At 38.3% G+C, this 72,089-nt stretch overlaps 3 protein-coding genes across 3 annotated transcripts in view; 2 read left to right on the top strand and 1 right to left on the bottom strand.

Moving 5' to 3' along the window:
* The window catches only part of gck (glucokinase (hexokinase 4)), a 7,674-nt gene extending 302 nt beyond the window's left edge, over positions 1-7,372 (bottom strand). The window contains exons 1-10 of the mRNA XM_036578426.1: positions 7,222-7,372; positions 6,061-6,223; positions 4,891-5,045; positions 4,603-4,722; positions 4,054-4,149; positions 3,826-3,925; positions 3,457-3,640; positions 1,439-1,594; positions 1,093-1,326; positions 1-498 (exon numbers count right to left, since the gene is read on the bottom strand). The exon at positions 1-498 is cut by the window's left edge and continues 302 nt beyond it. Coding sequence (XP_036434319.1) covers positions 351-498; positions 1,093-1,326; positions 1,439-1,594; positions 3,457-3,640; positions 3,826-3,925; positions 4,054-4,149; positions 4,603-4,722; positions 4,891-5,045; positions 6,061-6,223; positions 7,222-7,302 — 1,437 coding nt within the window. The 5' untranslated portion in view covers positions 7,303-7,372 and the 3' untranslated portion in view covers positions 1-350. The remainder of the gene's footprint in view (positions 499-1,092; positions 1,327-1,438; positions 1,595-3,456; positions 3,641-3,825; positions 3,926-4,053; positions 4,150-4,602; positions 4,723-4,890; positions 5,046-6,060; positions 6,224-7,221) is intronic.
* A 16,810-nt stretch (positions 7,373-24,182) lies between these two features.
* Positions 24,183-30,453, top strand: myl7 (myosin, light chain 7, regulatory). Its single transcript, XM_036577988.1, has 7 exons — positions 24,183-24,244; positions 27,309-27,407; positions 27,489-27,564; positions 28,448-28,552; positions 28,694-28,772; positions 28,867-28,915; positions 30,105-30,453. Exons 1-7 carry the CDS (start codon positions 24,242-24,244, stop codon positions 30,207-30,209), a joined length of 516 nt encoding a protein of 171 aa, XP_036433881.1. The 5' UTR covers positions 24,183-24,241; the 3' UTR covers positions 30,210-30,453.
* Positions 30,454-32,131: 1,678 nt separating this feature from the next.
* On the top strand, positions 32,132-57,474 carry tbc1d10aa (TBC1 domain family, member 10Aa). Its single transcript, XM_036578425.1, has 9 exons — positions 32,132-33,223; positions 43,049-43,148; positions 46,733-46,840; positions 50,484-50,590; positions 50,920-51,034; positions 51,519-51,584; positions 53,486-53,675; positions 54,989-55,143; positions 56,426-57,474. The coding sequence occupies exons 1-9, from the start codon at positions 33,036-33,038 to the stop codon at positions 57,416-57,418; spliced, it is 2,022 nt and encodes a 673-aa protein (XP_036434318.1). The 5' UTR covers positions 32,132-33,035; the 3' UTR covers positions 57,419-57,474.
* Positions 57,475-72,089: the final 14,615 nt, after the last annotated feature.

Here is a 72,089-nt window from a genome sequence, read left to right as displayed (position 1 = left end):
CTCCAAAGAAAATCATATTGCTATTAAAGATATGTACAGGTACATAATTAGTAACATCCTTTGCGTGTAAAGTATAGCCTATTCACAGCTTCTGAAAGTTTAGCCTGCGTAAATGACATTTTGGACTTCAAACATGTACAATTGTGTGGACTGTGCAGTGAACACTTAAGTGCCAAAAGTGTGACAAAAGCCATGTGTTCCACACAGCAAAGCCCCGTTCTGGAGAAATGCACATTTCTGTGCGAAGGGAGGCTTAACAGGGCCACTCCAGGTGAGCATCCTCAACCTTGCAGGTTAGCAGTGAGCCTGGAGCGCCATCTAGTGTTTGGGGCATCTCACAGCATTGTCTCTCATGGCGTTATCATGCAAGCGGCCTTCTTGCAGGCCACTGCAGAGATAAGCGCAGCTCCTCGGCCGCTGCCTTCCTCAGACTGGATGAAGGAGATCTCGCAGTTTGGGGTCAGCTCCCAGACAACCTTGTGGAAGCGCTCCTTGAAACTGAAAGAAGAGATTTGTGAATCAGCACTGAAATCAAGACTTGTAAACATAGCAGATTTCCAAGCATGTACACAACACACTGCTGGAATAAAAACAGCTTAGACCTTAGCGAATTACATGCTGATCTAAGCTGGGTTATGCTGGTTTAGCTGGTCACCCAGCATGGTCATGCTGGTTGACCAGTATCCAGAACATAACATATGCTGGTTTTGCTGGTGACTAGATTGTCTGCGCTGCGTTTTTTCCAGTGTAAACAAACTGTGTAAATAGTTCGTCCAGTCACACTTGTACATTTAGTAAATGTTTAAAAGTAAATCTGGTAAATGATGTGTTGAATTAGTTACTAAGGAATTGCATCCAAATTAAACACAACTCCGGTCCTGGAGGGCTGGTGTCCAGCACCGTTTGCAGGTTTCCCTACTCAAGCACACCCACTAAACCTGCCAATTAACAGCCAAGTGTAATAAGGTGTGTTTGTGTTGGGAAAATCACTAAACTGTGCTGGACACCATCTGTCCAGGACCGGAGTTGCGCACCCCTGCCATAACCCATCCTTCCTTCCCCACGTTTTCCCTTTCTCCGCCCTCTCCTCACCGTGGGTGGAGCTTGTAGACAGAGCCGTCCACTCCCACGGTTATCTTCAGCTCCTCCTGGCAGCGGCGCTCCCTCATCAGATTGATGACCCCGGCCAGCCCGGCCGCACACATGTTAGCGGCACGTGTGGACACGCTCTCACAGGCCAGATGCACAATATCACAGTCCAGCTCAGACGGCAGGACGCCCAGAGAGCTCAGGATGTTATAGATCTGCTTCCTGTCCCCTGTGTCACTGAAGGAAAACAACACATTGTTCTAGCTACTGTACATCATTGTAGAGATTTTTTTCTATAATAGCTTTAGCTGAAGTTTTGTTATGATTTATGCTTAGAGTTTTCACGTACCTTTCGATCTGGGAGACGAAGCGGGTCTCAAAGCTGCCCCGTGTCCTCAGCATGTCTGAAGCTTCGCCATTGAAGAGCAGGCCTTCGTTCACCAGCTTCATCAAAACCAGCCGCACCAGCTCCCCCATGTACTTCCCACCAATGAGTTTCTCATACCTGGGAACATAGGAAGCAGAAGAGGGTTAAAAATCTATACAGTAATGTACAGTAACTTTTACATGTCTACAGAGAACTGAATTCTTGAATGACTGGCCATCGATGAAAGCTGAAAAGTGTTTTAGCGCTAAAATTGAAAGAACCTAGCACTAAAACATGGCTACTGACCACAGCTTTAACATTTACTTGGTCTAAAGGGATGCTTGTGTGACAGTTCTTGATAATTTTTCATAATTCAGTGAGTGATGGATGGAAATTATATGAAACAATGAAAGATGCTGTACTGTCACAAAATGTGGGAGCTAATGTCGACTTCATTGCTTGCCTAAAAGCCCACTAGCCCAGTGAGTTAAACTGCATCTGCTAGCATCCGCACTGTAACCCGCTGGTGTTAAATGAACCCTTAAGGAGTTAAATTTGCTCAAGTTTAATCCACTTTAACCCTGTAGAAGGTAAGCAATTTTAACAGTGCACTGTAAACAGCCATTAAGCTAGCCACATCGCTAATGATCTGCTGCGGTGGCCATTAATCTCTCAGAGCGCGGTCCGGCACTGACGTGGCTACCTCCGCATTCTCAGAAAAACAACCCTGTCACCTGGAGACCGCACAAGAGCCTCAGGTTGGCCTTTGGAGGCAAATCTCAATCAAACTTTGGAACATGAGCACCAAACGATGGGAAGTCTGCGCTAACTGTTGGTCACGAGAAACGTGATGAAAACAAAAAGTGAACAGCCGTGGTCAGTGCCATCAGAACCACAGGGGTTTCAAGGAAAGGCTTTGTTTGCGCTGAGGTATAGAGACAGGCTGATGGTGATGTGGGTGACGGCATAGAATGTATTGACGTCACTGGTGCTACAAAGTGTATAAAGTGGCAGCTGCGTGGGTTTCTAAGCACCAGCAATTGTACAGAGTGACAGGCAAGTTTGGAATCAATGTTTTCATTTATATAAAACCAGTTTTGCTTTACGTGCATGTATAAAATGATTCTAATATGATGCTAGAATTCTCCAGCTTTATATGTTATGAATAATTGATATGAGTGCTATACAAATTTAGGGCCTTCACTATTGATAATGTTACTAACAGCGTAATTTGGTGATCATTTCATCATTTTATTGCCACATGGAGAATTTTTTGAGAAATCGTTGATGTTGCTTTGAGCCGGTCACTTCATAATCTTGTCACAATAATGCTATTTTCCACTAGCTTGGCTTCTATGGGGATTTCAATGTTATATTAGCACCAAGCTAACGTTAGTACTACTTAGGCCAGCTCCACCTAAGCACAGATATTTGGAACATTTGTAAAAGCTTTCAAGTGGCATTTTCTTTACTTTGTATGTTGCTTTTTGCAGTGAATTTCCTTTAGCAAAGCGTAAGTGAATATTACTGGAGCATCCTGTTAGCCTGTTAGCTGTCTGCCAAGCTCGTCAGCCTAAATCAAGAACCTTTTACTTCAGATACACTTTTACTACACTTACATGCACATTGCAACAACAAATACATGTACATAATATTACTTGTGAGATCTACTGTTTCCTGTTTTTCTATGATGCTCAAAAAGCTGACTTGAGTGCTTAATAATGACCTGCAGATACTCTATTTATCATTCAATAGCAAAACTAATCACTATGGCGATTCATAGAGGGTGTAAATTTTAAGCAGTGATTGTTTTAATCAAGTTATCCATTTTAACTGAGTATTTGTGACAACCCTAAAGAAGTGGAGAAATCTTGTATCTGTTGATTTTATTGGCAGATTTGAACATTTTCTGAGCTGTGTGATTTCTGCAAAGTCCACTGTGTCTCTTTCATTTTTAGTGTGGTTCCTTTGAGGACATAGTGTAGGGGGGAGGTACTCACAGCTGGTGTCCTGGGTTGAGCGATGACTCATCCACCACTCGGTCATATTCCAGGCGGAAGTCCTCCAACTCTCCGTTTTCTCCAAAGGCACCCCACTCCGTATTCACACACATACGCCCCTCGTCCCCTTCCACCAGCTCCACTGTACGCATCTCCTCCATATAACACGCATTACACCCCGTTCCTGAGAGACAGAGAAAGGGAACGAGAAAGATAGCGAGAGAGAGAGAGAGAATTCCACATTAGAGAAAATGACATAATGGCTTCATGACCTGTTTTTTCCTGCTTCAATATATCCCATGTTCCTGTCATAAAGTTTATGTGCGTGCTATAAAGTGTGCATGGTGCTGGATGGTATTATCTCCTTACCCACTATCATGCCAACCTCACAGCTCCGGTCCTCATAGTAACAGGAGATCATAGTGGCCACTGTATCATTCACCATGGCAACCACGTCCATTTCAAAGTCCTGCAGAGCGACATTTTTTTAAAGTCTTCATTAGTAAAGTGATATCATGAAGGTTATTGCCATTGCCACCGGAAAACAACATCAAAAAAGCTTAGCAAATGATCCAGTATTAACTCTTATACACTGACCCCTCTCCTTTTGATGGCATCTCTGAGCAGGCCAACGACATTATTGCCTTCAGCTCCAGAGGCCTTGAACCCTTTTGTCCAGTTGAGTAGAATTCCCTGTTGGAAAACAAATAAGTCATGAAGAGTTAAGACTAATATACATAAACATTATCAAACTAAAATGAGTCCAGATGCAAACAGTCCAACATGGCAGACTCCAAGTGGTTAAAAGCCCCATATTTCACATTTCCTACATTTTCTTGCATTTTATTTATTTTCACTTGATGTTCATGTGTACCAAAACAGTCCAAACTCCCTTTATTCCGGAAAGTATATTTTTAAACTTCAGCACTTTTGCATAGTAAATCAAACACTTTTATTTCCAAAAAGAGGGTAAAAAAAAAAAATTCTTTTTAAAGATTTGGTTTAACCCTTTGCACCCCATCCTATGTTATACTTTAATCAACTGACATATAAATGTCCATAGAATTTAGGTATTTTATTTAAGAATCTGGCCCTTTTTTAAGAATGATGTACTTTTACATGTGCCTTTTAAAAGCAGCAACTGACCTTGTCTAAGTCCTCATGGCGGACTGGAAAAGAGAAGGTGAAACCCAGAGGAAGCTTCTTATGTTTGATGTGGTGCTTGTCCAAGAAGTCGGATATGCACTCGGCGATGTAGTCGAAAAGCTGAACACGGAGAAAATGGGAGCGAGAGAATAAAAGAGTCTCATTAGCCTCATTAAAATACCATGAAGCTGAAATCATCAATGTCCAAATCCAGTCTAATGACAGTAAATATTCATTGTTTTATGAAACTCCAAGCCGTAACACAAAAACTTGTCTTCACGCGCTCACCATTTCTGCAGTTCCGGTCATGGCGTCCTCGGGGATGGAGTACATGTGATGCTTTGTCTCCACCTTCCAGCCTCTCTCCTCATCTTCACCCACTTTGACCAGCATCACACGGAAGTTGGTGCCACCCAAGTCCAGTGCCAGGAAATCTCCCACCTCTGGAAGCACAGAAACAACCGCAGCTCTTACTGAATATCCAGAAATCAACTCGTATAAAACAGAAAATGCTACACTCATTTTTGTCATTTCCATTTTGGACAAAAACACAGACACAATTCAGGCTTCAAAATGGCTACTGCTACTGTTCCTAGCTATGCTAATATACTTTTGGCCATTATGTGTGTATAATTGTAGGTGATACAGTGTCAGAAACCAACCACAAACGCAACTCAATTTGAAATGACTTACCCACTCAAAATTTGAGGCAAATGTGGTGATTTAGGCAAGTAGTTAGCACCATGCTAATTAGTGTGGTGTTAGCTTCCATGGCTTGTTAGCTACATTAGCCTTTTAGCTCTGCTGGAAAAAAACAGCTCAGACCATTGCTGGTCAGGAGGTCCTGGCTGACCATCATACCAGCATCCCAAACACAACATATGCTGGTTTTGCTGGTAACCAGCTGTGCTGGACTATAATGTTTGGTTCTAGCATCCAAAACATGGCAAGGTAGACTGACTGCATGTGAGGTAAGGGGGAAAATGTGTCATTTATTTCTAAAAACATTACTTAGCATGTCTTAATTTCTTAATCCAGTAGTTTTATTAGGTTAGGCCTTGCCTCCTGTCCTTGAACTGACTCTGTATCAGAGTAATAGCTACTGTATGTTATTTTAGTGAACACCAACCACAATTATTAACTTTGATAAGCAGTGTTTGGACTGGTCATTGCTTGGCATGTACAAAGTGACTCAGTCTAGACCCTGACTTACTTTAAGTTAACCCCTTAAACTGAACAGGACAGCATATGGACCTTAATAACTACATAACTCACATATTAGTTTCAGTGCATAGCAGAAAATGAATATTACACTTAAAAAGGTTCTCTAAACTTTAAAAAGGTTAAGCCTGAAGTTTAAGTGATTAAATGAATGACTGTTGTGGTAAAGCGGGTTGCCAGGTAGTAATTAGGCCTGAGTATAGCTGTTATGAAAGTTTTATGGGCAGTAGCACTCACCGGAGCCTTCGGGTGTAGAGCGGACATAAGTGGGCAGCATTTTAACGCTGGCCTCATCATGGGTCTCCAAACGCAGCCCTCTGTCCATCTCTCTCTGCATTCTCCTCATCACGTCTTTTAAATCTTCTTTAGTCAAGAGAAACTCTGAGAGGATTTGGTCCACCTGCAGAAAGAGAGATAGAGAGAACATTTTCACATGATTTGAACATTCTTGCCCACTGTGTTAAAGGGGAACTCCACCAATTTTTTTCGAATTTTCTGCATAATCAAGTTATTCAAATGCAAACATAGTCAGAATTGTTCACAGCAGTGATGATGGAAAAAAAATGTCTGAAGAGTTCAATGTCTTCAAAAGCTACCTCAAGTTTTTACACAAAAAGGCGAATTTCCTCCAGGGTTTTATAGCTTTACAACAGTTGTGAGATAAGTTTTAAACGCCTAAAACGTACATGCAGGGCATTCTAAGCTAAATAGTGTCCAAGAAAACATGTTTTCAATTAACCACTATTTTAGTATTATCAACATTACATTTACAAACAAGAACACATGTAGATTCACTGGTGGTTTTGTATAGTACGTAAAATGGCCATATTTCCATTGCAGATATCACAACAGTGATTCCTATCACCATCACTGTAAAGAAATCTGAGGAGGTAAGTTTCTCTACAGCAAACCATTTCACATTAACCACTTTGAAAGACTTTATTAACATTTCAACGACTAAATTATGCCGCATTTTGTAAAAGTTAGTGAAATTCTTCTTCAAATTAGATTCATCACAATGAATATGAAAATTCTCAAGCTGGGGCAAAGTATAAGGTTTGTATAAATATCATACTGGTAAAATATATAGTGTAATACTATCACCTGTTTCTTTTCCCTTACCCCTTTTCAGTTTTTCAGTCACCACAGATTACACTGAAAATGTGGTATTTACACCCTACACTGAAAAAGATTCAAATGTGTACATCATTTCCACATAAACAAACTACATTATTTACATGGATTTGTCTTTCAGTTTACTTACTTTTGGCAATACTTCACAGCCGATATAATACAGTTCACTGAAGTGGAAATGACTGACACGTTTAAATCAGGTACATCCAGTGTAACACATCTTTCAGTGCATCTGAAAATCTCACTAAGGTCAAACATTCTTACCACCAAAAATTTCTCCAAGACTGACTGGTAAGCGCTTGGCATTCTTGTCATCTGCTTGCGGATGGTGGCAGGGCACGGCATCTTTGCGAGCGTTTTCTGTTTTCTTTGTATGCGAGTTAGTGAGCTGGTGTGAGTTTGAGTTCCAGACAGGCGCTGCTCTCTTTTTATGCCCAGAGAAAGGATGGGCAGTCCGAGAGCTCGACGCTCTCTGTACACACACCCCTCCCACCACCTAACCCATCAGCTTAGGAGTCAAGGACATACAACACGGCCACTTGTAATTTGGAAATGGCCTTCAACTATGTATCAATGTTAATAATGGATTATATTGCTCCGGATTGTCTGCACTGAACAGTTTTCTTCAGTTTTCTTCCTTTTGGCAGTAATTGTATCTGGTGTAATGTATTTCTAATCCAGTGTAACTCAAATATAATCAAATTGAATTCATTGTTAACATTGCTTCATACTAAAGTCAGTGCATTACTGCACTCATGCAAACTGATCTACAACAATGCAACTTCTATTCTGACAGTGGTGCAGCTACTAAACTACACATAAACTATGTCTTTGTAATCATAGTTTTCCAATATAATTTGCTATGCACATTAACAACAATCTAGCCTACAAAAGGTCTTTGTAATTGTAGCTTTCCAATATCATTTGCCATGTGCAACAATAATCTAGCCTACAAAATGTCTTTGTAATCATATTTTTCCAATATTACCATATTGGACTCATTGCAGATTTGGGCCTTTATTTCATTGTAAAATGAGCTTGCGGTTTTCGATAAAGAAGCTGGTGAATGGGTCTAATTTTAGAAACTCGGAACATTGAACCTGAGCCCTTTCTAAATTTAGGGGCCTTTGTTTGCTGGACAAACAGTTGTAGCTGATGCAACGATGTTGCAATTTAAGGTCCAAACTTTGAAGTATCTGTTGTAAGAGGTTAAAGAGTCCAAAGTTGGCATGAAATATACCATAAAAACTGGATTTTTCAACATCTAACTGAATAAATGTTCTATGATAACAGCATGACTTTGATTCTCATCATTATCACCTCTGGGCCTTACTCCCAAACCTCTGAATATCAGATCTGAGAGGCTAATGAGTTGAGAATTAGCATAAAAAAATGCAGCATAATCCAACTTTTTAGTTGATGATATTCATAAAAGCCTAACGAAGCCATGATAGATAAAAGACATTTTAAATACAACTGACTCCTCGCCATTGCACTCTGGTCACTGTATGGACTAGGAATATGTAAGCTAACACTAAATAAGCTAACACAGAGTATTGTTTACTTGTATTTACTCTAAAATCAATGTTTTCCTAAGCAAATAAATGCTTTACATGGCATTTTCTCGGGTGCCAAAACTTTTGCGCAGTGCTGTGTGCATTTTTGCATATGGCTGGGAATTAGAAAACCCAAACCAAGCTTTGTATACTTTTTCAAAACAAGATATTCTTGTTTATTTTTTACTGTATTTATGTTTAGTGGTATTTATTCTAATCATATATATATATATATATATATATATATATATATATATATATATATATAGTTTTTAAGCCAAAACTACTGAGATCAAGGGTTATAAGCAATGTGCTTAGGTACCTGAGCCTTTTGCATAGCACTGCACATATTCATAGAGAGAGAAATTTTATCATAATATTTTATAATGTTTTATCACTCCACTCCGTCTCGCTCTATCGTATCTTTACTCTGTGGTTGATAAGCTGTATTGATAGACGCTTTCATTACCTACTTTTATTCCAGTCATGGGACCAGCTGAGAGATAATAAACTCTGTAAGACATTCCAAAAAAGGCAGTGATCACCTGCAGGTTTTTTTATTCAGATTTGATAACGACATACTTTATCAACTCATGCATTAGTAATTTACTACTAATTGATTTTACGCTAAAAGAAATTATACTTCATATTTACGTGATTAAAATGTGTGAAATGTGTTCTAGAATTGTGTCTTATTCATGTACAACTGACTAACACTAAAATCTCCTTTTCCTCCATCAGCACTGAAATGTGAGTTAAATTGACACGTGTAATTGGACACTGACCCACGGTGTCCCACTGAACTGCGCTGAGTGACCCTACCTTGTGACACAGCGCTTATCAGTGCAAACACACACATTTCTTTTTGGGGGCGACTTGCAAGGTCTTCTGTCGTGAGCTATTAATAGCAAAAAGTTAAAATTAGCTCAGTCAAACTGACCACTTGGTCAAAGCCACAGAAGTATGCAGTGCAGAGAATTTCAGTCAAATCAAATATAACCTTACTGGCATGACCTGAAGGGTTCATAAGTTGTGTAATGTTAAAATATACAGTAAAAGTATAACAGTTCACCACTTGCATGTGCATGGTGAGTTATATCTACTCAAAAATGTCAAATTTTAAATAAGGTTATTCATTTAGGCCTAGTACTGGGCAAATATCTGAGACCACCCTTTATTTGTTTAATTTCCAGTCAAAATGACCCTTAAGTACAAGTTTTTTTGTTCTTCAATGTCAAGAAAAAATCAGGAAACATAATAAAACTTAATATACTTAATATACTGCTGTTGTCGAAAGAAAACCTTGTATCTCCAAAATGATAACTTTATAGGAAGAGGAAAAAAACCTACTTTACTTTTAATGTACGTCAATGGAACCAGACTTTTTTCCAAGTCATTTTGGGCTGTTTCGTTTGGTTCATTCATCATGAAATTTACACACAATGTAAAGGACAACAGGTACTTTCAAATTATGTGAAAAACTGAAAAATGTATTCCAACAGCAGCAATATATAACTTTATATAATCTATTTTGTTCAGTATTTATTGTGTCCACGTTTTGCCTTTATTCCAGCTTCCATTCTTTTCGGGAGACTCACTTTCAGATCCGCTCCGAAGTTCAGTTTTAGAAGTTGGTTGCATTTTTTTTGCTTTGCACGATCCAAATAATCCCAAACACATTCAGTGATGTTGAGGTCTGGACTCTGGGGTGGTCAGTCCATTGTTCTGAGAAGACCAGCAGCTTCTCTTTTCTTCTTTTTCAACTATTTCCTTCACTCAGTGACAACTTCTTGACAGCTACACATCCTTTCAGACTCATAGCGCTGAGCTGTCTTCTTGTAGTAGAAGGATGGACTGTGGATGTTTTCAGATCTGAAGCAGCTTGATTTTCTCCTCTCTGTCAAAGGCGAAAGCTTTAAGTGCTGTTTATCTGATGGGGACAGTGTTGATGGTCTACCAGGTCTTGCACGGTTGTTTTCGTTGTATGTGTTAATCATTTTTTGAACTGCAGTTTTGGAAACTCCTGTTTTTTTCACTCATTTTCCTTTAACGTTGCCCTTTCTTGTATCTAATCTCATCAAAAATGTCTCCTGAAAAAAAAAACAACTTGTACTTATTGGCCATTTTGACTGGTAATTAAATAAATCAAGGATGGTCTCTGCCTTTTGCACAGCACTATAGGCCTATATGAGTCCGTGGTGAGAATTTGAAGGCCCTTTTACAGTATATAGTGCGACATTCAGCTGGAGGAAGATGTGCATGGCGATAAAATGTTCTCGTATGTTTTTCACAGAAATTAGGCCTGATTTCAAAGTAAGTTTATGACTAAAAAACAAATTCTTTCTATGACTAAAAAGTTAATATTTACAAAATGACAGTTCTTTTGTAAGCATGGCTTAGAAATAAAGGTTCTGTGCAGGTACATTATTTGTTCATCAAGGTACAAACAATGTAAATGTGCCCCAGTGACAGTTTCATACCTTTATACCTTTATTTCTAGAGTGTACAGGATCAAATTTCATTGTATTTTCCATTACAGATCACATACACTCACTTTTTTTGTCTTAGCTGTTGTACTTGGATTGTGTAACACCTTGTAAGAGTTAATGGATAAGAGCGAGGCAGTGCCAGACAGTTAAAATGTTACCAGAGATTAGACAATAAACAGTTTACAATATTTATAAATCTCTCTGAGTGCTTTTATACTATATACACTATCATACAAATGTTCGAAATCAATGTTTTTGATCATATAAAACCAATTTTGTTGCAGATACATGCATATAGTGATTTTATTATTAATGTTAGTACTCTACATCTTTATGTTTCAAGTCATGTGTAGCTACCCTCTTAAAAACGATGGTTCTTAAAGGTTCTTTAGTAAAAACAGTAGTTCTATATAGAACCATGAAAGATGAAAGAAGCACTTGCATGCTTAAGGGGTTCTTTGCATGGTGAAATAGTTCTTTAGATTGATGAAGAATGTGTTGTATATGATTCTTTATAGCACCAAAAAGGGTTCTTCTGTTGTACAAGCTTGACATTGTAACAGCAGTAGAACCCTTTTTGGGCCTGTATGGAGCCACTTTCAAAAGGCTCTATATAAAACCATATACAACATGTTCTCCATCAAAAGAACCACCGTCACCATGCAAAGATCCATTTATGCATGCAAATGGTTCTTTGAGTGTTTATGTTTCTATATAGAACCACTGTCTTTAATGAAGAACCCTTAAAGAACCATCATTTTTAAGAATGTAGAAGGCAGTAAATAAAGTTCAGATGATGAACAGATTTGTCGGTGATTCTAAAATGACTTAAAAATCTTGAAGTGGATAAGCTGATTAAAAAAGGTGCTGTAAACTGATAATTACAGTATAAAAGAGTCACAGTGATGGTAAAAGAAGTTGCTGGTGATTTGGCGAGAATGGGGGTGTGGTGGACTGAGGTCGGTGTGACTTGGAGCAGACATGGCGGATGTCCATAACTTGGCAGGAACATGCTTAGCTGCCTGCTGTTACTGCTGAATAAATTCTCATTAAGATATTTTATGCTATGACAGCATGCATGGCTAATCCAGGCTCAGCATATACAGCATAAGTCTGTATCAATGCTAACAACCTTTTGACAGGCCTCCCTTCTCTGCTATCTTTCATTGCTCCTGGCTAATGGCTACTGGTTGTTGTGACGTGTAACATTGACTAGGACAGCACCAGTTTTAGTGGCAAATAGCATTGCAAAAATAAAGGTCACAAATAGCATTGTAGCAATAACAGCTAGCGAAGCTAGCTAGCTAGCTACACTTGTTAGTTAGCAGGAGAAAAGCAAGTTAGCTAACATTGCCTAATGAAGGTTTTAAGCCATGCCCCTTGTTTGTGCTGATGTCATGACACATAAGCTCTTTCTACAGGACCCCTAATGGCTATGGAAATTGACTTGGTTATTTTTAATAAATATAATCAAATAAAATATTTTTGTCAGATTAACTAGAAAACTGTTGACTCTCTCCACATATAGAGATTAAACAAACAGCACAACTGCAGCTGTCGTCAGCTAGAAAAGCTGTGTACAACTGCCATGATAAAAATAGCATTTAAATACCATATAAACGCTTTTATAATGCTAACTTCTTAGTCACGTACAAAGACAAAAATACCTGTTTTTGTAAATCATATACATTTCCATCATACAAATTTATTCCTTCAACATTCTTGAAGAGCCAGGGCCCAAAGTTTTATTACACACTTCTATAACCTAAGATCAGTCCAAGTCCCTGTAGTTACTGAACAATAAACCTTAGAATGTAATAAGCCTGGGATTTTAATGGGTTAAATTTAAATTTAACTACCTCAAAAACGTCTGTCAGAGATAAGCTGGTGAAAAAGACTCCTGTAACTCATAATGATGAAAGGCAAACATGATACAGTACTAGACTGTACTTTTGTTCCATTTCTCTGCGATTGCATTAGTGTTGCTCTTTAAATGTAAATAGAACTTTATTGACACTAAATCAAATTTTGTTCCGCACAAAAAAAAAATCTGTACTTCTAAACCTCTACACAGTGCACAGTTTCTGTTTTAATCTGTTGATTTGCTGAATCACCTTACTATGTCCAGCAAACTATGGTCAGAGGTCATGATTATTTGATTACCATTCCAGATTTTAGAGAACTGCAAGTAACACCAGAAATACATAGAGTGTGAGTGTGACTGAGGTATGAGAACAGTTTTAGTTAAAGAGAAAAAGAAATGTTCTTTGTCATTCATTTTATAACACAAAGCAAAAAAAAACAAGTGAACATGTCTAAAATGGTAACTTTACAGGAGAAGGAAAAAACATAATGTTTTAATGTAAGTAACTATAATTTCTTTTTCCATTTTTCATTTCTTTTGGTCCATTCAACACTAAATTTAGGCATAAAGGAAAAGGACTACTCCTCTATTCAAATGATACAGAAAAAAATGTACACTTTTTTAGACAGCTGGTGCAATCAACTGATGTTGCATTAGCTTGGGAAATCAATTGATTTGTACTGTTTTTCTCTCTTGCCTTGTAATGGAAGCAAACAAGCCCATTAGAACAGTGCCATTAATACACATGATTGAGCTTATGGAGGCCTAGTAACAAAGCCTAGGTAGCGTGTTGAATCATGTGTGTCAGAACCGGGAAAACACTAATCTGTGCAAAGCAGGGGAGGCCCAGGACCATGACTGGAATCCACTGCATTACTCAATTAACCAAACACGTGTGCTTTGCCTTTACTCCACACAGGACAAATTTAACCCCTTGAATTCTTAATGTAGGCCCAGGCATCAATGCCTCACAGCCATAGCTAAATAACTTATATATTAGCCGCACAGCAGATTCCAAATCATTTATAGTAAGTTCTAAATACATAAATATCAGTGTGTGCTTTTAGTACTGGAAGTTGCCTGCAAATATATATATATATATATATATAGAACAAGAAAACTCCAGAGTCAAGTTCCTTGTTCCCGTAGGCCGCAGCCAGAGAACAGGAGCCAAACTGAGGTATCTAGCTAGTTAGATAGCTAACTTGCTAACTTGACTTTTCAGCTTGTTGTCATCCATGTGAATGCTTTAAAAATCTGACAAGTCACTCAAGCAACCCATGCTCTCCACTGTAGTGCTAATTTGATTAATAACAATGTTTTATGATTGAAATGAGATATTCTGTGCATTAAAGCATTAGCTATCGGGCTTCCTTCTGGATTAACCAAAAGGTATTAGCTAGCGAATTAAGAACACTTAGACAGCTCGCTTCCAAATATCCACTCCAAGGCCTCTGTGGTCCTTCAAAATATATTCCTACCTTCAAGATACGTTGTGATGAGTGGGTTTTGCCAGCGTTTTATTACTAATAATAAAAGTCTAATGGAGGCCCAAGATTGAGGCCATGATACTGGACAGTTTTGAACACTCAGTTGTGTGATTTATTGATTTATTGGTTTATGTATCTATTTGTATATTTATTTAATTATTGTAAACTGAGTGGTAGTCCTCTTTTACCCCAGAGAGGCCTTTTTAAATGCTGGCATCTAAACTTGTCCACAGTAAGTTTAGGCCAGGGCCTTTTTGTGTAAGTGAAAATGAGATCCACTGTATCACTGGTATCTTATAACTAACAATAAACTAATACATCATTATTATTTTTACGTGCTGCTGTTCATTTTGAAGATCCCTGAATGCCATTGTGGGTCAATCACTGTTACTGTGTATAATAAATTGCTCCCCATCCAATACTAGGTATCTGTGCCAGCCCCACCCAAACAAACCCACGTGTATCACTGTAAGCAGCAATCTGTTGTTGGGTGTCTTACAATAACTATAGTAAAATCCTTAGTTGACCCAACACTTACGATTTCATTTTAAGCTATGTTCTTTATCAGAGTGCGCAGATTCAGAGTCATTACAGCAGTAATAAACGCAAATGACCTTTGCCAACACTCATACATTTATGGCATTTGATCAAGATATTCATTTATTGACTGTAAGTCAACTCAGGTGATGGGGAGACAGTATGACAATGTGGATTTCCATTGTCATGCCAAGGCCTAAATGTCAATGTCTGGATTTTAGTGCGGTAATGAGGAGAATCAAATACTGATTGCTTGAGCACCAGTTAGGTGAAAGAAGAAGGAAAGAAGAAGGAAGAAGGAAGAAGGAAGAAAGAAATCCCACCTTATCATGATGCTGTGGCAATTTGAAGGAGCATTCTGGAAAAAAAGACTAGCATTGAATGCATTATTTGTCATGCTATCCAGTATTGTATAGCACAGCATTACATCTCTCTGCTTCAGCATTTTGACAGGATTTATGATTTTGTTCTGTTGTCATACTTTTGTCCATCGCTACAATACCCAGGATGCATTATGCAAATATATCAAACAATCATTCAGAATCCTTACCAGAATCAACCAGCCCTGACTGCTAGCCACTGAAATATAGTCTCGTAAATACATCCATGCTGCCAGCTAACGTTAATAATATAGCACTTACTCCTCCCTGCTAGAAAAGCCAGCTACAGCAGCATAGCTGGTCACCAGCAAAACCAGCATATATTGTGTTTTGGGTGCTGGTATGCTGGTCAAACAGCATCACCATGCTGGGTGATCAGCTAAACCAGCACTAGTCCAGCATAAACCAGCTCAGACCAGCTGGTCTATGCTGAGACCAGCTGGTCTATGCTGTTTTTAACAGCACTATCACACTGGTCAAGTAAAAAGATATTCTCTTTATGAAAGACATTTTGTTGAAGAACACTTGCAGTTCAAAACACAAAGAGGCAAAGCTAAATGTGTTATTTTATATTATTTGAAAGACGACTTTTGAACAAAAAGCTGTTAGTGGCTATAAGAGAGGATGCTAATACGCTGCAGAAAGATTGTGTGTATTTATTCATGTGCAGCCCACACTTCAAACCTGAATTACTGAGATATCCACCAAATCAGAATAAGAAAACTCCAGAGTCAAGTTCCTTGCCCCCGTAGGCCGCAGCCAGAGAACAGGAGCCAAACTGAGGTGTCTAGCTAGTTAGACAGCTAACTTGCTAACTTGACTTTTCAGCTTGTTGTCATCCATGTATATAATAAAAAACATCTGACAAGTCACTCAAGCAACCCATGCTCTCCACTATAGTGCTAATTTGATTAAAAACAATGTTTTATGATTGAAATGAGATATTCTGTGCATTAAAGCATTAGCTATCTGGCTTCCTTCTGGATTAACCAAAAGGTATTAGCTAGCGAGACAGCTAATTAAGAACACTTAGACAGCTCGCTTCCAAATATCCACTCCAAGGCCTCTGTGGTCCTTCAAAATATATTCCTACCTTCAAGATACGTTGTGATGAGTGGGTTTTGCCAGCATTTTATTACTAATAATAAAAGTCTAATAGAGGCCCAAGATTGAGGCCATGATACTAGACAGTTCTGAAGACTCGGTTGTGTGATTTATTGATTTATTGGTTTATGTATTTATTTGTTTATTTATTTAATTATTGTAAACTGAGTGGTAGTCCTCTTTTACCCCAGAGAGGCCTTTTTAAATGTTGGCATCTAAACTTCAATTTAGTACACAGTAAGTTTAGGCCAGGGCTTTTAGTAAAATAGTAAAAATAGTAAAATGAGATCCATTGTACCACTGGTATCCTTTAACTAACAATACACTAATGAGATGGTAGATGCATTCAATTCATGTGCTGATTTAAAAAAAAATTAACAGAAGATGAGGTTATGTGTGAAGTGTTACATGAAATCTACATGATTTAAATCTTTGACTTTGTTTATGGGTAAATATCGCTGTTGTTGGAACAAAACCTTATATCTCCAAAATGGTAACTTTATAGGAAAAGAAAAAAACATATTTTACATTTAATGTACGTCAATGGAACCAGACTTTTCCAAGCAATTTTAGGCCATTTCTGTTAATTATGTCAAAAACTGAAAAACGACAAAAAAGGAGATACAAGGTTTTGTTCTGAAAGTAGCAATATATAAAAAAGCTAATTAATTAGTCATTTAATAATTTTGTCTTCTTTTGTTAAGACCTCATTTGCAACACCAATAGTGGAACCAGTCCACCCTGGTATAAAAACTTAAGTATAAAACTTTTTCTTTTAAAATACTGATTTCTTTATAAAGTAGCCAAGTGAATTTATTTGAGATTTAACTGCCATGTGTTCAACATCTTATTGTCCAAATATCACCACCCTCATATGTATGTGATTCCTCACATATATATAACCTAACCTCTATGTAATGCAGTTAATGAGGGCATACAATGTGGACATACAAAGAAGTTCAAGGGATTAACATGCTGGGCTCTGATAAGGGCCCGATTTCTGGTAAATTCCTGAGTACAGTGGCATGGACAGTCAGATATCTGTTTAACAACTCCTAGCAATGCAGATAACCGCATTATCTTCGTGACATCTGGGATTGTCCCTCGTGATTTTACAGTCATCGTGTTAAAGGTTGTGTGATAACCTTGAGGACACAGTTAATGATAAAGCGGCCTGAATGTCGTAGGTGCCATACCGTGGCTGCAATTCTGAGAAGAATTGGGACGAAGCGCGGGCGGCAAGGAGACAGTTTTAGTGCTTAAATCAGAGTATAACAAAGAAGGACCGATATGAAAGAGTGACCCAGGGTTGAAAGCAGTGGACTGCGGCACTGTAAAATGAGCAGTTTCAGAAGAGGCCAACGGACTTTACTTTAACAGATGACGCAAAAGAGGGTGGACCAGATATGGATGAACTGATTTGTGGGGTGGCATGGGGTGGAGGGGGGGAGGGTATGGGTGATTAAACACAACATTGTCTAGATTCCAAACAGTGTAACTGCGACAACTTTAGATAAGATATATAAATATTTATGTTTATGTCTCAAATCGTTTACGGCTTTGATTATTTACGTGCCCTAAACACATTGAAGAACAATCATGGCTATTGTGCTACAATCATAGCTACAGTGGCAGTGCCACATTGTTTTCATGGTTTTATTAGGTTTGTTCCCAAAAGAATGCAATTAATTGGTCAAAAAATCATTCAATTCAATTCGATCAATTCAAATGGAATTGCTTTATGTACAGTAATCCTATGGCAGTCGGTCAGTAACTGCAATTCAATTGTGTTCAGTGACCACATTCATCATAATGAACAATGTTCTTACTTTACCTTTTCCATGGTGTGAGGATCCATCCTGCATCTCCCACCGGTCATGGGTGCAGCTTTTTCCACCCCAAGGCAATTCAAGTCAGCTTTGGGTGGCTCCTATTTTCTTTCCAGTTGATGCCTCATAGGCTGCGAAAGTTTAGTTCTGAAGTCCGTCTGTCTGAGTTTGTTTGTTTCAGTTATGTTGTCATTTCATAGCATATGCTGACATAGCTCAAGGCTGGGTTAACTGGTAGATGTAGTTTACAAATATCTGTTGTCATTCAAGCGTAAATCTGTAAAGCCATAGCTTTATGACTCTTGTATTTGGCTTTTGAATTCTGTAAATTTTCCGGCTCCTTCTAAAGTATGTTTGTGATTTACATAATTATACTGCTACTGCGATAGTTCTGTAGGTATGAGTAAAGCTTCTGTTTAACTATCTGTTGTTCTCTCTAGCTAGAAAGCACATGCCAAGTCCAGCTGTCCAAACATCCCAACACCAGCACCATCTCCAATCTCGTCCTTATCTTCATGCTTAAGTCTGTTTCGTTATTGTCTTGTCTTTATCCCTGTGTTAAATCCACTTTGTGAGTAAACTCAGCTTCCACGTTTCACAGAATCTTAAAGATTGCATTGCTTCCTACACTTGTCCGCTGAAAACAAGTCTTCTTCATGCTCATCCTTTCTCCTATTCCGCTTTGACAAGGGGATGCTCCTCAACTGTCCATAACCATCAGTGTTTTCTCAGAAATGCTCCTTCTGGTGAAAAACATTTGGATGAAAGGAATTGTTACAGATCTAGAATCTGTTCCATTCCTAAAAAATACCTCTCAACCGCTGTGGTTTTGTCCATGATATTCCGCCGGACTTCTCAAAAAAGGTTTCATTCATAACTTTCTTTACCTCAAGGTAACTATGGCAACGCAAATGACCTTCTGTACTGATTTCGTCGAAAACTCCTCGCACCTGTTGCCGCAGGTGCTGCTCTCTCGTCACTATGGCGACCTTGTCACCCTGGACGTCTGTAAAATCTGCGCACTTGATATGGAAAACACTTACCTTGGCCCTGAGGTAAGTGCCCAGCTGGATTTGCTAAATGGGGCAAAATTGCCAAGGAAAACAGTGAAGGAGTGTGACTCTTGTTTGGTAAGAGTGAGTGGCATCCTGTAGAAATATCGCAGGTTTCTTGCAGCCAGAAGGAAGCCTGTCTCTTTAAAAGAGGACGAGTCCGTCAGGAGGTGAAAGATTCTTAAAACTATGTACACCAACCTGTAAGACAGAACATGCCAGGAAATAAGAAATGTACCTGAATTGGAATTTGATGCCCAGACAGTAGTAGACCACTCAGTGCGCCAATTCTGTTTTATTGCTCCAAAGCAGCTTCCAGAAATGCAGGCCTAGCATCCTGCTGAGCCTCACCGAAATGGGCCATAAGTTTTTAAGCAAACCTAAATATAACCCAAGAAAATCCTCTGCCTGAGTCTGACCCCAACTGATCTGACCCATAGTTGACTGTAGTCCAACAAAATTCTGTCCAGGTCCGACTGCAGCTGACAAAAACCTGAACCTGACTGTATCCAAAAAAGTCCAGCTGAATCTGACTGTAGCTGACAAAATTCTTACTGAACTGACCTGTAATATGAGAAAAGTTCTTATGTTTTTAAGCAAACCTGAATATAACCCAAGAACATTCTCTGTCCGAGTCTGACCAGGCCTGATCTGACCCATAGCTGAGTTGTCCAGCAAAATTCTGTCCAAACCCAACTGTAGTCAGACAAATTTTCTATAAACCTGATTGTAACTAACAAAATTACATCTCAACCCAACTGTAGCCTCACAAAATTCTGAATCTCAATGTAGCTGACAAACTTCTCTCTGAATCTGCCTGAACCTCAGTGTAGCCCAACAAAATTCTGCCTGAATCTGACTGTAGCTCAACACAATTCTGTCTGAATCTGACTGTAGCCCAACACAATTCTGTCTGAACCTCACTGTAGTAGCCCAGCAAAATTCTGCCTGAATCTGACTGTGGCCAACAAATTCTGTCTAAATCTGACTGAAGCCTGACAAAATTCTGTCTAAATCTGACTGTTGCCTGACAAAATTCTGTCTGAATCTGACTGTAGCTGACAGAATTCTGACTGTTGTCAAACAAAACTCTGTCTGAATCTGACTGTAGCTGATAAATTTCTGTCTGAATCTGACTGTTGTCAAACAAAAATCTTTCTGAATCTGACTGTAGCCTGACAAAATTCTGACTGTAGTCAAACAAAAATCTTTCTGAATCTGACTGTAGCCTTACAAAAGTCTGTCTGAATCTGACTGTAGCCTAACGAAATTCTACCTGAACCGGACTGCAGCTGATAAAATCCTGTCTGAATATGACTGTAGCTGATAAAATCCTGTCTGAATCTGACTGTAGCTGACCAAATTCTGACTGTAGCCAAATAAAACTCTGTCTGAATCTGACTGTAGCTGACAAAATTCTGACTGTAGCTCAATAAACGTCGGTCTGAATCTGACTGTAGCCCAACAAAAGTCTGTCTGAATCTGACTATAGCCTGACAAAATTCTGACTGTTGTCAAACAAAACTCTGTCTGAATCTGACTGTAGCTGATAAATTTCTGTCTGAATCTGACTGTTGTCAAACAAAAATCTTTCTGAATCTGACTGTAGCCTGACAAAATTCTGACTGTAGTCAAACAAAATCTTTCTGAATCTGACTGTAGCCTTACAAAAGTCTGTCTGAATCTGACTGTAGCCTAACGAAATTCTACCTGAACCGGACTGCAGCTGATAAAATCCTGTCTGAATATGACTGTAGCTGATAAAATCCTGTCTGAATCTGACTGTAGCTGACCAAATTCTGACTGTAGCCAAATAAAACTCTGTCTGAATCTGACTGTAGCTGACAAAATTCTGACTGTAGCTCAATAAACGTCGGTCTGAATCTGACTGTAGCCCAACAAAAGTCTGTCTGAATCTGACTATAGCCTGACAAAATTCTGACTGTAGTCAAACAAAAATCTGTCTGAATTTAACTGAAGCTTAACAAAATTCTGTCTGAATCTGACTAGTTTAACAAAATTCTGTCTAAATCTGATTGTAGCTGAAAAATTCTGTCTAAATCTGACTGTAGCTGAAAAATTCTGTCTGAATCTGACTGTAGCTGACTAAATTCTGACTGTTGCCCAACAAAAGTCTGTCTGAACCTGACTATAGCCTGACAAAATTCTGACTGTAGCCTAACAAAAGTCAGTCTGAACCTGACTATAGCCTGACAAAATTCTGACTGTAGCCTAACAAAAGTCAGTCTGAACCTGACTATAGCCTGACTAAATTCTGACTGTTGCCCAACAAAAGTCTGTCTGAACCTGACTATAGCCTGACAAAATTCAATCTGAACCTGACAGAAACTCATATCCATTTTCTCTCACACATATGCTGACCTTGTGGACCTGACTGTCAGCAAAGTGAGTGACTCCAGCGTGGCTCATTAAAAAATACTTAGGGTAATAAAAGTAGAGAGAAACACTAATGTGACAGTAAATGCAGGCCAAAATCCATTAAAGATGAGAGATGGGATATGAACGCAACCTGAGGACAACAAATATTTTAGTCCTTAAACTTCAAACGATTTGTTCTAGCACAGTACTTCCCAAAACTACTTCTGGAAATCTACCCTTCTAAAATATTTGGTTTCAACCTCTAACGTTCACATATTCCTGACCGCTTTGATTTGGACGATCAGGTATGTTAGATCAGGGCTAAACTCGGCTTGCTGAGTTGACATTCCTGTTTTAGCGCCTTCTCAACTCAGTACAACAGCATCTCACTCTGGAAGCATATGACCTAAAACCCAATCCACATCTTTTAAAAGGTACAGTTTCAGGGGAAAACAGTGGTTTTAAGGTCCAGTTGTGTACCTTTGATCAGTTTATCAAAGTGGAAAAGTACATATTTGTACTTTTCATAACCTTTTGTTTTAAAACAGAATGATAAAATTGAAGGCCTGGAGTCAAGACAACTTAAAAAAAAGAGAACTGGGTTATGGCACAATTATGTTCCCTAACTAAAGGTACACTCCTAAAAAGATGGTTATTCAAGAGTTCTTTAGCAAAGGGAATGGTTCTATTAAGAACCATGGGTTATATATAGAATATATATTGTATATACCATATGCAACACATTCCTCATTCATCTGAAGAACGTTTCACCATGCAAAGAATTATGTAAGCATGAAATGGTTCTTCAGATGAATAGAGAATGTGTTGTATATGGTTCTATGCATCTTTCTTGTATGTCAAGCTTCAGACTTTGATGTTTCTTCAAGAGTTCTTTAGTAAAGGAAATGGCTTTATACACTTAGACAGATGGTTCTTCAGGGGTTCTTTAGTAAAGAAAATGGTTCTATATAGAACCAGGAACCCTTTGCATGGTTTGCATCATGAAAGAGTTCTTCAGATTGATAGTGTGTTTTAAATGATTCTATATAGAACATTTTTTATAACAATAGAAGAACCCTTCTCCATCAATCTGAAGAACTGGTTCACAGTGTAAAGAACCCTTTAATTGTGCAAAGAGTTCTTTGAGGGTTGTTTGAGTGTATATAGAACCATTTTCTTTACTAACGAAACCTTGAAGAACCATCTTTTTTGGTTGGTGTTGTAATACTAGAAGAACCATTTTGGTGCTATATAGAACCATTTTCCTAACCATATACAACACATTCTCCATCAATCTGAAGAACCATTTCACCATGCAAAGAATCACTGTCTATGTAGAACCACTCCCTTTACTAAAGAACCCTTTAAGAGTCATCTTTTTTTAAGAGTGTACTGAAGAGGTACTCTCCTGAGGTTACACCCAGTGACAATTTAGTCTTTTTTTTCTGAAAAAATGAGGTTTTATATCATTGCTGTTCAAAGGAAAACAATCTCCAAATGGTTTTCAGGAGAAGGCAAAAAAAAATCTTTGCTTTCAATGTAAGTTAATTTAAAGAGATTTTATTTCAAGCAATTTTGGAGCAGTGCCCCTCTTGTCACAGGGGTGGTTCCCTTAAGGATACATCTCAGTACCTTTAGACAGGGAACATAACTGCACCATAATCCACTGAAATTATATTTTCTAAGTTGTATTGACTCCAAACACCCCGTCTCGTCTCCAGGCTTTTTATTTTATTGTTCACTTTTAAAATATTAAGTTATAAAAAATGTACAAATGAACTTTTTTACCTGGAAAAACATATTTAAAGTGCACAATTAGACCTTTAAACCACTGTTGTACCTTTATGGTAACATTTATATTGTTTGTACCTTGATGAATGAAAAACATACATGCACAGAACCTTTATTTCTAACAGTGCACTGTTGCCATGTTCTAATGATGTGGAGAAGTTGAAATAAAAAAAAAAAAAGATAAATAGATAGATGTTTTTCTTTGGACGGTGACAATATGTAATGATTGATGATGATGTAGTGGACAACTGCACCTCTGTGAATATATTAAAAAATGTACTTTCATCCAAAACATTTTCAAAACTATCATAAAACAATACCTCAGACATCAGGCAGCACATTTGCAACCACTACATGTACTAACTTTCTGTGAGGGAGCTTTTAGAAGCATTAAACTCTTTAGACGTCTGGTTCCCATCACCACCACTGTGAACAATTCTGACTCTGTAAGTCTCCCCAGAACAGAGCATTTCACATCAAACCACTCTGAATGACTTTGTTTACATCTTAACTATTTAATTATGTAGAAATTTTACACAATCGGTGGAATTCCCCTTTGAGCCCACTGTCTTCCACCCCTCCCTCTTCTTCACACCCATCTCTCTCTTTCCCTATCTCATGTCCTGCCTCTCAGGCATCTGGCTACTTACGTGCTTATCATGGCTGCTGTTTTGGGGAGCCTCTGAGTGGCCTTTTAGGGGACTGAAAGAGGCACTACATTCTTTTTATAAGCAGCCCACTGATAAGATGTGCCACATAAAGCCCTAATCTGCAGCACCACTGACCCGGGCTCGCTCACACAAACCTGTGGACATGGTAAGTAAGCAACATTTTCACGTTCTTTACATCTGTTTACATTTTCTGACCATTTTTTTGGAAAAATTCAACCAGATTTCTGCTGTAAATTTGTGTAAAGGATGACTCGATGACTGAATCCACATGTTTATTGATGATTCTACACACTTTAAATGATGGTTCTCAAAAAATGGTTCTTCAAGGGTTCTTTAGTAAAGACAGTGGTTCTATATAGAACCATGAACACTCAAAGAAGCCTTTCCATGAATAAAGGGTTCTTTGCATCGTGAAGGGGGTCTTCAGATTGATGGAACTATATATAAATGGTTCTATATAGAACTATTTAGGAAAGAGTTTTATATAGCACCAAAAAGAGTTCTGTTACTTTTACAATGTCAAGCTTGTTACAATAGAAGAACCCTCTTTGGTGCTATATAGAACCCTTTTCAAAGAACTTCTATATAGAACCATCTACAGCACATTCTCCATCAATCTGAAGACGACTTTCACGATGCAAAGAACCCTTTAAGCGTGCAAAGGGTTCTTTGAGTGTTCATGGTTCTACATAGAACCGTTTTCTTTACTAAAGAACCCTTGAAGAACCATCTTTTTGAAGTGTGTACTATTCTAAGATGTGTATTAAAAAACTATAAGATGACTATAAGACTATATGATGAGCAAATGGCAAAGAATTACAGAGCTATTTCAACATAATCAGCTAAAACAGAATAATAACGAAACATACATTAAGTATTCGTATAACAACTTAAAGGGCAATTTCAGTGATTTTTCAAAATTTCAAGCCTAATTAAATAGTTAAGATGTAAACAAAGTCATTCAGAGTGGTGTTTGGTTTGGTGTGAAATGCTCTCTTCTGGGGAAACTTACAGAGCCAGAATTGTTCACAGTGGTCTAAAAAGCTCCCTCAAAGAAAGTTATTATGTACATTATGAATGTGTTGCCTGATGCCTGAGACATTGTTTTATAACAGCGCTCTAAACAGGGTGTTGTGAGGCAAAATAATCAACGTTACATATAAAACTCAGAAGACGCGTAGGTTCACTGGTGGTTTTGGATAGTAAATGAAATGGCTATAATCGAGTTGAAGACATTGTGACCTCTGGTTCCTATCACCACCACTGTAAAGACTAAATATGGAAAAGCAGCGTTTAGCTACTATGCTGCTCTTAAATGGAACCACTTGACAGAGGACATTAGTAGAGCCTGGACATCTAAAATCTAGCTGAAAATGTTTCATATTTGAGCAGCTTTCAGCTCAGTTAAAACAATGTTAGCCCTTCTTGACTTCTCTCCTTTAATGGCACTTTATTATTCTAACTTAGTTTTTAAACTGATTTTTAATTTAATGTTTAATTTCTTCTCTTTTATATATTGTGTCTATTTAGTCATATTTTGAGTTTCTATTCTCCTACGTATTTTTACATTGTAATTTGAATTGTCTTTGTGTTTTCTCTTATATTAAGCACTTTGAATAGCCGCTGTGTATGAAAGGTGCTGTATAGCTAAATTTGCCTTATCTAAAGAAATTACAATCGTTAAGTTTCTCCACAATGACAGAATTCACATCTCAACAGCAATAGTATGCAGAAATTTTAAATGTTGGTCGAATTCCCCTTCAGGAAATCACTGAATTCTTTGGACTCTACAACATTGGAGCCGATCTTTGCTGAACACAAAACTGTTGCCTGTTTATGGGTTGTCACCCATACAATGGCAGGTACAGAGGTTCCCAAAACTATTTGGACGTTTGTGCCAACACATTAAACTCATTGTGTGAGGAAGCGAAATGTCAATGTGGTATTTATTGTAAACAGGACATTTCAAGTCCGCACTTTCCTTTTTGGCAAAACATTCTTTCCAAAGGCAGCCAGTGTGTTTCAGATTGTTATTATTTGAGCAGTTTCTTTGCAGACTTCTGCAGGTTTCTGTCTAAACTGCCTTCATACACTGAGTTTATGATCCCAACAATGAACGCAAGCTCACTGACACCACTGTAAGACATGCAGCCCCAGACTTTGACATTTCCACCTCTTTACAGAGCCCTTAGTGCAGTCTGGTTGGCATTCTTCTCCAGTCTTTCTCTAAACTGAATGTCTACCATATCATTTTGTTCAACTTTCTATGAAGAAACCTAAATAACCTAATTAAATTTTTCAAATGGTTAAAAGGTTCAGATACTTTTTTGAGCCGTTGTATATGAATCCTTATCTAAGACTGAATCATCACAACCTTAAACAGTCTAATTCACATTGAATGTAGGCTGGATTAAGAGAGCAAATCCACTGTCACTGTCAGTAAAAAGGGTATATTTGTGTCTTGCAAAGGTACAAATATTGTAAATGTACTCTTAAAATATATAAAATGTCTTACTGTATACTTTAAATGACTTTCATAACTCTTTAAATAGAAGTGAGTCAAGACAGGACTTAAGAAGAAGGGAAAAAAATTGAAAAAAGAAACAATACAGAACAAAAAGAGTCGAACAGTTACAGTGGCAGAAGTTTGAACGCCCCCAGTCAAATGAAATGTTTTGTTAATTTTTCTAAGTGAAAATGTTAGTTAGTGTGTCCTCTACTGGGAACAAATTTCATTTTTCTAGCACACAATTTAGCTTTTTAATAAGTTTAACATATTAGAAAAAATAAAACATAAAATCTAAAATGTGCCATAACACTTTAACACACATTTTTTCCAGTATGTCCAGCAAGTAAACAGTAATAGTGCATTAAAATGTGCAGGATGTGTTCATTTATTTTCACTTAGAAAATCAACAAAACATGTCATTTTACTGGGGGCGTTCAAACTTTTGCACACCACTGTATGTTCCCTATCTAAAGGTACTGAAGACGTGCAGTAGTGCGGTAGGTTTTCCCTCACGGATCATGAGAACATTTCCAAAATCACAATTTTGTATCACAAAAATGATAATAAAGCGATCTTCTATAATTACCTAATACTTCTCATATGTATGTATGTATATATATGAGACACATTAAGCAAATAAAACCATACAAGATAAATAAATGACTTTTTTTGTTAGAAATGCTTGTTTTTCTTTAATTAGTCTAGTAAGAAAGCAGCAGCTAAGAGGAAGAATGCCCAGAGGGCCTCATCCAACGTCTTCTCCATGTTTGAGCAATCGCAGATTCAGGAGTTCAAAGAGGTGAGGAATATTAATATTAATAAAGGGATAAATATCATTCAGTATGATATATCGTTTATGATGTCACGAGTTTCTTTATAGGCCTTTGGCTGCATTGATCAGGACCGAGACGGCGTCATTAAGAAGTCGGATCTGAAGGAGACCTACGCACAGTTGGGTAAGACCAGTAACCTTTTACTTACTACTTACAGCAGCTGTCGCCACCTTTAAGTGTACAGAATGACTAAACACTACACAAGACCAAGCCGTTATATCGTCACTGACCAAAGAAAAACATGTATCTCCAAAATGGTCACTTTAAAGAAGGCAAAAACGTTCTTAGCTTTTAATGCAAGTTAAAGCTTTGGACAGTGACAATACGTGAAAGGTTTGCTGGACAGTCTGAATGCACTGAGTGGGTTAGGCTTTTTTTGAACAGCCTCCAGCTTCCTTTGTAGAATTTTAATGTTTGACATTTACATATAAAGAGCAATGACATCAGATTAGATAAGATGTAGTATACTTTATTGATCCTCAAACAGAGAGTCGGTTGTTTCTGAGTAGCAGTGTGCACACCACAGTATACTGGCACAGCGTAAAATGATGTAATATAACTATTTATTTCATTTGTCAGCAAAACAAAAATAAATGAAAGTTGCATTTTGGTGTGAAATGATTAATCTGAAAAAAAAACTTTTCTTTGGGGACTGTTTTGCTTTACAACAACCTGCATGTACCCCTCCGCCATGAATGTATTTAAACACACTTTAAGTCATAACCTTATCACAAAACTATCATAAAACAATGTCTCAGACATCGGGCAGCATATTTCTAACCACGTCATGTAAAAACTTTACTTTCTCTAGAACGTAGCGCTTCATATCAAACCACCCTGGATGACTTTCAGTCTTTTAATTATGTAGAATTGTTGAAATATCTCTGGAGTTCATTTTTAAGAACAATTTAATTATGCAGAAATTTTGAAAATGAGTGGAATTCCACTTTAAGTGTCTTTAACATAATTAAGTGTGTGCATCTTTCTCTCTCTGCTCTGTGTACAGGGAAACTGAATGTAAGTGATGAGGAACTGGAGGCCATGCTGTCTGAGGGAAAAGGACCCATCAACTTCACTGTTTTCCTCGCTCTGTTCGGAGAAAAACTCAACGGTATGAATGTCTTTTTAGATTTAGATCGAAAGCAAAAAAGCTTTCAGAGCACCACAAGTTGAACTTTGGCCTAGTCATGTTTAGGAGGTCAGTGAGTCAGTGACGATATGGTACTCACTGAAACACTATGTCTCCCCACAGGGACTGACCCAGAGGAGACCATCCTCAACGCCTTTAAAATGTTTGACCCGAATGCTACCGGGTTCATCAATAAGGACGAGTAAGTACACAAAACACCGACTTTGTTTCATTCAGAGACAAATATATATTTCATGCAGTTAAATGGATTTTGGTGTCATTTTTCTTGTGCTCAGGTTCAGGCGGCTGCTGATAACCCAGGCAGACAAATTTACACCAGACGAGGTTTGTGTTTGCTGTCTGCATGCATTGTTTCCACTCATCCAAGTTTGCAGACGCATACACTGATCAGCTGTAGCATTAAAACCACACCCATTGTCCATTTTATCAGCTCCACTTTGTAGTTCTACAATTACAGACTGTAGTTCATCTGTTTCTCTACATAAACACAATAACATAATAACAGGTTTTATTTAGGTGGTGGATCATTCTCAGCTCTGCAGTGACACTGACGTTGTGGTGGCTTGTTAGTGTGTGTTGTGCTGGTATGAGTGGATCAGACACAGCAGTGCTGCTGGAGTTTTTAAACACTGTGTCCACTCACTGTCCACTCTATTAGATACAGACACCTTGCTGGTTCACCTTGTTGATATAAAGTCAGAGACGATAGCTCCTCTGCTGCTGCACAGTTTGTGTTGTTCATCCTTTAGTCCTTCATCAGTGGTCACAGGACGCTGCCCACAGGACGCTGTTGACTGGATATTTTGAGTTGGTGGACGATTCTCAGTCTAGCAGTGACACTGAGGTGTTTAAAACTGATCCACGCGTGCCAGCGCAACACACACTAACACACCTCCACCACATCACTGCAGGTCGGAGGATGATGAATATTTTTTTTTAATTCATAGTTTACATGCAAAAATTTGTGGCATATAGTAGTTCATTTTGTGTTGTGTTTAAACCCCTGACCGCTAGTGAGAAGTGTTGTAATCTATCTTCAGCAATTAGACCTTTTCTTTTGCTTAGATTTTATTCATTTATTCATTTGTCGGAACAAAACCTCATATCTCTAAAATGGTAACTTTACAGGAGAAGGAAAAATCATACTTTACTTTTAATGTAAGTCAATGGAACCAGACTTTATTCTAAGTAATTTTGGGCCGTTTCTTTTGGTCCATTCATCATAAAAATTACACACAATGTAAAATGCAGCTTTCTATATTATATCATAAACTGTTCCAGCAGCAGTGATATGGTGGTGTAAATACTATGATAGTTAATATATCACCTTGCTTGCAGTATTACAGTATATCGCAATACAGATTGTATTGCCACATTCTTACCTATACACAGCCCTAATTGCAGGATTATAGTACAGAATCTAATCAGGTAAATTAATATGCAAATCACAGCAACGCTCAATGCTGTTTTTTATACAAGCACCTTGTCTTTTGTGTTTCTGTACATTTTCCAGGTGGACCAGGCTTTTTCAGTGGCTCCTATAGACGTGGCTGGGAATATCGACTACAAATCACTTTGTTACATTATCACACACGGAGATGAGAAAGAGGAATCATAAAAGAAGACCTAGAATTGACCATTCTGACACGTCTGCTGTTTTTATGAATAAACATTCTGTAATATGCATTGTTGCATTAATTATGTGCATTTGGAACGGACAGTGAATGTATGTGGGGTAATAATAAATCTTATTTCAATATTAAATCATCATTAATGAGTCCAACAGGTTTGTTTTGCATTCTCTGAGGATGTCAGAATGTTTTAACTGTCAAACTGGAAATAAATAACCATCAACAATTTCACTCAAGTTGCTCATTTTTGCCTGCATCTGTCTGCATTAATACTCTGTTCACCACTTTGTAAAGCACCTCTCCTTATTTATGGCCATTTCCCCAAGACTCAACTTACCTACCTACAAATTTTACATCACACTCCCACATCGCTCCCATCATATCTGAAATAAAAAGTGATTTAGAGTTCACTAGATGGCAGTAAATGGCCACTGAACTGCAAGTGCACATCTGCCTACACCCATTGGCTGTGTTCAATATGCATACTTGCACCCTAGCTAGTGGCTAAACTTGTAATTCAAGTTATCACTTAGCTCGAGATAGCTATCTGCATCAAACAACACACATGAAATAAAGTTGAATGTGCCTAAAGGGCAGCAAAATGGTCAACTGTTTGGAATAAAACCTGCTATGATTGTTTAGAAATTAAAGTTTTAATCAAATTCTTTTCTTTCTATGAGCTTTTGGACTTACATTGTAGTATTAACTTACGTTTCTTTTGCAGTTTTCGCATTAGAGCTTGTTTACATTAGTTAGCTAATGGCCAACAAGTTGACCAACCCAACAGCTGCATCCATCACATATAGTAAAATTCGGCAGAATTTCACTGATTCTTCACATTTTCTGCATGATTACATTTTTGAGATGTAAACAAAGTCCTTTAGAGTGGTCAGAGTGGTCACAGTATCTACAACATAAAAATATCCAATTTATTTACTATCCAGAATGACCTATACGTCTTCTGAGCTTTTTACCTAATGCTTTTAAAGGAAAAGAGTGGTATATTCGAAAAACTAACTTTTCTTTGGGGACTATTTGGCCTTACAACACCCCCACAGGTCTCCCCAGACAGCAAGAGGACAGAGGGCCACTGTTGGCCTGTTCATGGCAAAGCTGGCGGCCCACTGGCTTTTTACTCAGCTTTTTTGGGCGGCCCACAGGCTGTTAAACAAAGTGTTAGACAAAATGCCACTTTTAGCGTTCATTTTCCACTCACAGTCCAATTTACTTATTTTTACTACAGTATTTTCTTTCATCATCATTTGTAAATAGGTTTAATAAATAATTTTAACAGCAATGTTGTAAATACAGTTGTATACTCAGTTTGTAATATTTGTCATGTGCATTTAAAATCTGTATGGGAAGGTTAAAAACTACTTAGATGGGCAATACGCAGGACAATAAGCTGGGTGGGCCAAGAGCGGACCAGCAGTGGCATACAGAGTCAACGGGGTGCTTACCTTATCGAGCCAGCGGGCTTATATATGCTTGCTATCTGGGCCTGCAAAAAAAAAACATTTTAAGCCAACCACTTCTTTTAAAACTACAGCTAAACAATGTTTTTGGGCAGCAAGCAATGGATTTTGGACATCTGGTTCCCATCACCACCACTTTGAACAATTCTGACTCGCTAATACAGAGCATTTCACACCAAATGACTCTGAATGAGTTTGTTTACATACTAACCATTTTGAAAAATCGGTGGAGTTCCCCTTTAAGTAACAGAAAAAAAGATCATGTTAAAGTGCTTACCTAATTTACCTAATTAAGTTTTAACCGGACTGGCCGACTGGTGGATTAGTTAGTGTTCTTACCTAGTGTACACTAGCTAGTGTCCCAGTACACGACGTGCCAATTGGAACGCAGCCTTCATCGGCCCATACGTTCAATGCGTATCTGCGCATGCGCATAGCTGTCAATTAGGAGGAGACTGACTGTTGGCAAACTGCGAAAATGACATTTCGTCGCCTGAGGACTATTTTATTATTTTTTCCAGACCAAATGTGAACTGAAACGTATGAAAACACTGACCTTGAGGGAATCACGGTAGCAAACCAGTTCATCGCAGCTTAGGTTTGGTTGTAAGTTCAAAGGTTTGCTTGTGGAAACTGTCCAACGTCTCATAGAGTGAGAAACTGACGCTAGCAGGCTAAGCTAGCTAACGGGCTAACTGTAGTTGTAGCAGATAAAAACACAGCATTTGTGTGTTTTTTTCTGAAACAGCGCCGGTCGTTCACAGCGTTTACAGCGTGTTTAGTCCTTTTCATTCTTGTAGCTACTGTAGGTTATGTAAGCTGAACTAAAGCTGGCGTTACTCTGAGTGACACGTCGCTATGCTAATGCAACGTTAGCTGCTAAAGGTTAACATTAACGTTAGCTGACATAGCGCACTTTCCTGTCAACAAGCCGAAGCGAACGGCACCTAAACAACCTCTAAACTGAACTTAACGGAGGCATTTCAGTTCGGTCGACATGTAGACGTTACCCTTTTCCTATGAAACGGCTTAGTAGCTGTCTAAATAACACAGCTTATCAAAAATGAGGCGAGGTTGGAGACCTGACAGCTTTTAACGAACTGAGCCGCAGTGTCAGTCAGAAACAGTTCAATTTGAACGAGATTTTTCCTTTTGTTTTAGAGTATAAACTAACTGTGATCGCTTTAAAGGATAAAATGAGTCTTGTCGCCTTCTAGTCCTTCTAGTTAGGAGCCTCGAGCCGTGATTGGGCGAGTGTAGCATTGTGATAGTGGGTGTTGAGCTGGTTGGTTGTTTAGTTGGTGTGCTCTGTGTGCTGATGCTGGCCTGAAGCTGCTGATGGCTCGGCTGGAAAAGCTGGAAAACGGGCGGCAGCCCGCGGACACCGTGAGTTTACAGACTGTGGGCAGCCAGCTGGATGACGAGAGCTCACTGGGATCTGACTCGGAACTGAATGGCTTTCCCAGCTCAAGGGAGACGGACAAGTACGGGTTTATTGGAGGCGCCCAGAAGTATTCAGCAGATTCGTAAGTGCACATCTTACACACCCACCCACGCACACACCCACGCACACACACACACACACACACACATACACTGCTGAAATGCAGCCCCTCAGTCTGTGACAGTGGTTTTAAATGTGTCCTTATAATGCATAAAACACAAAAAAAACAAAAAAAGAGTTGCAGCGTAAAGGGAGTGAATTGAGAATGAAGTTGGAGGTGTGTTTGGATGAAGGGTGTGGTCCAAAATATCAAAATAGTCTTGACAAGGTAAGCTGGAGTCATAATTACATACAAGGGGTCCAAAAGTCAGAGACTTTTGTGAAAATGTTTCCATTTTGCATTCTTTTGTAAATTTATACTTTACAAATTTTACTATCAGCATAACAATTTGAGTGAAAAAGTGGAATCCTAACCCCCACACCTCACTTCTTGGGCTCCCACTGTATAGATTGTGTATGTGTGTGTGTGTGTGTGTATATATATATTATTATATATATATATAATTATATTTTTTATTTTTTATAGTCTCCAACCTTGCCTCATTTTTTCACGATTTTCATGTGTCATGTGTGTGTCATATTTTGACACACAGACACAGTGCACTACTAGTGCTATATTTCAAAATTAGAGTAATTAGAGAACAAAGAACTTTTATTTAACATTTCACACACTGTACTGCAGTAAATCCAATTAAACATAACTTATTATACTCTATGTAATAAAACATGAATTTGGTCAGTGTTCTTTACATACTTGATGATATTTATGATATGTTCACAAAAGCATATTTTTATTATGATAACATTTACTATGCTAATGGTAAAATATTGGTGTATTGCTTATCTCTTATTATTAGATAGATATTTATGTTAATATATTGTACACACAAGACGTATTTGCGACTGCACAGCCCAACGTTGGGTATCTGTCTGTATATGTGCAGGTAGGTGTCAGTATGTGTGTAGATGGGTGGGGGGGTTGTGTGAGAAGTTAATAATAAATGCTAAATTCTCTTGGCCCTGTAGAGTCATTCTGTCCTGTTGTCCGAAGAGGGACAGAAATGGCAATGATTTTTCATTACCTGCCTCTTTAAATCTTCAGATTATATTTGATGAAGTGGTGCAGCTGGTTGTATTGGATTGGCAGCAACAGCAGCAGTTTAACACCTTTAAAGCTCATCCCATTGTTGATCTGTGTGTGTATGCTCTGATGAATTTGCATGGACTTCTGTGTGTGTGTGGTTTTCTCGCGGGAAAAGTTGTTTGCTTACAGAAAGCAGTCTTGCAGTGAGAGATAAGTTCAGAAATACCCAGGGGACTAACTAAGGGTAATCTTCCCTCTTTGTGAGCCAGTTATCACAAGTGTTTATATCATGGCATAAACACACTCAACAAACCAGCTGCGGATGTGGCATCATTTGGATGGACTGTGTCCACGCTGATGCTGTGTTTGATACCGCCACAGCAGTGTTCAGACTAAGCATATTCATGTGTTTCTTCTTGGGTTGTTATGTTATGCATTTTATGATGTAAAAGAAAATTGTGATATCTAGAGTTGGGTTTTGTTACATATTTTACCCATACTTTAACTTTAATACTGATCCTAACTGATATTTTTTCGATACCTTCTTTTAAATTACAAACCGTGTGGGCGTGGCTTAAATTAGAAATGTTTGTGAGTTGCTGGAAGTGGGTATATTTACTAACCACAGAAAATGACGGACTAATCAAGGAGTTCCGACGTTAATCACCAGTCTAGATTTTGGAGCAATGCTTATTATGCTTATTAGCTTTGGTGTTGAAATTTGGTGTTGGCAGACAGAATATTTCTATGCCCAATAGTATCAACTGTGCTGTGTTAAAGAGCTCAGGGATCAATAAAGTTCTATCTATTTATCTGTCTGTCTGTCTGGCTGTCTGGCTGTCTGTCTGGCTGCTCTGTCTGGCTGCCTGTCTGGCTGTCTGTCTGTCCGTCCATCCGTCTGTATGTCTGGCTGTCTGTCTATCTATCTATCTATCTATCTATCTATCTACTATCTAGCTAGCTAGCTACCTACCTACCTAACTACCTACCTACTGACATAGTTTGACTGGTACTGTGAAAATAATGAATTTCAATGATAAGCCGTAATGATATTAAACAATCAGACATAAATCGGAAAGGTTTCGATTTGAAACTGCATCCCCTGCACTGCACCCACATCCATTTGCACTTTTCTGTACTTAAGTTTGTTTGTCTCAGTAGAAAATACTTGTTTGTGTTCATTATGCATTCACCAGGTGCTGCAGTCTGGTTTTAGCAATTCAACTTTGCCCAAAAGAGAAAAAATGAATGCTGGCATTTATTATATCATATCCTGGTGAAAAAAAACAAACCTATTGTATTGTGAAATTGGTATATTGTTACATTCTCACAGCACTGATGTTATATGCGGAATTAGTGTGACAGTATGCATCGCTGTTGATTTAAGGTTATTTTGGAGTGAAGCAATTTGAGACGAATTTATATGTTGATCAAAGCACGCTGGAATGTCTGTCAGCACCACAAACATTTCCAGATGCCAAGGTGACGATGATTATGCCATAGTTTTTGGTTGTAAGCAGAAACTTAGGGTGTGAATCTGAGTGGAGCTGTGTTTGTTGTTTGTCTGGATAAACCAGTTTTCTCTGATTGAGTGACGTTATCCTCCACCCGCTACCCAGGCCTGTAAACTGCCACATTACTGCTTATTATAACGGACTGAGCAGTCGGGGCTAAGGGTAAACGATACAGCAAAAATAATATCATAACACCATCAGACGTTTTCATGAAACGTTATCAGTCGTGATCTTAAACTTTTATGAAGTTTGCTGACGGGTTGGAACAGACAAACTGCAGTAGTGAAGCAGTAGTGCCATTTTAAAAAGCCTATGAAAAACTGTGTTTTCTGGCATCTGGTGAGTGATTGCTTAAAGAGTGTAGATAGCGTATGTGTCACTTAGTGAGCAGAGTCACTTTCTTTTTTTACCAAAGGGATTGTTGTACTGTGTCACTGATGAGCCACATACATTATTAATCAGCACAAAAATGCGTGAATGAAAAAAGTGACGTTTGAGCTTTTGTGCACTATATATTGTTGCTGCCCAAACAAAACCTTCTCCAAAACTGTAACTGTACAAGAGAAGAAAAAAAAAACTTCTTAATTTAGAATTTAAGTTAATGTCGATAAAGAAATGTAAGTTTTAAAAAAATGTAAGTTAAAAAAGGTTTTATTCTACTTAAGCTTGGACCATTTCTGTTGGTCGGTTCATCATGGAATGTTCACACAAATTAAAGCAAGGCTGACATGTTTAAAAAAATAGGGCCAAAAATATCTGATTGTGATTTTTCTATATTGTGCAATGTTGTGATTATGATTTAAATGCAATCACTTACTGTAAACTTAGCTCCAAGTAATTTTTTGACCAAGAATACCAGCACTTGAGGCGGTTATAGTGCACTAGACTGTCAGTTCACAAGCTCTGCCCTATTAGGTTAAATTTCCTATTTTAAATCTTGTTGATAACGTCGATTAATGTATGATATAATTATGAATTGCAGCTCTTGTGATTTGAAAACCACGCTCTTTGACATTTCAGTTTCAATAAAAAATGATTAATCCTTCAACCCTACACCCAAGTATTATCTGGGGGAGGCAATATAACCATATGTTGTTGTTGTCATGATAAATTATTGTATCATAGATCATTTTTGTGTCATAAAAAGAAAGGTTTGGACCAATTCATGAGAGTCTGTAGGCCTAAACAACAAGAACCAGTGTGCAGTAACTCCTTAGTAAGAAGTGGCCAATTGGATGGCATCATGTTATGCCATTATCTTTTTTTTTATAATTTTTTTACCAATTCATTTGATTTTTCGTATTGATTTTTTTTTGCCTTTTTTCTTTACAAATTTGTTCACAAACCTCATAAAAGCTCAACATTGTGACAGTTATGGTGTATAATCAGTATCAGTGTCAAGATATTATATTTGTGCCATATTTTAACATTATCTGAACACCGTATGTGGATATTAGATTTGACGCCACTCTTCACACTTGAGGCCTGCGTTAGGCCCTGGATCTGCCTCTGGAGTTACATAAATGAGTGAGAGTTGTACAGCATTGCTGAGTGGACGGTAGGCTTCCTGTTTCCTCTGCTTTATGGGCTTTGCTGCCCTGAGGTCATGCCAGCCCAGCCCTGCTGAGAGAGACTTTCATTCAAAACAGGCTCCAATTTTTTAAACATTTGCTTCAAGTCTTTTTAGTGATTATTTCATTTCTTTTGTGGCTCAGCACACACTGGGAAAAATATGCTAGTTGAACTGTTGGTTGGTCAGAGCTGATAAAAGGGAACCATGGCTTTCAGATAACACTTCGCTTGGTTAGTATCGTGTTATTCTTAAAGAGGAAGCTGTGGAGTAAAGCTGAGGGCTGTGTTCAGTAAAATTAAATTGACTCTAATCTACTGTTCTTGTCCAGTACTTAACCCTGTTTAGCCCGTCCGCCCTGGTGTTAAGTAACATGGCCTATCAGTTATCAGTAAACATTATTAACTGGACTTTTTGTTTGGGTGTGTTATTTATTTATTTATTCATTTTTTTTTATTTCCTAGCACAGTTTGTTATTAAAAGAGGAAGTGTATAAAATGTGTGCTGTGTTTTTTAAGGGGGAAGTTAGAATGAAACTATGGTTTAGTGGCTTCATGAGTGAATCCTTAAACCTTAACCCATATTAGCCACAGTTCAGCACCAAAGCATGTTGGACATTTGGCAGGAAGTTTTTTTTGTATCTTAATAATGTTTCACTAATGCAAACACTGGTCTTGCACTTATTAAAGTGTATTGTATATATTTGTATGTAGGTATCAGCACTGGCAAGCTAAAGGGCAGCTTTGGACTTTAGCCTATATACACTATCTTAAGCTGACAGGTTCCTGCTAGGCCACAGAGCACTTTTGTGACTCACTCTGGACAAGAGCATAAATGTAAATGTCAGACAGGCAACAAAATCATCCTGGTTGTGTGTTTATGACTGATGTTTCAATAGAGTGCCAGATAAGATCAGACATTTGGGAATCAGGGAGTCATTATTGTCATTTGCTATAATGTTTAAGCATAATTACATAATTACATAATTACACCAATAATTGCATAGGGGCACTACTGTTCTAAATTTTGGAATCAACATTTTTAATAATGTAAAACCAACTCTTGCACTCAAGTGCACACATTTCATTTAATATGCTAGTCTTTTGCAGTTTCAGCAGGTTTAAGATAATGTGTAGCACACTCGGACGCTGTATATGAAAGTGAAGAAATCTTGGACAAATTAAGAAAATTAGGAATGGAAAGAATTAAGTAAAAAAAAATCTTGTGTCAAAACTGAAGATAAAAACTCAAGGCAGAAAACTGGACACAAATTTGTTAGTTAGTGCAAAAACGTTTGTTAATCTTATGCAAACGTTTTTTTTGACTTTGTAAGTGAAACGAAATCAAATCTTCTACAACATTCTGCACATTTTAATGCACAAGTACTGTTTATTTGTGGAACTCAACATGTTGAAGTTATGACACATTTTATATTTTATTTCACTGTTTAGTCAAATTGTTTTCTAAAATGTTACACTTGGCAAATAAATAGAAATTGTGCATTAAAATGGTAGAAAAATGCCATAAGTAGGTTCTACGTTCAGGATGTGTTACCCTTTTCCAACAAAACATGTAATTTGACCCACTGTATTCAAACTTTTGCACACAACTATAGATAATTACAGTATATTATTTAGTATTTTATTACTTATTGTTTACAGAATTATTGAAATATTGGATCAGAGGTCAAAAAATACTTTTTTGGCGACTAGTTTGCAATATTTGAATCCACATTCAGTAAATTCATTGAAAATAAAATAGCAAATTGTTAATGTGGTAATGTACATGATGAATTACATTTATATTTGGGTCACATTCTGTATTGACGCAGTCAAGTCTACATGTCTGGCTGTTCTGTTTGTTTTAATGTGCAAAAATGATAAATATTCTGTTTTTTATTCCACAGATCAGGCTGGAAATCTTTTCTGCATATGTACAGAAATGTAACTTTGACTGACTGAAAGCTTAGAAGGCCACACTTTCAACAGAATTGTCCTTGTTTCAGTGAGCTATGAGTGAAAACGAGTTTGTATGAAATTACCCCCAGCTTCTGTTATCTTCTAAGGGTTAAGTTGTGCCAGTTAGTCACAGAAATGTGACTTTGATGAATTGAGTTTTGAACTTAGACTCAGTGAAAAAGCTCCACTGACTTACTGGTGAAATCAGCTCATTCTCAGATTTTGAGGTTTAGGCTGCCTGTGTAGTTCTGGGTGTAGTTCACTTCTTTAAACAGATGACTTGCTTTAGTCTGACGACTGTGGGAGGAGAGGCCTCACTACAGACGTCTACCACGCCCTCGTCCATCCCATAATTACAGGATCACGGTGGCAGGCCGGTGTGTAAATATTTATGCTAATGAAATAATAACCGTATTCTCATTTCATAAACTGCTCTTCAGCTGCAGAAGGACACATTTAGGTTGAATCTGCTTTACATCAGCGATGCCATATGAGAACCTGTTTTGGTTTCATAAACAACCTTTCAAAGCACAGTTCTTTAAAAAACACTTAATTGAAAGGTTCTTTGCTGCTTCTTTCATTCTTCCACTCCAAAGAATTCTGTTTACCCCAATAGTAACTTGCTCTGTTCCGCTTCCTTCCAAAGAATTTCAGATGAATGTGCAGACGCATCTTACTGGTAAGGCCAGTTCACCTCAGACAGTTATGTTGCAAAACTGAGTATAGAGCTCTGTGGCTACATACCAAACATAAAGCATCTGTGTGTACAGGGAAGTGTGCCGACATGTTAATATTGCTCAACATAAAAAGAGTAAGACTTTAATTTAGTAGGATTTCTTGCATGCAGAACCTACAAAAACATGAACTTGAATACCTGCATTCATGTGCTTTGAGCGTTGTATCAGATCCCAGCCACCTAGCACATGAATCGTTTGTCCCTCTGTGGTCAGGGAGACCATATGCTTCAGTCCATCAATGCTTTAACGAGTAGGCTTAATAAGAGTTTTGATCTGAATTGATCATGCAAGATGTTGGACAAAATTGATGCAACAACATGCAGCATATTTGGTAGGTTTCATTTGTAATTCTTTCATTGCCCGTGTTGTACTTCTTCAGTTTCAGATTCTTTTATTTTTAAATGTTAACCTTGGCACATACTTACATACATTCTATTCTTACAAATGGCAAGTAGTACCTTAGTACTACTTTAGTGTGACCTTTCACTATGATTTTTTTTTATTTGATAATGAGCAAGTTCCTCTGCTGTTTTGCAGACATCATAACAGAGTTTCATTGTCTAAAATTACTTCAGTTTCAGATTCTTTTTAAATTTTAACCCTGGCACAAATTTAAATTCTGAAGTAGGCATTTTATACTACAAATAGCAGATAGTAAACCTGAACTGAATATAGTTAATCATCAAATAAGGGTAGTAAAATGCATTAATGCATCATGGTGTATCACTCAAAAAAGGTTGTTTAAACATGCATTATTTTTATACTGTTTGATTTGATTGTAATAATAATATTCTTTAAAATATGCTCTCATTTTTGGGCAAGAGTTTTAAGCCTTGCCAAGGGCCTCCTTTCCACTGTGAAGTCAAATGGTTCTCAGGGCCACACTGGGCCATTCTGCGCTGGTCCGGACTCGTGAGACTGGTTATGGTTTCTTTTTCCATCTGTTGTACCGCTAAATCAGAACCGGGAAATACTAAAGAAAACTACACAAACGAGAGGCTAACTGTTAACAGGCTAGTAGCTGCGCACACACCATCCCACCACAAAACACGTTTGATTCCATGGATCACTCCAAAACCAGTCTCTCATCGTGCTCTCCTCTTCTTTGTTCTCTGAACAGGTGGTATTTGAGCACCTGTTTCTGAAACAGCCTGTGGGTTTTACCTGTAGCCGGATAGCTACATTAACATTAGTGTCGCCCAGGAGGGAACAGCGTCTGAGTCTTTATCCTCTAAAAGATGTTTTTAATCAGGGGTTCCCTAGAACCGAGCCTGTACTGCAGTGGGAGACACGATACACTCTCGCTAGCTTAGGCTAGCAAGCCACAGCTTGAAGCGCTACAGAACAGGTCAGATTTTGGCTTTCTGTCACTCCACCACCAGTTAACTTCGCTCTTGCTGTTAAAAAATTTTATCATCTATACTTATACTATAACACCGGTTTGTCGAATCGTACCTGCTCTGGGGTGTTTGGATCTCTTTAGCTATGATAAGTTAGCTAGGAGAGAAGAGAAAAGCCAGCTAGCATTAGCTTAGCTAGGAGGATCCAGCTCCAGACACGAGAGAAGGGATTTAATTTTGGCTTTCTGTTCCTCTAACGTAGCCACTCGACTTCGCTTCCTCAGATTTGAGTCATTATCATCTAAATTTGTGTCAGTAAAGCTTTTGTTAGTCAGAATCAAACCTGTTCTGTGGTGAACAGACCTGGCAGCATGCTAGCTAAGCTAACGATCTAGCTCACCAGCTACTCTCTCCTGGTTAGCAGCGCCGGTTTAACAGTTAGAAATTGGTTTTAGATTGAAGCTTTGATGTTTGTTGAATGGTGGATTAAAAACCGTGCACTGCTTTCATTTATTTGGCATCTGTTTGAATGAACTGAACTTGTTTGATTGTTTTTGGTTTTAAATTAATGCTGCAGGATGTGGTGGAACAATATCAACGTAAACGTGGAAGCGAATAGATACATCATCCCACCGCACAGTTCTGTGGTCCTGAGTACGGTCAGCTAACCATGCCAAAAATACAGGCTGAGCCCGGTTTTTAAGCGTTCCATGTGGAACTGTGTTTGTGTGGAAAAGCCACTGGAACGTTTTCCTTTTGTGCTCAGAGCCGTTCAGTACTGCAGTGGAAAAGAGTAATAATATAATTGTAAAAGAAAGTACATCATCAGACTCAAGTTTAGATTGTAGTGATATTTCAAGCCAGTATATGATGATGTATCTGTTGTACTCCAGATGAGTGGAGCGTTTAGGCAATGTTGGGCTACTGTGCTAGAATATCTGCATTTTATTAATTTTACTGCATTTATACTGCCCTACAAATAAATGCTACATTTCTCTATAGTGCTAATCCAGGTAGATTGAGTCCCAATTTCTACATTTTGTAACTGTCTGCCTATCAGCATGTGTGTCAGAATCGGCAGAAATGTACATGAAAAAATTTGTATTGTTATCAATTCCCATATCGATGCATCTCTATTAGAATGTCCACTGAACTAGAGAGGGACTTCACAAGAACTGAGTGAGTAAGAGGGGTTTAAGTAGAAGTCCTGAAGAAAATTGGATACAGGTGTGTGCTGGCCTGGAGAGGGGGACCAAAGGCAGTGGTCAGTATGCTGGCAAGAAGGTGTAGTGAGTAGTAGGTATTACTATTTTTTATAGATTAACAGTGGTCATTTTAACAAGTGAAGTAAATTTTGAAAATATTAGTCATTTATGCTTCAGTACCAGCTGGGCCATGACTTGCTTCACACACATTGCCTGATACAATCCCCGACCGGCCATTCCTTTATGTCTGCCTTATTTCTGGCGTACCAGCATAAAGTTACGACAAAACTCATACTTCAGGAACACCTGAGGTATACCAGCCCCCACTGCTAGTAGAGAGCGTGACAGACTTCCTTCCACGAAAACATAAAAATCCCCAAAAAGCAATCCAACGAAAAGCAATTTGTGTTTTAAATAGTTCCTCTCCCTCCTTCCTCAGGGCTCAGGATGTGCCCCCAGAAGTGCTGAGGCAGAGAGAGGTGAAATGGTTGGACATGCTGAATAACTGGGACAAATGGATCAGCAAGAAATTTAAGAAGGTAAGAGCTGTAATTTTCAGTCTTCTTCAAACCCTTTCATTGACTTGCTTATTCACTGCAGCATTTGCTAGTGCCAAGAATAGACCCACAGTCAGGCTCTGCATGATTTTAGCCTTTTAGAATGACCTCAGTAGTTTAGTGTGATCTTACCATTTTAGTGTCATCTTTCACTTAGTTTTTATCACAGACCTCTGTGATATGATGAGTACGTTCCTCTGCTGTTGTACTGAGATTTAGAGCCTCATATTTGGTTGCTCAGTTGCCTGTAGTTCCCTTAAGATTTGTCTTTGTGCTCAATGACTGAAAAGCAGTGTTCTTTATTAGAATTAGGCAATACTTCATAATCGCGATAAGTAAACTGTCCAGATGATATTTTTGTTTGTATTCAAAATAAAAACAAGAAAATTCTGCAGGCTCTTAAGCTGAGGGGGTCGAGGTCAACGTGAGTCATAATTCATAATGCATTTTCCTTCCCTGCAGTGATGTGTTTCCGAGTGAAATAAGCGAGGGTCTCTAAGATAGCTGAGCTTTTACTCTTAACGATAGGTGGGGCTTGTGGGAAGAGGGAGGTATAAGAAATATTGTAAGGGCTGGATATAGTATTATTTTTTTCGCTGCTCTTTAGTGCACTGTTACATAATAAAAAAACAGTAGGCGTTTTAGAGGCGTGATCACAGTTCTATCAAAGATTACAGGGGTTTTTTCTTTTAAATCATGTGATTCGATGAATTATGCTTAATATGATCTGGCACATGAACTAACAAGATAGAAAATCAGTCAGTTTTGACTTAAGTTTGACTTACATTATGAATGAAACTTTCCCCACTGTGCAAATAGTAGCTGTTTCATTTTCAAGTGAATATTTGTGATTGCATTTGTGCTTTAATTTCAAGCTCTGATAAAGGTTAGTTGTGTCTGAGTCTGACGCAAGTCATCATAAAACCAGTGGACAGCTTCTTTTGCTTCGTTAAACATGTGATAAAGTTGCAAATTGCCATAGTTCAATGATGTAGTTGGTCAAGTTAAAATTATTGAAATTGTGAAGATAATATTGTTACCCTTATACTCTGTGGCTAAACCACTATTCAGATAGCATTATTTTTGTATGGGGAGATGCCAGGACATCTGTAAAGTTGAAAAATATTGGTACAAATGACAGAGATTGAAGTGGCTGTTCGATTTACTTACAGCCTTTACACCAGAAAAGAGCAGAAAACGTCAAAACATTTAATTTAGCCGTTATTCTGTTCACTCTAAACATCTGTCTTGCTATCTTAGGTAAATGCAATGTATCATTAGCTTGGGAATGTACAGCTAACCAGTCAACATCACTGCATAAAATCAACCTTTTTTCTGTAAATTTTTTTCATGCTTTGATGTTCTGAGTTTCACACTTGCATATCAGCCTGATTTTAGCCACAGAGAACACATGTAAACACTTCTTCGAGTGCCTCCACACTTTACTCCTTTCAAATCACTGAGAAACGCCAGTAAAAATTACATTACCCTACATTACATTCTTATGCAAAACTAACCCTATATATATAGTGTTTTAGGCTCTAATGACGAAAGGATTAGCCTTTGGGTCTTTGTACATTTCCCTGAGCCGGGCCTTGAAAGGAATAAGAGTAATTCCTCATTGTTTAGAACTGTATCTGTTAATTTTTCTTTCTGTTTCTCTTTTCTTCTCCTTCCTCTTGTATCGTCTTTCAAAAGCAGCTTGTTCTATAAGCCTCTATGATTCAGTAATAGAGCCCGAGCTGGGTTTTGTCTGGACAAGTTCGGCATCTCAATGAACCCGTCTTGCACAGTTTTGTCGTATGTTTATATGTTGCAATAGCTCACTGTTTCTTCTCTTAAGCTCTCTGAAGCTTCCACTGGGTGAAAGAAACCTCAGGTAAAGAGAACAGTACCATTCTGAACCATTAACAGTAGAGTTACAGCTGAGTTTTTCTGAACTGTCATGGTTGGATTTCGTGTTTGCATGTTTGTCTGTGCGCTTGCTTAATAGCTGAAAACAGCTGGATTGTGGCTCTGCAACAAGGCACAATCACTGTTGCTGCTTTTTTATTTTTATTTAAAAAGTCCTATTAAACGAAGTATGCCTACCAAAGCATGTGCATCAGATCTTGCTGAATTTTCCCGTGATGTTGGAAAAAAAAATTTAAAGTCCTAGTTAAAAATGTATTTAGCAGCTCCCCTGTGCTTGATTACAGCCTTTGAGTGATTGTAGGACTTTTCAAAATGCCTTTGACAAATGACAGGCAGACAAAAATGCACGTAGGTGTCGTTTCTCAAAGCACAAAAACTGAAAAAGTGAAGCATGAATTAATGTGTTTATTGTGCTGGATTGTAGGATTTAATGCCTTTTATATGCCTGAAGGGACAAAAGTATTGACATTAATAACAATGTGCCTGACATTTTTGTAATTTTTGTAAAAGTTCTCCTGACTGATGCTATAACAGCTTTAGAGGGCAGCAGTAGGTAATGTTATTTTATTAGAGCTAAAGCTGTTTGTCATCAGTTGGGAGCTACTAACTATTAACAACTAGGAAGTGAGGCCACATTAGGCTACTTTAATAGGTGCACATAATGAACAAAAATTATTTTATGACAATTATTTCTATTTTCTGCTAAAATGTAATGTCTGTGACAGGCTCATTTAAAAGAGACTTACAAATAGAGGATTTGGGGGAAATTATTTACTACTTTTTACTATGAAAATGTTTTGTGATTACTAGTGTCTCTTTTAACAGTTAAAAACTTTCATTTTAATAATTTTTTATTTTAAATACCAAACCTGCCATTGCATTTTGTGTGTGTTTGTGAAAACATATGGAAAAAGTTTTGTTTTACTTGTTTTATGCTGTGTTGTTACTGCTAATGTGTGCATTGTATTGTGTTATGATAAAGGCCTGTGAGTTATTTTGAGCCTGTTTACTCCTGATATCAAAATGAATCCCAGTTTTGGCAAAATCTGATAGTGGACAGGTTTAAGTCTGTTCATCTGATCAAGGTATTCTTCAGGAAAAAGAGGGGAAAATGGTGAATATTGTCCAATATATACTTCTGTTCAAAAGTTTACAGTCAGTGTTGTCAATAATATACAAATATTTTGGTATAATAATCAATAATATCACAGTATGTGATTCCTGTACTATATCACAGATTTCAAATAGACACTGCAGAAATTAGATGTGTTCAGAATGATAAACAGAGCTGTAGATAATTCTAAAATTACAGAGAATAAGTTAAAAAAAAAAAAGGTAAATGATGTGACAAGAATTACTGTAAACAGATAATTACAGCCTATTATGCATCATCAAACACTGACTTGAAATATTGGTCAAATCAAGACTGATGTCTGATGCTGGTTGCTGATTTCTTTACCGATGCCAGTATAATTCCAGTCAGCGTGCATCCCAAATGTTTGTTTCATATAAATTAAGCTATTAATATGAGCTCATAGTCTTTTGAATGGTAGTGTATTATACCACATCTGGGAAACACATAGATATCAGGTCTGAATGGCTGTGTGATAAATTGATTCTGGATATAACAGAGCTTTTCTTCTCACTCACAGGTGAGGCTGCGATGTCAGAAAGGAATCCCTCCATCGTTGAGAGGCAGGGCGTGGCTTTACCTGTCGGGAGGAAAAGTGAAGAAAGAACGAAACAGCGAAATGTTCAAGGTCTGAGACGCTCACTTTCCTTCTCTCAATGAGTAATAGCTTGCTCAGTTTTTTTTCTTCCCTGGGTTGTAATCATCATTCCGTACTGGTATTGTTTAATTCTGCAAGGAAAAAAAAAGATTTCAGTGTGCCTTTCAATTTACTCTCCTTTTAAAGTAAAGCGTTGTCTAAATGCTGTCATCGAAAATGAGGTAGTGAAGCCACGTTTGTAGATTTGTTTTGAGTTTCCATTTTGAGCCAGCACAGGAAAGTGCTTCAGACTTCAGTCGCCTCTCATTGTTTACAAGGATTGAACAAGTGTTTCTGACTTCTAAAATAGACCCTTAATGTCTAAAACCAACAGCAGCTTGATGCAGTGCTTTAACACTTTAACACAGACTTTCTCCTGAAGGGTAGATTTCTAGTCTACACCCAAGGTTTCCAACCACCAGGCCACGGATCGCTACCAGACCCCAGATTGTTTAAAACTGGATTGCAAATGTTTCTGACTGTAAGCAGGGTGGAGTTAGTAACTGTTGGGCTGTAATATTGTTATTAGTAGTAGTAACATTATTATTATTAATGTAATTAATATAAATATAATTGTATTTTTTAATTAAGACTTGATTCTTATCAACATCATGTCTCTGTATGTAAGAATTTATTGTCAACTTACAGCTGAAGTCAAAAAAAGAAGAAACTGAAAACATTCACAGGCTTTTTATTGGGACTGTAAAGTATGAAAAACCCACCAAAGACAAGAATAAAAACAGCGTTCAGTATCAAATAAGATGACATCTACATAAAATATGGATTTATCGCCACTGGGGATGCTAATGAGCCAAAAGCATTGTGTGTGGTATGTAGAGAGAAGCTCGCCTTTCGGAGACAAAACATTCCTCATTAATAGTAAGACATAAGATAATCTTGTGTGTAGCGGCATCTAAAGAGGTGCATAGGTACTTGAGTACTTGGTTAACCGTTCAACGGGCCAGTATTTAATATACTAAAATCTGTGGACACCCTGTCAATATTGCTTTCTAACCATAACGAGATGAAGGCGAGTGTATGTAAAGCCCACAGCAGCTTCTCTGAGCCTGGCAATAATGATACGAAGCTGAAGTCAGCTTCTTGTTCACCAGCTTCTTGTTCAAGCTCAGCATGATTTTTCCGACATAGCGCTAACCATGCTTGGAGCCGCAGAACCGTTCGGTAGGATGATGTAATGATGCAGCTATTCGTAGATTGGTTCTAGTATTATGCCACCTTGTTATTTCAAACTCAAAAACAATCAAATAAGTTTGCTCAGATGCCAAATAACTGAAAGCAGTGCACAATTTTAAATCCACCATTCAATAAATGTCAAAGCTTCAACATCACACCATCTTGTAAATGTTAACCAGGAAAGAGTAGCTGATTAGCATTAGCTTGACTAGCATGCTGCCAGCTCTGCTCACCACAGAACTGACACAAATTTAAATGATTCTGACAAACTGACACAAATTTAAATGATAATGACTCAACTCTGAGGAACTGAAGTCTAGCAGCTGTTGTTGGAGGTACAGGAAGCCGAAATTAAACCGGTTCTGTGGTGTTTGGAGCTGTAGCCTCCAAGCTAAGCTAATGTTAGTCAGCTTCTCTTAGCTTGTCTAGTCAGATTAATAGCCAAACAGTCCAGTACGGGTTTGATTCAGTTAACCGGTGCTCTGTTATCACAAGCGTAGATGGTAAAAGCTTAGAACAGCGAGAGAAAAGTCGACTGAATGGTGTTGGAGTGCCCTGTTCTGTAGTGTTTTAATTTGTAGCCAGTTCGGCTAAGCTAACGCGAGTGCACAGTGCCTCCCACCACAGTACAGGCTCAGTTCCAGCGAACTGATGCTTTAAAACACCTTTTTAGATGATGATAACTCATATCTGAATGTGCTGTCGAGGTGACAGAAAGATAATTAATATAATTGTTATGTGGTGCTTAGAACTTTACCCTGCTGGGTGACGCTAATGCGAGTGTAGTTAGCTGGTTACAGGCGCAACTCATCGCAATACAGGCTCAATTTCAGTGCCGGATGCCCAGATACCACCCATTTAGAGGATGAAGGATCTGAGAGCACTCTGAGGGACCAGTGTTGGAATGACGGTGGAATCATTGTGGTGACAGAGGGAATGTTGTTGTGGGTTCTGTGTGCAGCTGTTAGCCTGTTAGCAGTTAGTCAATCTTTTGTGTAGTTTTCTTAAGTATTTCCTGGTTCTGTTTTAGCGGCACAGCAGATGGAAAAAGAAACTATGCAGGACGGTACAGAACGGCCCCGTGAACCATTTGGCTCGACAGTGGAAGAGAGGCCATTCAGAGGCCAGAATGTAACTGCTGCGCCATTGAAGGTGGAACAGGAAAGAGAAGCTGGCGAATAGGAAGAAAGTTTCAGCCTCAGTGCTGAATGACGTTTTTTGCCCGCAGGTCATTTGTCTCATGTGTGCATCACTCACATTTGAGCTTTGATCTATGATCATCAGATTCTGCTGGAATTTAGTAAACATTAGAGGCTGTTCACACTATCAGTTTTAGCTGAGAAGCTGCGGAGCCTCTCGGCCTGTAGCCAGAGACAGCAGTGCTGCCTGAAGCAGCTGGCTGAGCGAGGAGCACTGCACGCGGCTAGCCAGCTAGTCTCTATTGACAAACTCAGCTAATTTACCTCGGGCTGCAACTCACTTCACGAGAGGTGAGCGAGTCAGCATGTTTTGTGCTGTTGGTATGTCACATTATCTGCATTTATGTGCATAGTAACAAAACTAATACCATAAAAAGAATCTCAACCGCTGTACCAGATGAACAGGTATATCGGCCACTACTGCAAAGAGTCCTCATCAGCATCCAACGTGACACGCCTCAGTTACTCAGCCAACACAAATTCCTACTGATTTCCTTCGGCTGTGTTTGAATAGGAAAATGTTCCTATGCGTACTACTGTATTTTTGTACTATGCCAGTGATGTCACTCTGAGAGATATGCAAAAGTTTCTTATGGCTATTCCCTCTCTTTCCTTGCAGTTAACTGGATATGTGTATGTGAACTCCTAAGGATACCTGAATGCCAAAATGAGTCAGAATTCACATCCCTAGTGGCATCGCTTCCTCTACCTGTTTTATCAGAGATATCATGGGCTGTGATTTAGCCTGTGGTGTTAAGAAGACTGGGAATCCTTGGTCTGCACCACTAGGGACATGTGTGACAAAACAGAGAAATACACCTGTTTATCTTAATATTTTGTCTGTTAATGAATAATTGTTTGACAGTCTAGTCCAAACTACATGTGTGTGCATGTGTGTGTGTGTGTCACTCGTGGCGGTTGCAAGGCAAGCTGCATATGGAAACCACTGTAATCATGTAATCAAGAGCAAACCATTTGATTTTAGCCACAGAGGCCACAGACACGACAGTGACAGTTATAATATATATATATATATATATATATATATATATATATATATATATATATACACACACAAGATATATTGTTTTCTTGTTTATTTGATTATTATTATTAAGTTAATAATTCTGATTTACGTATCCTTGGCCAGGGTTTTTTTTTCTTTGTTAATTTCTGCGAGAATTCATAACTGATTAAGGCAGATCTGTCACAACTCCGTATTGCATTGTTGTCGTTTCCAGGAGCTGGACAGCATGGAAGGAGATCCGAAGTGGATAGATGTGATTGAGAGAGATTTACACCGACAGTTTCCTTTCCACGAGATGTTTGTGTCACGAGGAGGACACGGGTCAGTGTTTAAAAGTCTGTGTTTGTGAATACTTAGACAATTCAGGAAGATGCTGAAATGTTAGAACCTCTGAGCAGCACATGAGCAAGAAACTTTGCAGCTGTAATTCTACAGCCATTCACAGAAAACTCACTGTCTTGCTTTGAATTGAATTGAATTTGTTAAGGACATCCTCATTAAAAGCCAGTCATTGAAATAACTGAAAAAAAATGTATGCTTAGAAAAAAAGTCAATATAGACCATAAAAAATCTGCAATTAGTGGAGTCTTGAATGTAAGATCATGTTACTTCTATTATAAATTTCTTTCTCTATCTGTTTGTGTGTGTAGGCAGCAGGACTTGTTGCGAGTGCTGAAGGCCTACACTCTGTACAGACCGGACGAAGGCTACTGCCAGGCTCAGGCTCCCATAGCTGCAGTGCTGCTCATGCACATGCCTGCTGAGGTCAGTCTTGCACAACTTACACTCACTGCCTTTTGAAGGAGAAAGCCCTGCAGATTTTACTGCTTTCCCTGATTTCCTAGACCTACATCTCCATCCTTTATCATAACATATAATGTAAAGACAAAATTCTTGTTTTCCTGTAATCTTCCATCAAAAAAAGGATGCATTCTTTTCGCCTGTCTCTACAACATATTCTGATTTTTGATTGCATCACTGTGCACCAGCGAGCTGAGAAAAATATTATTAACCAACAATATCCTGTTTCACCCTTCACCCCACCCCCAACCTATTACTGAGAGAAAACACTCAGCGAGCTCAGAGACCCTCCCTGAAACTGTCTTGCTCAGAAATACAGCATGAAAGGAAAATGCACTATGATTTCTCATTCGTGTTGACTAAAAAAGGAACATTTTATATAATAATTTAATTATTGTATAGAAATATTTCACTTATTGTGTTTGTGTGTATATATGTGTGTCTGTAGGATGCATTTTGGGGGCTGGTTCAGATTTGTGAGAAATACCTCCCTGGTTACTACAGTGCAGGCCTGGTAAGTCTAATACAAAGATGTGAGTTTGTTTGAAACTGATAGAGCTTGGCTGTTTAAAAAGGCTTTCCATTTAAGATGACCCTAACCCGAGACAGTTTAGGGTCAGTATCCCGGACAGGGATGAAGCCTGAACTACATTTTCTTTTCAGTGGAGAAATCTCCATTCAAAACGCTGTGTAGTTGAGGACTAATAGTAATGGGTGAGGCATAATCCCTGTCTGAAAAAATGACCCTTAAAATTGTAAAGTAGGTTTGAAACATATTTAGTATTGTCAATCAAAACCTTTCGTCAAACACCATTTGAAAACACCCACTGTTCTTTTACGCTGTGTGAAACATTTCCACCCGAAGCAGAGAAAAATGGCCCACAATTCCTTGGAATAAATCTCTTTAAACTAACATATCTTAAAGTTAATGTTAATGTATTCATTAACCATCTGGGATTTTTGGAAGTTTTGGTTATGAAGTTATGCGTTTGCTCCGTTTGTTTGGCTGATCAGTGACATGACATGAATTGCACTGATCATAACATGTCAATCTCCTTAGTTTTGTTTACCACTGTAAACAAAGATCTACCCTGGCTCACCGGTTAGCTAAACTGCCAAGATCTTGGATAAAGCCGTACTGTAAAGCCCATCTGATAAAAGAATACGAGGTGTACTCTCTGGAATGCAGCCATTGTAATAATTCCTCCAGCTTACGCAACGCAACAGTTTAACCAGCCAAGAATTGAGCACTAATTAAAAGCAGCTAGAGAAACAAAGGTCGGCCTATCAAATTATGCTTCCTCTGGTGAAGGTTTTAATTGAAGGGCTATACTTTGTGCCAACTTGCCTCAAAAAAAAGTGTTTTCCGTTTTTTGCTTTGTTTATATAGCTATTAAATTTACTTATTCACAAAACTGCACAAGACAACTTACACAATATTTTGTTGTAATACAATCCAGAGCATCTTCTGAAAATATTCAATCCAGCTTCCAAGATATGAATGTTTGTCTTTCCTTTCTGGTTACAAGCTAAGCTAGCACATTCTCTGGCTGATGTGTTATGGGAGTTCATGCGTCAGGAGTCATTTTTCACATTCCATTCATTACAATCATATCTTAGATTTGCTGTATTCAGTCAAAAATCAAGAAGTAAGGCTCCTGTGCACTAGTTTTGCTAAACTGTCCAAATGTTTGTAGACAAGTGTTTCTTCTGAAATTGAGGGTGTTAGTGGGGAATTTGTCTCACTTTGCTGCATTTGTCCCACTTTGACCCATTACTCTTCTGGGAAGGCTTTTACGTCAGTTTCCAACACCTGTGGGAACAATGCTGTGAGGATTTGATTGCATTCAGCCACAAGAGCATGAGGTCAGGTATTGATGTTGGATGATTAATTCTGGACACTCCAACTCATCCACATGTTTTGTATGGAGCTCCATCACTCCAGAAAACACAGTTCCACTGCTCCTCAGCCCAGTACTGGGGGCCTTTATACCCCTCTAGCTGACACTTGGCATCGTGCATGGTGACCTTAGAATCATGTACAGCTGCTCCAGAGTGTCCCATTCTATTGTCATTGCTCTTCTATGGAAAGTATACAAGCAGAAGTGGTATTTATGTGGTATTTACTAATTCCAACAAACATTTGGACATACAGTGCATGCTCTAGGCTGTGGACTGTTTCTGTATTTCGTCAGAAAGTTCAGCATTTTGTAGCACTCAGTAGGAAGAGAGTAGCGGGAGCGTGGCTACACTGCAGGTGTGTTTATTTTACCACACTTTTGGAAATGACGTAATCACAGGATCTGTAGAAAATTATGTATTACAGCCATCAGCCAGACACCACCCTGCTACACTCTGAGGTTATTCAACAGCGCCATCTTGTGTTGGTCTTTGTATGTGTGTCTGTGAACGTAGGAGGCCATTCAGCTGGATGGAGAGATCCTGAATGCACTGCTGAAGCGTGTGTGTCCTATAGCATACAAGCACCTGGACAAGCACAAGATCGAGCCCATCCTGTACATGACAGAGTGGTTCATGTGTGCATTCTCCAGAACTCTCCCCTGGGCCTCTGTGCTCAGGGTGTGGGATATGTTCCTGTGTGATGGTGAGAAACATACATCATTTCTGTTTCCTTTCTGGATCTCATGTGTTTGTCTTTTGCCTGTCTTTCCAAAAGTCAAATGATGTTTTGCTGATTTTCTTGATATTGATATTATTATAACTTAAATAAGTGACAGTTGTGTGCAAATTATTGTTCTGTCGTTTTCTTTAACGTGCCACATGACTGTTTTTTTTTTTTTCGTTGTTTCACTTTTAGTTAACCATTCTTTTTGTAGAATCATTCTAATCTACGGTTAGTTCAGAAATGTATAAAGTAGAACATATTTTAGGCAGTACAAACAGAACGCCACCAACTAATTGATTATACAAATAAATTCTTTGAATGTCACTTGGAAAGATTAAAAAGTAGATTTTCAGTTTGGCAAAGAATGCAGGAACATGCGAATATGCAAATGAAACAAAGAAACTCCAGCTCTCTGGTAGTGTGATAAAATGTGCAGGTTTGTTTAGTAGAAGGATACCAGTGAGCCTGTTTAGCAATATTTTGTATTAAACAAATGCAGAAATCAACTGGATGTTAACAGTCTTACATGCCGTCAGTGCAGAATATAGTTATTATTATAAATTAATAAGTAATATTAGAAATCAGGGCGGCACGGTGGCGCAGTGGGTAGCGCCGTTGCATCACAGCAAGAATGGCCTGTGTTTGATTGCCAGCTGGGCGACCAGGGTCATTTCTGTGTGGAGTTTGCCTGTTCTCCCCGTGTCTGCGTGGGTTTCCTCCGGGTACTCCGGTTTCCTCCCACAGTGCAAAAAAACATGCAGTCAGGCCGATTGGACATGCTAAAATTGCCCCTAGGTGTGAGTGAGTGTGTGAATGTGTATGTCTGTCTGTCTGCCCTGCGATGGACTGGCGACCTGTCCAGGGTGTATCCTGCTTTCCGCCCAATGACAGCTGGGATAGGCTCCAGCACCCCACCGCAACCCAGAAGGATAAGCGGTTTAGATGATGTATGTATGTATGTATGTATTTATTAGAAGTCAACCCAGTAGGTAATTATACATGGTAATTATATGAAAGTGTAAGCTATAAAGTAAGGCTCTGTAGCACTCATGTGGAACTTTGTAACTGAATTTGGATCAAGTTTATATTGTTTATTTAAAAAATGTTCAGATGATGATCGTCTAAATTTACATTATAGTCTAAGCTTACAAAGTACACATCCATGCATGATTCAGCTTTCATCTTTTTGCTCCACATCTCTCTTTTTGTTTTCTCTCTCTTTTTCTTTCTTTCTTTCTTTCTTTCTTTCTTTCTTTACTGTCTCTAACTATTTTTGTGTCTCTCTCTGCCAGGTGTGAAGATAATATTCCGTGTGGGTTTGGTGTTGTTGAAGTGTATGCTGGGCACTCGTGAGAAGCTGAAGGCCTGTCCTGGTCAGTATGAAACTATGGAGCTGCTCAGAGCCCTGGAGCCCAAATACATGCAAGAGGCCTTTCTTGTACAACAGGTAACAATTTCAAATGCACACACAGACAGTGTTCTGTCCTTAAATAAACTATTCCATATAGAGGCTAAGATATAGCCAGCCTTAACCATGACATGTCTACTGTAATGATTTTGATGGTGCTGATGACTGCTATACTGAATGTGCTCTTAGAGGATGGAGGTTTGTCTTACTAGATTTTAGTATTGTTAAAGAAAAGAGGAGAAGGGTCTGGCTGCAGACATGCACGCTCAGCCTGATACGCACTGCCAGCCTATTGATGACATCAGATAAAACATAAATGTCGACTTTATTCACAGAAAAAACAAACAGGCTACCACTGAAACTCATGAAAGCCATGCTGAAGACCATTAGAACCATTAGGAATAAAAACTGATGTTTTTGCTTGCTAACGGGAATTGGCTTGATGGTTGCCATTAAAGACCATTAGGAAATGAACAACTGTAAATGGAATCAGTCACAAAAACTGATTAAATTATTTGAATCCTTTATACTGTGATATCAGCCCATCAGGAAAGCACAAAATACCCATAGTGACTACTGAAAACCACCAGGAACCAGTAGATATTAATGGATTATATAGATTTTAATGGGTTCTATGACTTTTTTCAACAGGGAGGTACATTAAATATAATTCTCTTGCTGTGTTATGGACGAAAAATGGATTAAGTGATGATATCGCTAAACAGAAGCAGCCAAAAGTTAATGTGCCGTTGGGCTGCTTTTGCCATTATGGCAGAGAGTGCATGTGCACGTGACGTCACTGGGGCTGAGAGTGCACATCTCCAGCCAGACTCTATGGGAAAAGAGGGTAAAGTTATTGGTGAAAAAAGTAAATTTACACAATTTTCCCCTCTTACCCCAAATGTGGCATTGTGTGAAGGACGTCTAAATTATTACATACTTGCCCAGAGTTGTAATCTTAAACAGACTTGCTTAAGTGGTTTCTAGCACTGTATTATATACTCTTGTCAATAGAAATGGACAAAGGTAAGCCTCCAGCTTCAGTATATCCATATCTATCCACTATGTGACTATATTTGGGTAAAGTGGAACATGTGTAAATTTGATATGTATCGCTTTAAACAATGATAAGGCTTCTAACAATAGGCTTCATGGGCTTTTAAGAGTAATCAGTTTTCATTGGTTGATCTAAATACTTCTCTCCAATGTCTGGTTTATTTCTCTTCTCTATTTAGATGTTCTGTATTTAGAATGAGTCTCTATTCAGTATTGTATATTCATTGAATTTATTTGAAAATAACAAAACTCTCCTGTGCTGCAGGTGCTGGAGTTGCCTATCTCAGCGCGTCATGTGGAGCGGGAGCACCGTGTACAGCTTAAACGCTGGAGAAAAACGCATGGAGAACTCAGATACAACGCTGCTCCCAGAATGCACGGTGCTCGGATCATCATGGACGCCGAGCCTCACACACGGCAAGATCTCCGTCAGAAGCCTACCATCATCGTCAGTTACCCATCTGCCCCTGAGCTCAACCCTGACTTCAATCGGGGTAAAAAGCGAGGGACTCTCAGGAAAAATCCAGCACCTGTTCCAAACATTCCAAACCCATATGCCTTACCCAGTGACCATACACCTGCCCAGCAAGCAGCCCCTGCTAATCAGCCTGGCCAGCCATCAGCAGTAGCAGAGCCACCTAACCAGGCACCTCCGAATCCTGCAGCTTCAAAGAAAACATCTCAGCCATTGCAGCAGCCTTCACTGACTAACCAGCAGGAGCCCGTTAAAGAAGCACTTCCTCCAATAGAGGGGCTCAAACTGTCTCCAAACAATTCAGTCATACAGAATTCTTCTGCACCAAACACTTCATTCATTGAGCCTACAAACCCATCTGCTCAACCTTTGTACTTTCCACCACCACCAAGCCCCTGTCTTAACGAGCTGCCCCCACCACTAAGCCCCTCTCTTAATGAACTGCCACCACCACCACCACCACCACTAACTCCACCTCCTCCACCACCAACTCCAGCTCCCCCTGTAGTGCCACTCCAAAACTGGCGTCCGCACCTGCAAGACTACCCACCTCTCCATACCTCAGGATCTGTTAAGACACCAGTTCCCATCCCTGAGGACTCACAAGTCCATGAAATTGTGGAAAACTCATCACCTGTTTTGGCTCCACCACCCACTACAGACTTAGCCCCTCTGCTTACACCCAAAGCACCTGCCAGCGAGGACTTTACTGCTACGCATGATAACCACACTCTATGCCGCTCAAGTGAAAGCGTCAACAGTTCAGAGGACACTTACTTGTAGCTCTTTGTCACTATGGGAGGCAAATCCAGCCCAAAAAGAAATTAATATTAAAACCATAAAATGAAAATGCAAACCTCTTTTTGCCATTTCTTTTTCCAAACATCTGCGCAAATATCCTGCCACAATTGAAAATGAAATGAAATGCCTACATTTGCAATTTCATTTTTCACATGAGCACGAGCCATTTGTGACAAAAATAAAAAAAAATGTCCTCCGAGTCAGAGCGGCATCATTGCTCAAGCTAAACGACTTTGAGTCTCGAGAAAATCCATCGTCATGTCTCAGATCTGCTCAAAGTCGTTTAGCTTGAGGAATGATGCCGCTCTGACTCGGAGGTCTGAGGATGTCCCAAAAGGTACCCCGTAGCCCCGCCCAGTGCTAATTAACATATATTTGCATGTTGGTCAATTTGAAAACGAAATCGAAAAGTCGAAAATGAAAAGTAAAAGTCCAGCAGGTGGCGCTGATGTTCGTTTGCATTTGCCTTTTCATTCTGACACTTAAAGCGCGTCGACGCCGAAAACTGAATCACAAACCGTCACTTTGCTGTTGATTTATCAGTTTTGCATTTTCATTTTCACTTTGTCAGATCTGCAGCCGATTGCTGTGAAAAAGAAATAACAATGTAAACACTGCATTTTAATTTTAGTTTTGACCCGTATTCTGCACTTCATGGAGAAAAGCCAAAGCCAAAGTGAAGCTTGGATTTTCTTTTCTCTATTAGCTTTTTCATTTTAGATTTGGCCATGAAAAACCCAGAATAACGACTAAAATGAAATGACAAATAGCTGTTTTACATTTATTTTTATTTTTGTCACAAATGGCTCATGCTCATGTGAAAAATGAAATTGCAAATGTAGGCATTTCATTTCATTTTCAGTTGTGGCAGGATATTTGCGCAGATGTTTGGAAAAAGAAATGGCAAAAAGAGGTTTGCATTTTCATTTTATGGTTTTAATTTTAATTTCTTTTTTGGCTGGATTTGCCTCCCATATTGTCACCACCTAGTGGTGTGGAGTAGCAGTGGCATTTCTAGCATGGTCTAAAGTCTGGCAGAGAGCAAAAGGGGAGAAGGGCTACAAAATAGCACAGAGAAAGCAAATTTATCTACTAGACGTTTAATTTGGGGGAGAGCTTTAGTTGTTACAAACACATCCGTAACCTGTGATAACCTTGCCATTAATTCACTACTGAGGAAAGCTCACCTGGGAAAAACTTAACCTGAGAAAACCAAGATGTGAAAGTGCCAGAAGGATGCAGCGATGGATGTTTCACTTTGAGGGACCCTCCATCAGCGTTCATCTCTGACCACTCGTATAAACAAGTTACACAGGTCATACAGTTCTACTTCTCTCAGGCTTGCCATAAAGGACCATATATATTACTGAAATGGGCTTTAAGTGCTGCACAACTGTCAAAAACTCTAAAGAATTTCCTGGAACTCTGACATTTGGTCCTCTAAAGCTGATGGGGAGTGGGGTGGTAACCCCTGTCCACACTGCTTTAGGATCAGTTTCAGCTCTCAGTCGTGTTTGTCAGCGTTTTTAGCTGCTTTCTGTTACTCTTTCATTTGCTGCTTTGAAAACGAGGCTATTCCAACACATTTGTAGATTTGTACTCAAATACACTTATATACCTGTCTTTCCTCACAAATGCATAGCAAGGCCCACTAATGCAGAACCCTTACTCAAATGACTACCACCAAACCATTTGTGCTTTTCATTTTACATCTGAGTTGAAGGATTGCTCATTGTAGCACATCGCTGCTTTCAGAAGAAAACCTTGTATCTTAATTTTGTTTTTCAGTTTTTGACATAATTTGAAAATGCCTGTTGCCCTTTACAATGTGTGTAAATTTCACAATGAATGGAACAAAACAAGTGGGCCTAAATGACTTTGAAAGAATTCTGGTTCCATTGACTTACATTAAAATAAAGCATGTTTTTGGCTTCTCCTGTAAAGTTACCATTTTGGAGATACAAGGTTTTGTTCCGACAGCAGTGATATGGATGGTTACCATGGACTGTAATTTCCCCCTTATTTAGAAAAGAACGTAAGAAAATATTGACTCAAAAACAAGCTTACAATAGAAGCCAATAAGCAGCATTTCCGCATCACCCATTGGATCCCTTTGTAAGTGTGGGAAACGCATGGAAATTATTGTTCATGGTAATCAAATGTGTGCTACAGATGCGACAGAAATCAGGTTGGAAAAACAATGGAGTATCTAGTGTATTTGCAAAAACTCTTGAGAAGAAACTCATGAATGCTGTTCCACCTTAGGTGCCACTAGAGGGCAGACTTGTTCAACACAGAAGCTGAAGTGCCTGAGCTGTTGTTACTCACTACAGCCTTCATAAGGGAAATTATTCAAATTCTTTACTACCATTCATGTATTCTGTATCCATACCTCACTCTAGCCTTAACCTACAATGAAATCCTTCCACTCAATGTTTATAAACTTTAGCCTGACTCTAGCCTGAGATGACTTTATTAGAGACTGGAGGCTGTGTTCAATGCAGTCATCTATGTCACCTAATACGCAGCGTAATGCTGAACTGTTAAAGAGGACTGGTCGTTCAGTTAATGGAAGCTGTTACTTTAATTTTACTTTTTTACTTTTTTATTTTTAATAGCTGGAGCTTTTTGACACTAGTGTTTTTCTAGAGAACTTTTTGGGCACTTTCTTTCTTAATATAAGAGAGTATAAGAATCAGAATTTAATTAATACATATAATTGATCATACTTTTGTATCACGGATTGCAAAATATGCATAAAGCTTTGTAACGGGTCAAATTTGCTTTTGTGTCTAATTTAACCTTCCTTACAATTGAACTGTTATTCTGCAGATTTTGTACAATCGTGTGTAATTAGATGCGCCTTAATAAACAAATAGCCTAACTAAAGTGTTGTTGTTGGTGATAGTAGTGAAGCAGTGTTTCCCACTGGTCACGTATTCAGTTAAGTCATCGAATCAGTGAATGTTGAATCTTTTTTGTTTTTCATTTTAATATGTGAAGCACCTCAAGCACTTAAAGTGAAGGTTTAGGCTGTGGAAATGACCACAGGAAGAAAGAGTGATGCTTTGTGTCAGTGACACTGTGAACACTTAATTCATAGCAATATAAACAGAAATTGAAAGGTGTTAAAATTGGGCATAAATGTACTTGGGTGGCCTAAATATACTTTGTGTGGGGAACACTGGTCAGTGATGTTGGACTGTCTGACATTAAGGGCTTTGTAACCTTCTGTATGCTTAGTCAGTTTAACCTAATAGAATTCAACTGTGTCTTAACTCAGGGGATTGTGGAAAAAGCAGTGGAGGTCAGTGGGTTACAGGGGTTAACTGCAATTTTATTCGCAAAGCGGACAATTACAGAGTGCTTTTCTTTGCTTGCTTTTGAGTTTCGGATTTCAGAGGAGTGTTTGTGTCCACAGATTACCAGGGAGGACTTGCCTGCAGGGGAAAAGGAGCTTAACGCAAATGGCTGTTTTCACGCCTCTAATTAAGGGGAACTCGGTTTACTTTGTGCTCCAGCGTGTTAAGTCTCTGAGAGGCGCTACTTTGTACATGTGACAGGGCAAATACGGACAAGCATCTGAATACAGAAATTAGGCCTGTATAATATATCGTAAATGATTATCATGTTACTGCCCTTTGCTACACTGATGTGTTTTAATATATCACAATTGCAGTTAATATATTACCTACACACACTACAGCTCCAAAGGTATTTAGTTGCACACATACAGCTTGTATAACCTCCATAGAAAAGCAATGACCAATAGAATGGGACACTCTGGAGCAGCTGCACATAAGCCTAAGGTCACCATGCCCATGCATTGGCTGGAAGGGTAAGAAGCCCCCTGGCATTGGCCTGTGGAGCAGTAGAACTGCATTCTCTGGAGTGATGGAGCTCCATCCAGTACCTTTGGAATGAGTTAGAGTGGTTCCAGAACTAATCATCCAACATCAGTACCTGACCTCACTAATGCTCTTGTGGCTGAATGCAATCAAGTCCTCGCAGCAATGCTCCAACCTACAGTGTAAAGCCTGACCTGAAGAATAGAGGCTGCTACTGAAGCAAATTCCCTTTTAATTCCTTTGATTTCAGAAGAAATGTTGGTTGAGGAGGTGTTTACATTTGGGCATATCATGCTGTCCTGGTGAGTATAAGTGAAATACAAATGTTTTATTAAAATAAACAGACGAGTGAACAATTGCCTTAATTCACCCTAAAAACAATAGCAATAAAAAGTGTTTAAACCTTAAACCTGGACTGGGTCCATTTGGGCATATTTTTAAATGGTGACCTACTCTTAACTGGCAAGAGGAGTGATAGCAGGTAGTGTTTTATTATAATAGAAATAACCTATGTGCTGGTAGGTCCACTCTACCTGCCATATACTGTCCTTCCATATACCTACCATATACTGTACTGTGCACAATCAGAGACCACCCTTAATTATTTAATTTCCAGTTAAAACAGCCATTAATTACAAATTATTCATTTTTTCATATAAGATAATCCACTTGCATAAGGAAGGGGAGACACCAAGAAAAATAACACGTTTCCAAAACTGGAGTTCAAAAAATGATCAAGTGTTACAGAGAAAATGAGACTCCTAACAACCACCTGGAAGACCTCGGTAGACACCAAAACTGCCCCCATTAGATAAACAGCACTTAAAGCTTTCATCTTTGAGAGAGAGCAGAAAATTAAGCTGCTTCAGATCTGAAAACATCCACAGGTGTTTCTGCCCATCCTTCCACTGTGAGAAGACAACTCTATGGGTCTGAAAGGATGTGTAGCTGTTCAAGAAGACCCTCACTGAGAAAAGGAGACAGACACATCAAACGATGCTGAACAATGGACTGACCACCCCAGAGTCCAGACCTCAACATCACTGAATGTGTTTGGGACTATTCGGATCGTGAAAAGCAGAAAATGCAAAACTAACTTGTAAGGCTGAACTTTGGAGGTGTGGAAAAATAGCCCTGCAGATTTCTTTGAAAAACTGAAAATGAGTCCCCTAAAAAGAACAGAAGCTCTAATAAAGGTAAAAAAATGTTTTTTGCATTCTTTTTAGTTGTTCAGATCATGTCACTTTTATTAAAAAAATGTTTCTTCTGATGCTGAAAAAGGAATAACTTGTACTGAATGGATGTTTGACTGGAAATTAAATAAATGGAGGGTAACTTACACAGTACAGTATCTCCAATTTTCTTGTCTGCATCACTTACAAACACTGAAATTCCTGCTAAAGCCTGAGTAGACTGATAAATCAATGTGATGATCAGTTATTAATCTGTGTTACTGAGCTCTGCTAAAGCCTGAGTAGACTGATAAATCAATGTGATGATCAGTTATTAATCTCAGTGTTACTGAGCTCTGCTAAAGCCTGAGTAGACTGATAAATCAATGTGATGATCAGTTATTGATCTGTGTTACTGAGCTCTGCTAAAGCCTGAGTAGACTGATAAATCAATGTGATGATCAGTTATTGATCTCAGTGTTACTGAGCTCTGCTAAAGCCTGAGTAGACTGATAAATCAATGTGACGATCAGTTATTAATCTCAGTGTTACTGAGCTCTGCTAAAGCCTGAGTAGACTGATAAATCAATGTGATGATCAGTTATTAATCTCAGTGTTACTGAGCTCTGCTAAAGCCTGAGTAGACTGATAAATCAATGTAATGATCAGTTATTAATCTCAGTGTTACTGAGCTCTGCTAAAGTCTGAGTAGACTGATAAATCAATGTGATCAGTTATTAATCTCTGTGTTACTGAGCTCTGCTAAAGCATGAGTAGACTGATAAATCAGTGTGATGAGCCAGTTATCGATCTCAGTGCATTAAAGCAGGTGATGAGGGAGGAAAAGTGGAGAATTTTCAGAACCTCATTTAAATTAGTTAAGTTAAATTGTTCATGAAATGTATTACCAGAATAATTATATGAGGAATACTGCCAACCATTAACAGGGAAAAAACTGTGAAATAAGTTTTAAAAAATATTAATTATTGCCTTTTAAATATATATTCTACATGTATTCTGAATATATTACTTCTTACGTATTGTAAATAAATATATTTACTTAAAACATTTAGGACAGTGCATTCAGTATTCAGCCATCCGTACTCTAGTATTTTGCCCAACCCAGACGTAGTGTTTTCTCTCTTGACCTCAGCGATAGGCTGAGGACATATCAGCTCCTTCTCTTGTGACTGCGGTGACATTTAAACATTTACGTTGTCTCTCTGTGAAATACGCTACATTCCACACTTCAGTAAGTGAATCTTCCTCCATGCGGTCTTTAAGGCTTCTAACGTAAACAGCCGGTATAACTCTCCAGTCTGTCAGCATTCCCAGCAGTCTGGCCTGCATATTCCCAAACCTTCCCGACAGGAGCGGCTATTTAATGCTGTTTTTATTAGCAAAAGTAGTAGTATTATGTCTTTTAATATGTTCAGTCTGGCAGCTTGCCCAGAGGGGGGTTTTTTGCTCGGCCTCTTTGGCATGGGGGCCCTTTAAAAACAGACAGCTCTACGCTGCAGGCCCTGCGGATGAGAGATGTGCTATTGTTGTCACTATACTCGGCTCACATGGTCAGACTACTTACTTTAGAGGTTAACCTGACCTGAACAGTAACAAACAGGAACACCCTGGGGTGCTTTAACAGTTCAAAAACACGCTGTCTAGACCACCGCTCTACTTTCAGTGTGGCTTTTGGATAAGAAGCCTGTGTGTAGAACAACCATCAAAAGTTTGGGGACACCTTGCTGTTCGTTTTAAACTCAGTAAGAACAAAAAAAAACTGGAAAGTTTGTTAATATAACAGTTATTTGTTAATACTATATATATATATATATATATATATTGTGACACTTGACTTCACGTTCATTGTGCTGATGATGAGCACTGACATCAGAACAAGGTCATAAAATGTGTGGACTGGCACTGTCACTGCATGTGTTTTCCTTTAAATAAGCCTGCTTAGGCTTTAAAGGGGAACTCCACCGATTTTTCAATTTCTGCGTATTCTGTGGTTGAGATGTGAATAAAGTCAGTCAGAGTGGTTTGGGTTGAAATGCTTCATTGTAGAGAAACGTGGTAGTGACAGGAACCAGGGGTCACAAATATAGCCATTTTATTTACCAAAATGACTGGGGAAGCTATGCGTGTCTCCTGCGTTTTTATGTGTATGCTGATGATGGTAAAATATTGAAAAATCTGATAAAATATTCTTTGGGGACTATTTAGCCCTACAACACCCTTCATGTACTCCTCCAGCATGAATGGATTTTAAAGAAATAAACTTTCTTCTTATATTTATAACTATTTCATGTCATAACTTTCACTAAGGTAGCTTTTAGATGCATTAAATGCTTTGGACGTCTGGTTCCTATCACCACCACTGTGAGCAGTTCTGTCTCGGTACGTTTCTCTGGAACGGGGCATTTGACACCAAACCACTCTGAACGACTTTGTTTACATCTGAAGCTTTTAATTATGCAAAAATATGGAAAAATCTGTGAAATTCTCCTTTAATATATTAAAGGACCAGTTCTGCCTAAATGTAGTCAGTCGTCCAAGACAAATTTTAAACTGTAGCTGTGACACTAATATATAATAGAAGACTTTCATTACTTGTTATTTACTAAGCACACACACACACACTTTCTAAGCCGCTTATCCTTCTGGGTCGCGGGGGGAGCTGGAGCCTATCCCAGCGGTCACTGGGTGGATATCTACTAAGCATTGGCCGATAAAAAAATATATCATGATAATCACTTAACATTTTATCCCAGTTTTTACTTTATTAGTGATAAAAGAACTTTGTGTATAAAATTATACTGAATCTGTTCTGAATGCCATTTTTAACAGCAATAATTTGTTGGTAGTTATACATTATCCATGTCTTTGGTTTCCCCTTGATTTATTTTTCATTTTTTTATTTTTGGACCAGGTGGTAGGCCTTCTAGACGGCACATTGAGTATGAAAGGATGTCACTGCAACCTTTACCGTGAACTGTGAAGGTGCTCAGATCAACAGCCCACTAAAACATCTGTGCAAACATCAAATGAAGTGAGATCACCATGTGACAGCATAGTGGGAGCTTGTTTAACTGCTATGCTCTTAAAAACATGGTTCTTCATGGGTCCTCTAGTAAAGGGAATGGTTCTGTTTGGAACCATGAAATCTATATAGAAACATTTCATGCTAAAATGGTTCTTTGCATGGTGAAATTGTTCTTTAGATGATGGAGAATGTGCTGTATATGGTTCCATATAGAACCTTTTGGAAAGCACCAAGATAGCACCAAAAAGAGTTTTGTTATTGTTACGATGTCAAGCCATTTTCAAAAAGGTTCTACATAGAACCATATACAACATGTTCTCCCTCAATCTGAAGAACCAATTTCCAAAACCTTTAAGCATGCAAATGGTTCTGTATAGAACTCATGGTTCTAAACAGATAAACCATCTCTGGTGAAACCTGTGACGGTGTTTCAAAGTGTCCACAATTACAATACTGAGTGTTAAATATTGCAGTATTGCTTATTATTGAATATCAGCACAAGTGTATGAGCTACATTAGCCTCACAGCTCCAGTGCAAAACTAAAGAAACCAACTTCAGACACCGAACACGTCTTGGCTGATTGCACGTTCGGGGAAAACTGTCCACATCGGATTCCTCAGTGAACCGTTCTTTTGTTGCAAATCACTTCAGAAAACATGCTCATGCTTTGACAGGCAGTGTAGCTCTGTAAATACTGTGAGGTAAGAAAACAATAATAAGGAGGAAAGGAGGAAGAAATGGTGAAGGGTGGAGGGGAAACTCAGGCAGCTGTAGGTTTTACAGGGAGAGAAGTGACTGTCAGGACTAATTACATTTCTCTGCACCTCAGCCTGCAGGTATGGCCAGGTGTGTGTTGGGGGGTTGGGGGGTTTGGGGCAAGACTGTTGTGACATTTCACACACTTGAGCCAAAGTAAGCAGGTATAACCAAAAATGAATAACAATGAGACCAGGGCTGCTCAGAGTGGGGCCTTCAGGGATGTAAGCCTTTACTGCTTCAGCCAGTGAAAGAAAATAGCCTCTTTTTTTGTAGATCGTACTTTAAATAACAAAACATTTAATATAGAATTATGCAATAAAATTTGATTTAGTGATAAAGAGGAATAATACATAATCTCTGCCCTACAGATTCCCAGATATTGGGAAAAAACATAAAATATTAGGTCACACTTTATTGGATATACCCCTATAGATGATGTAAAGATGCTCAAATCATTAACAAACTTTCTGGTGATTATCAACATCGTTATGGTTAGAGTTAGGTTTAGGAGTAGGTGTAGGTTTTGTCTTGAGGTTGGGTTAGGGTTAGGTTTAGGGTTAGGAATAGATTTAATAAAATCTTTCATACTGAACATCACGTTCAGTTGCATTTAATGAATATTTAGTTGAATGTTACTTAAAGATATACTGAGCATTTACAAAGCATCTACAGTGGACCATCCAGATAAAGTGTTATCACATATAAAATGTGCTATAACTTTTGCACAGGCCACATTTTATATTTCTTTTTCCCCTAAATGTGCGGAAGTGTTTTCTTTGTAGAGGATGTGGTAACTTGTTTTCACTCAGAAAACAAAACGTCATTTGATGGGGTGCTTAAACTTTTGCACACGACTGTAGTAAAGACAATGACAATGATTTTCCCAACATGGTAAATAGAAATTAAAGAATTGGTGAGGCAGTGGAAAGCCAGGGTGGTGAGGTCAATGTATCAGACACATGTCAGTGTCAATTCCAGGTTGAGAGCGGACCACCACCCAAAAGTGTAGAGAAACTAACTAACACAAATTGTGCATCAACAGATGAGCTTGCAGATGAGCACTGCTGTGTCTGATACCAGCACCACACACAGCACCACACACCAAACAATATCTAGTCAGCAGATGTTCTATGGTGGTCCTGTTCCATTGATGAATGGGGTAGAAGAGGTCAGGTTTATTCGCATTAAGTAAAACTATTAATAAAATGAAAGCTAGTATTGAAAAAAATTTGCTCATTAATTGTAATAAAAATAAAAATGAAAGCTTTCAAAAACACAAAACTAAGTTAAAATTATATTGTCTACTGCAGTAGATGAATAAAACAACTAAAATGAGACAAAATTACTAACAAAAAACTTAATTAAAAAAATATTTTTTCAGTGTGTTGAGTGAGGGTTTAGAAGTGGATCTCTTCTGTGTTTTGTTGTCTTTAAGGAAAGCTGAATCTGAGCTGGGCTCAGTCTATTGCTGTGTTAATTTATTCTACTCATCAAATACCTGCTATCACAGCATCAACATAATACTAAAAACTAAACTAAAACTATTAATATTTAGAGAATAAAAACAAAACTAAAACTACTAACACACCCTTAAAAGTAACTGAAACTAAATAAAATCTATAAAACTATTAACACACTCTTAAAACGAACTGAGACTAAACTAAAACTAATCTAAAACTATATAAACACACTCTTAAAACTGAGACTTAACTACAACTAAACTAGAACTATAAACACACTCTTAAAACGAACTGAGACTAAACTACAACTAATCTAAAACTATATAAACACACTCTTAAAACGAACTGAGACTAAACTACAACTAATCTAAAACTATATAAACACACTCTTAAAACTGAGACTAAACTACAACTAAACTAAAACTATAAACACACTCTTAAAACTGAGACTAAACTACAACTAAACTAAAACTATAAACACACTCTTAAAACTGAGACTAAACTAAACTAAACTAAAACTAAACACTCTAAAAGAACTACAACTAAACTAAAACTATAAACACACTCTTAAAACTGAGACTACAACTAAACTAAAATTATTAACACACTCTTAAAACTAACTGAAACTAAATAAACACTAAACTAAAACTATTAACACACCCTTAAAAACTGAAACTAAATAAACACTGAACTAAAACTATGAATGCAGCCTTAAAACTAACTGAAACTAAACTGAAATTAAAAACCAAAAAGAAAAAAACAAATAAAAATAAAAACCAATGAAAATTTTAAAACTATAGGTCACTGAGGTCCTAATAACTAGTACTTCAGTGCAACCAGTAATGCATTATGCAAATCACTTGGCTCCTAGATTTGGCTTTGCCTTTTCAAAGCTGTAAGAGATTACAAGTGATGAATTAGGCCAGCGCTGTCCAGCATTCAACTGTAAGTGATATGAATGTGGTGCAGTATGCATCTCTTTTCACGGCGAATGGTGTTGACAGCTTAGAACAGTTCGCACATTACACTATGTTCACACTATGTAAGTAATCTGTCCCTTTGGTGCTCTGACATTCAAATTCAGACTTTAGATGGAAGAGGGAGGTGATGAAAGGCATTTGGTTTAGTGATTAAGAATCTTCTAATGTTGTTCATGCCTGTTTTTGTAAGAATGGAACTTCTCAGCAAAGGGATATATAATACTGTAAAAGTGGTAAAGAATAAAATAAAGATGTAAAATCCTCCAAAAAACAAAGACGGTTGCCCTTATTTCAACACTGCCCTTGAAACAGTTGAAGGAGCAGTGTGTAAGATTTAGTGGCATCTAGCGGTGAGGTTGCAGATTGCAACCAACTCAGTCCCCCTACTTCATCAGTCCTTCTCCAAGCATGTAGCAGAACGTACGGTGGCCTGATTTTGTTTCACTTCTTCATGTTTTTGCTTCTTTGACGATGAGGATTCACCCTCCCTCACTTTTTCCTGGGCTAAACAATAAGTTTGATCCTCCATTTGTCAAACAAATTGGGTTCTCAAACTTCTCAAAACACAAAATACTTAGCCAGCACCAGCAGCAACTACTGATTCTATAACACGACCTAATTCAAGCTACCGCTCCAACGTAAAAAGACACTCTCTAGATCCGGTGTTTGGTTCTGGGCTACTGTAGAAACATGGCAGCACAACAGGGCAGCCTCTATTGAAAGAAAGCTGCTCCCTATGTAGATATGAAGGGCTCATGCTAAGCTAACGAAAACACAATGATTTGTAGTTACAGGTGATTATACACTAATGAAAACATGTCTGCTAATAGACCCTCTTAAACGTTACACACTGCATCTTTAAGCAGAAAGACATCACTTCTTTCTGCAATTATGTGAACAAATTAGCATTTTGCAGATTGAACGCAACCTAAAACATCACACACTTGCCTAACCATGTCAAGAGTTGTTAAGTAAACTCAAATAGACCTGCTTATGGGGTTTCTGACACTGTATGACACCTGCTGTTCTACTAGAATAGATAAAAGTACAGTAAACAGCTAAAAACAGTAGCAGCCAGCTTGAATTCTCAATTTTGTCTGTAATTTTGTCCATTTTTCAAAACATCTACTGTGAGAAATCACATAAGCAATTACATTTCCGATTACTTAACAACTCAACATGATTTGAGGCAAATGTCTAATGATACAGGCAAGTAGTTTGAACAATGCTAATTGAAGCGCTATAGGTTCCTTGTTAGCTACATTAGCCATGAAGCTAAACTAGAAACTAAAGATACAAACTTCACCAAACACGTCTTTATTGACTGACTACATTTGTGGTAAGAGAAAGTGAGGGCAGTCATAAGACACTGTACTACAAAGCTACAGTTTGGAAGCCGTTGCGCCTTTGCTGCACCCCATTTCAGTCCTGCCAGTGAAAATATCTTCTCTGTACTGATTTTCTGCGATAGCATTCGTTCTCTTGTGTTGACACACAGTACAAATGCCATTTATGGCTCTGCCAGCCATTCTTAACCAAATTATTGATTGAAAAGTTTGTGGTATGATATCACTGATATGATGCAACGGTTGAGGGTTAATCAAAATGCCAAAGCTGTTATCTTCTTCCGGAAAGGCCGGGGTGCAGGCTATGGCCCTTTTCCCTACACAAACACAGCTGATTGAGTTAATCACGGCCCTGCATAGAAGCCTAAGTAGAATCAGATGGTGGAACGAGGCCTGAAGGAGCAAACCTAGAGGAGAAAAGACACAATCTCTCCTAATAGCCTTAAGCAGTTGGGGATTCAGGCATGTTAAAATAATGGTTCAGACAAAAAAATCAAATTTACAGAAACGTCCGTCTTACCTAAAATATAGTCCATCAGTATGTAACAGTGTTTAGATTTGCTTAATATGTCATTTTTTAGTCACACAGCATCAGAAACCACATGAGCAAGTCTATCTGGGATTAGATCTGTTAGCATTATGCAAACTGTAATGTAAAAACAGTCTCTGCTTATTTGCATATTTATAGATAAAACTCTGTCATACAGTGTCAGAAACCACATAAGCAAGTCTATTAGAGATTATTTAACAGCTCAACATAGTTTGAGGCGAGTGTGTGATGATTTAGGCTTCTACTACTTGGTAGCTACATTAGCTTCTTAGCTCCAGTGCAAAAGTAAAGATGCATTTGAGACTCCAAAACACATCGTGGCTGATAGACTACATTTGGGGGAAATGGTGTAAAACTATCACTTTAAGATAAAAATATCACTTGTAGATTTAATTCTAAGCAAGAATGTAATGCTAATAACATGGTATTAGCCGCTCCAGTGAGTGTCTGGGTGATTTGTACTACTCTTGTGTGCAGCGTTTGGGGTGGATGATCAGGTCAAGAGGTTGGAGGAGCATGTGACGTTTCTCAGACGTACGCAAAAGTTAACGAGGCAGAGTGAGAGAGAGAGCCAGTGTACAGTGGTGTGTGACTGGTTTCACAAACAATAAAAACAGTAAGAATGTGAATGGAGGCTTTGGAGCCTTTATACCAGCTGCCAACAGTGCATACAGTTTCATTTCACATCTCATAACACTTTGATACACTTTGGATTTTAAAAGCTGAATGCCTAATATAAACGACCCCAAACAGATCAGTTTCTGTTATAGTTGATAATTCAAGTCAGTTCCAGTTCAAATCTAAATCGTCAGATCTTCTAAACTGATAAACTTGATCAGCTGTCTTAAATTTAAGCTGGAGCTAAGCTCTGTAAGATAATCAACTGTTCATTCATTTTTTATTTGCTATTATTCTTTTACAGGCCATTTCTGGATTAGCACCAGTCTTGTACGTCAGATTGTCTAACTGACTATGCTGTATGTTTAAGACCATAAAACACAGGATTACTTTCTGTCCCAAGAACAAAACGTAAAAGAGCAAGTCTGCTTTTAGTGTTTATGCTCAAAAACAGTAGAACTCCATTAAGAAATCCTTCAAGATGTACATCAAACATTTAAAAAAAACAGCTTAATAATTATTTTTTTACTTTAGATTTTCTTTTCTATTTACATTCAGTTAACATTTATATTTGACATTTCCATTATCTTGTTGCCCTTTGTTAGCAAGACTAGTTTAGCAACATAGCTTGAACACTTAGCTAGCGACATAAATAGATAATCTATGTTAATATATTGAAGCCACTAGTTAAGTTTGTTGTGGCCGCAAATTAAAATATTGAGGCCACGATTTAGGTTTCTTGTCAGGTTCAGATAAATATTTCAAGCTTTAATTATGTGTTTACATGCATTTAATAATCTGATAACTGCAGAAAGCCGGATTTTGTCAGTAATTCATTTAACACGTTTACATGCACATGAGTAATCAGATGAC

The sequence above is a fragment of the Colossoma macropomum genome, unplaced genomic scaffold (assembly GCF_904425465.1).
Source record: "Colossoma macropomum unplaced genomic scaffold, Colossoma_macropomum, whole genome shotgun sequence".
In the NCBI taxonomy this organism is placed as follows: Eukaryota; Metazoa; Chordata; class Actinopteri; order Characiformes; family Serrasalmidae; genus Colossoma; species Colossoma macropomum.
The sequence above is the reverse complement of the archived record's forward strand: the minus strand, read 5'-3'. Positions and strand labels throughout refer to the sequence as shown.

Bases quoted from the DNA above. Each gene is read 5' to 3' on its own strand.
- tbc1d10aa (XM_036578425.1), top strand. From the start codon at position 33,036: ATGGCTCGGCTGGAAAAGCTGGAAAACGGGCGGCAGCCCGCGGACACC. The intron at 33,224-43,048 runs GTAAGTGCACAT...CTCCTTCCTCAG, and splicing joins CAGAAGTATTCAGCAGATTC to GGCTCAGGATGTGCCCCCAG. The intron at 51,035-51,518 runs GTCAGTCTTGCA...GTGTGTCTGTAG, and splicing joins TCATGCACATGCCTGCTGAG to GATGCATTTTGGGGGCTGGT.
- myl7 (XM_036577988.1), top strand. The intron at 27,408-27,488 runs GTGAGGAATATT...GTTTCTTTATAG, and splicing joins AGATTCAGGAGTTCAAAGAG to GCCTTTGGCTGCATTGATCA. The intron at 28,553-28,693 runs GTATGAATGTCT...GTCTCCCCACAG, and splicing joins GTTCGGAGAAAAACTCAACG to GGACTGACCCAGAGGAGACC.